General features: G+C 37.6%; 5 protein-coding genes and 1 pseudogene across 7 annotated transcripts; 1 reads left to right on the forward strand and 5 right to left on the reverse strand.

Moving 5' to 3' along the window:
• Positions 1-9,086: 9,086 nt before the first annotated feature.
• On the reverse strand, positions 9,087-14,397 carry eif4eb (eukaryotic translation initiation factor 4eb). The gene is made up of 7 exons (XM_020919470.2): positions 14,354-14,397; positions 13,333-13,436; positions 11,217-11,312; positions 11,020-11,083; positions 10,361-10,474; positions 10,110-10,249; positions 9,087-9,737 (listed from the first exon to the last, which is right to left on the reverse strand). Exons 1-7 carry the CDS (start codon positions 14,369-14,371, stop codon positions 9,623-9,625), a joined length of 651 nt encoding a protein of 216 aa, XP_020775129.2. The 5' UTR covers positions 14,372-14,397; the 3' UTR covers positions 9,087-9,622.
• Positions 14,398-14,437: 40 nt separating this feature from the next.
• Positions 14,438-22,931, forward strand: metap1 (methionyl aminopeptidase 1). Its single transcript, XM_020919497.2, has 11 exons — positions 14,438-14,595; positions 15,358-15,409; positions 15,624-15,733; positions 16,083-16,143; positions 17,902-17,993; positions 18,069-18,152; positions 18,373-18,511; positions 19,197-19,328; positions 19,677-19,820; positions 19,901-19,966; positions 21,422-22,931. The coding sequence occupies exons 1-11, from the start codon at positions 14,446-14,448 to the stop codon at positions 21,586-21,588; spliced, it is 1,197 nt and encodes a 398-aa protein (XP_020775156.2). The 5' UTR covers positions 14,438-14,445; the 3' UTR covers positions 21,589-22,931.
• Positions 22,932-24,104: 1,173 nt separating this feature from the next.
• On the reverse strand, positions 24,105-30,860 carry LOC110155283 (alcohol dehydrogenase class-3 chain L). The gene is made up of 9 exons (XM_020919356.2): positions 30,779-30,860; positions 30,288-30,389; positions 29,780-29,921; positions 29,621-29,708; positions 29,218-29,437; positions 26,876-27,136; positions 26,141-26,276; positions 24,414-24,552; positions 24,105-24,182 (listed from the first exon to the last, which is right to left on the reverse strand). Exons 1-9 carry the CDS (start codon positions 30,794-30,796, stop codon positions 24,158-24,160), a joined length of 1,131 nt encoding a protein of 376 aa, XP_020775015.1. The 5' UTR covers positions 30,797-30,860; the 3' UTR covers positions 24,105-24,157.
• Positions 30,861-31,549: 689 nt separating this feature from the next.
• On the reverse strand, positions 31,550-34,853 carry LOC110155256 (alcohol dehydrogenase 1-like; annotated as a pseudogene).
• Positions 34,854-39,815: 4,962 nt separating this feature from the next.
• LOC129411264 (alcohol dehydrogenase 1-like) lies at positions 39,816-44,854 on the reverse strand. Of its 3 annotated transcripts, none has more exons than XM_055161585.1 (11): positions 44,587-44,854; positions 43,808-43,853; positions 43,135-43,215; positions 42,594-42,695; positions 42,382-42,523; positions 42,148-42,235; positions 41,854-42,073; positions 41,154-41,414; positions 40,910-41,042; positions 40,711-40,849; positions 39,816-40,354 (listed from the first exon to the last, which is right to left on the reverse strand). In XM_055161585.1, the coding sequence occupies exons 3-11, from the start codon at positions 43,150-43,152 to the stop codon at positions 40,321-40,323; spliced, it is 1,137 nt and encodes a 378-aa protein (XP_055017560.1). In that variant the 5' UTR covers positions 43,153-43,215; positions 43,808-43,853; positions 44,587-44,854; the 3' UTR covers positions 39,816-40,320. The 3 variants fall into 3 exon arrangements, with proteins under 3 accessions (XP_055017560.1, XP_055017564.1, XP_055017567.1); XM_055161589.1 differs by having other exon boundaries at positions 43,135-43,315; XM_055161592.1 differs by lacking the exon at positions 43,135-43,215 and having other exon boundaries at positions 39,817-40,354; positions 44,587-44,852.
• A 1,683-nt stretch (positions 44,855-46,537) lies between these two features.
• On the reverse strand, positions 46,538-51,140 carry LOC110155303 (alcohol dehydrogenase 1-like). The gene is made up of 11 exons (XM_055156546.1): positions 51,110-51,140; positions 50,913-50,961; positions 50,166-50,328; positions 49,713-49,814; positions 49,472-49,613; positions 49,317-49,404; positions 49,023-49,242; positions 48,493-48,753; positions 47,206-47,338; positions 46,990-47,128; positions 46,538-46,890 (listed from the first exon to the last, which is right to left on the reverse strand). The coding sequence occupies exons 3-11, from the start codon at positions 50,280-50,282 to the stop codon at positions 46,860-46,862; spliced, it is 1,233 nt and encodes a 410-aa protein (XP_055012521.1). The 5' UTR covers positions 50,283-50,328; positions 50,913-50,961; positions 51,110-51,140; the 3' UTR covers positions 46,538-46,859.
• Positions 51,141-53,349: the final 2,209 nt, after the last annotated feature.

A 53,349-nucleotide genomic window follows, 5' to 3' on the forward strand; every position in this document is an offset into this window, starting at 1 on the left:
AATCTTTTGGATGAGTTCATTTCAAAAGACTGACTCCTTTTAAATATTTCTTTATATGACAGAAGCCAATGAGAGAACTCATTCTTTCTACAAACTCACAGAGAGAAAAGACCAAGATCTGTTTAAAATGGTTCAAAGAGTGGCTTTACCTTTGAAAAAAAAAAAAAAAAAAAAAAGGTTTTACCACAATAATAAGAATTTAAAAACTTGTGTTATTATGACACCAAACATGTTTTTTCATGCACAAACCTCTCACTCATGTTGGCTGCTCTGTTACCGTGCTGATTCTTGTGTTGGTTCAGAGTTAATCAGTGTGAAATTGCATAAAAAAAAGAAAGAAAAATATTCAGTTCTTTAAAAAAAAAAAAAAAATCTCACAATTGATATTCTAAATTTAAAATCACCATATATTATCAGAATATATAACAAGTGATATGCTATAACCCAGCCCTGATCACTAATACAATATTCTTCTTATTACAAAAACCTGCTTACGTCAGCGTATTCAGTTTTATCCAAACAAAGAAAGACTGTTGTTGTGCACCATTAATTAACCATCATGCCTAAAACTTACTCCAAGCGTTGAACTGAAACACACTGTTTATTTCATATCTTTAACCCATACTACAGTACTTTCTTATAAATTAATCAAATCATAATATAAAATAAAGACAGACACAACATTGGCATTAAGGTCTTTAAATGAACAAAACAATTAATAATAAAGTGTTGGATCTGCATATCCTGCAGGCTATAAGCTACATGGATCATTACCACAAGGACGAGAATCGAAGTTTAAGGCCAAATATGTCTAGCGGCTCCAACGACTGTATCCTCCCGTCTACAATGCACAACAAATCCACACGCACTTCTGCACGCTGTTCCACCTCCTCAGGCAAGAGTTTGTTTATTCTCTGTTAATTGTAATAGTTGTGTTATGTAAATGTCCAACTGAGCCAGTGTTCATTAGAATTATTAGAATATTCCCCTATTCTAACGGTGCAGTATTTCACCATCTTATAACTTCATTTTAAATATATTCGCGGTGGCATTGCTTCAAATTAGATGTCGTATAACAAAGGGGGACAGAAGAATGAACTGCTTTCAAGGCCTCACGCAAAGACTGACTCAGAGCTATAAGGAACATTTGAGCATGTTTAGGTCATTGATATGGAAATAGAATGGAAATGCTATTAAATGTTAGAAGGCTAGAGGAAAGTGGTAAATGAAAAATGCACATATATTCCAAACTAGTGAAATGCTGCAGATGAGATTCAGTGGTTAGGAATAACTTAAGAAATGAGTTTTTGCCTGTGGTGCTACATCATGTCATAATATTCACAAAAAAAAACGAGGAATTGAGGTAGACGTGTTAGGTCATTTGGTCATTTTGTAGTAAACAAGTCATTAAGTCAAGAGAGTTTTGATTAAATGTTGCAAGAAATGCTTTCCACAACCTGATAATGAGCAGTGGTCTGGAGTAGAGCTGTTAAAAAAACTAATTATATTACACAAAATTGACTCTTGTGAGTTTTAAGCCATGTTAGAATGTTGTTACCTCAAAAACATACCTGGAGTTGTGTTTTGTTTCATTCACATATGTTTGAGTAATCCTGCATTATTAGTCTGTCTACATCTCCAAAGCTCCAAAAATGCTCTGTTCCACCTTGTGATGTCATTAATGGTAGTTTTCATGTTAAGAGCTACTTATTATCTTCAGGAGAGATGAGCAATTCCAGACCCGAAATCATCCAAATGATTTTAGTGAAGGTGTACAGAGTTTAAAAATACAGTGGAGCATGACATCACAGGGTGGAACAGAGTGTTTTCTGTGTGAGAGAAGAACACAACCTAAGGCTACGTTTATATGATGACGTCTCAACAGAAGAAACAAAAGTGGCGTCAAGTCTTCACTTTTTATTCACTTTTATATATTATATTATTTATTTAGACGAGTGTTTTCAGTAGGAAATCTGCGTGCATACTGTTACACAGAAGTGTGTGGAATTCAATTGGGTATGTTTGTACTTAAAGCTACAAGGGCATCTTTAGACATATGGAAGTTTTCGCGGCATTTTCATGAGCTACTCCTTCCACAAAGTTGTCCGACCATCGACTGGTTCTCCAGGTCTCGTCCATAGTCGTCTGTTTCGCCTGCGATGAACTGGTACATCCAGAATTTGACAGAGGTGATTGCAGATCCTTCTCTGTTCACTAATAGTATCTCTGCAGATTCTGTACATTTGTTGGGCAGCCTCCTGTAAGTTTATTATTTTCTGGAAATGATGCGGCATGTTTGTTTCTCTGTACTGTATGTATGTGACGTAAACGTGTACGCGACCTGAGCAAATTTGACCAGAGTTTTGCGTCTTGGGCAGTGTAGATGGAACCACTACGGTGAAGCGTATTCAGCTTTTCCAGTCTGGAGGGTGGCTTCAGATTTTTGCGTTTTTAAGTCCCAAAAACACTGTCACCATCTAAACGAAAGGCAATTCCAATAAAATATATTTACCCGCAAGCATTCTCATGTAAACAGGCCCTAAATGTGCAGGTGTTTGTGTATTAAATGTGTAAATAAAACTAAATAAAATCCCAAGTATGTTTGTGATGAGGAAACAACAGAATAACAATATGAGCCCTTTAAAGTAATAAAGAAAGCAAAAAATAGAAGTAGTAGGAAGTATTGTAAATGTCAGGTAGTAGCATAAATGATGAATAATAAAAATAGTAATTGAACCAGTGAACCTGAAAAACAATATTATAGTAGTATTAACTTATTTTATTAAGCATAACGCCATCATTTCCACACCATCTCCAATAAAATGTTCTAAATTCTTTCTCATCACTTTTTGAAAGCAGCTTCACATTTCCGTACATTAGCTACTGAACCGCGTAACTCCTGCTGTGACTTTTAAGTTTTAAGGTTGTCCCAGTGCTGTCATTAGCAGCCAAAAGCCCAGTATATTTTTATTAAGGACATTAAATATGACGAGTGCCTCCGGAGCTCATTTGTCACGCATGAGCAGCAAAGCAGGAGCAGGGGGCAGGTAGTACTAGCCAATTTACTGTGTCAGACTGAGTACAAACATAGAGAAATACTGCACTAATTATGTGTGGACTGTGTGAACCACGTTGCACTGTCACCGACGGCAATTAACGAAAATATTTTTACTATTCGTATTCAATCTATTTTTCAAGTGCAAGAAGTCATCAAGTGGGATGTTTTTAGTGACTAAATTTAAGTTTTAACTGTATTATCGTTGTTGCAGTAGCAGTCATTAGCAGAGATAAAAACAGGACAAAATAATCAGTAAAATTAGTTGGTGCTATTCATGTTATAAAAGCACTAATATGAAAAAATTGCACAAACTTAATTGGCAAAAAGTGGTGAGTAGATATAGTAGTAAAAGCGGTTGCACCTTTAGCCATCAAAAACATACTTGAAGTTGTGTTTTGTGTTTTTCATTCACACTTTTGAATAATCCTGCATTATTTGTCTGTCTACTGTGAAAGCTCAAAATGCTCTGTTCCAAATTCTGATGTCATAGTGGTAGTTTTCAAGTTAATAGCTGCCTTTTTACATTTTGTTCTGTAGAGACTGGCGATTAAAGGTCTAAAATGATTCAAATGGTTATAGTGAAGGCGATTGGAGATTAAAAACACAGTGGAGCAGGTCCTGATTAACCATATGAATTCAGATTGTGGAAGAGTGCTTTCTGTTTGAGGAAGAACTCGCCCTAAATATGTGGCATTTGTGTGTTAAACATTAGGGATGTAACAATAACCAAAATATCATGATATTGTATCGTCAAAAGTCTCAAAATAATATTGTGGGCCAACACAATACATCGAATTACAAGTCCCTTTGCTTAAATGTATGGTTTTATAGTAGCAACAGCTTATAAACATCGGGAACTACATATCCCATGATTCATTTCAGCACAAACAATATGAAGAGACATGTTTTTACCTGAATTCTTGAGATTACGATGGATATAATTTACACCAAAATCTTGTCAAGGTATTTTAAAAGCCAAAAAGTTTCCTATCTACATTTTTTTTATTTTTTATTATTGGGTCATTTTGCAGCACTATAAAACAAAAACAAAACAAACCACAATTACATGGATCATGACAGAAAGGATCCAGGCTGAAGCAAAAGTACCACACCCTATTAAACAATAACAGAATTCCAAGAAAGAAAGCAGTGCATGAACACGTCTGCATTAACATCTTCACTCATGACTCACTGTACATACCAGAGACAAAATATAAACAAAACTAAATTGTAAGCATAATTCATTAATTCCAGAGCTCTATATCTTTCAAAACACAATGCTCTACATCTATCACCTATCTACAATTATATCAGCCTCTTCAAAATGTCGCAATAAATATCGTACTGTGAGTTGCATATCGTTAAAATATTGTACTGTGAGATTTGGATATCGTTATATCCCTATTAAACATGTGTGTGAATGAAACTCTTACGACCCCAAAACACAACTCCAGGTATGTTTTGATGAGGAAACAACATTATAATATAGATCAGAAAATATCTTAACATAGGCTCTTTAAATAGTCCACCTTCACAACTGGTAAGATGGAAGTAGTTAAAGATGTTTTAGACTGTACAAACTTGGTACTTGTGACCAGTGTTGGGAGTGACAAGTTATAAAAGTAAAGAGTTACTGTAATGTGTTGCTTTTTGCTGTAAAGCAGTAATGTAAGGCATTACAGGGGAAAAATGGTAATATTTTACTCAATACAAATGTGAGTAACAAGCATCACAATGTTTTTTTAACCTGGATTGAAGTGGTGGATTTTTAGTTTTTCTTCATACAAATTCACTAAAATCACCACGATACCAGCAGCGGTGAAATGCCGTCGTTACGGTTCAGAGGTGCGCCAGCATAGACCGTCGGGTGACTGGGGGAAATGACTGACTCAGAACTCCACGCTCCACGACAGCTGGCATCCGATCACGCTAGTCCTAGTCCAAGATTAGTCCTGGTTTAGACCTGGTTCAGTTCTGTTTTAGATGTGGTTTAGTCATGGTTTAGACCTGGTTTAGACCTGGTTCAGTTCTGGTTTAGACCTGGTTAAGTCCTGGTTAAGTCCTGGTTTAGTCCTGGTTCAGTCCTGGTTTAGTCCTGGCTCAGTCCATATACGGCGCAAAAGTTCGGCATCTTCGCTCTCTGATTGTTATGTGACGATCAGCGACAGTTATTTTGGTGAGAGTAGCTCACCAAAATAATGCAGTAGTTGTGTAATGTCTTACATTTTAAACACAGTAATATTGTCATGTAATGAATTACTTTGAAATGACAGTAACAAGTCATAAATAACACATGACAGTTTTAAAGTAACTTGCCTAACAGTGGATGCGAGTAGATATAGTAGTAGAAAGTAGAAGTTATTGCACAGTTAGTCATGGTCTCTGTAGCAGCAACTGCAAGGAAAGCCATAAAATAGTAGTTTTTAAACTTTCCACACCAAGTACCACCAGATCTGAACTATATCATTAATAGTCTGTAAACAAAATGAATCCTCAAACTGCACAGGCACCCGCATACCAACAGAGGCATAAGTCTGAAGACTGCATTAACACATTCCTAAAAGAGTAAAAAATATCTTTAAAATATGGGTGCACATTCAAAACAGTGTAGAGAGTGTAAGACTACAGAAAATTATTGGCGGAGATCGACTCTATGTGTTTTTTCATGGCTGATGCAGATCCAGATTGTACAGAATCCAGAGGAATAACGGCCGATTTTGGTCATTTTCTCCAAATTATCTAATTACAATTCAGTACGCATTGATCTACAGCCTGGTTTTATTACAAACTGTGTTGAGTGTAGTGTAGTCACATTTTTGCAGTACCCTCTTTAGACTTTAGTGTTCAAATAAAACTTATACGCATATATTTTTCATGCATATTCAGGCAGCTGGTTGGGCCAAACAAAATATCGACCACTTTTGGAGATTTAAGGCCGATAACCTCTAAAAATGCTAAAAAGTGCAATTATCAGTCTATCTCTAATTACACTCATGGTACACATGGAGAGAGATATCTGTTCAGTCCAGTGTGTGTGCATCCAGAGGGAGGTTTGAGAAGAATGCAGAACAGTGAGCTTCATTAACACAGTGCATACTAAGTGCCAATATTTCAATTAACAAAGCAGGGAGAAAAGGGCACAGTGGTTTGTAGCACTGAGCCAAGCACAGAGCTTTGGGTTCAGATGTGACATTTCAGGATATAGCGATAGTCCTGCTGACAGTTTTGTAAATTTGCATGATAAGTGTACTAATTATTGATTTTAGTGTTGGTTAATTTATTGCACATGTCAGTATATAGAATAATAATCATAACTGGCTATAAGAAGTGGACCAAATACATATCATTTATATACATTATTATTTAAATGAGCCTTGGGTAAGTTTTCTGGGAGAGGGTTTATACGAGGGGTCATCAAACTAAGGCCCGCGGGCTGACTCCGGCCCCCCAGCCCCTTTGCCCCCACCACTTGAACTGGCCCTATGAGGCAATCCTCAAAAGTTATCATGGCCTATTTTTAAAATAATTTTTTGGGAAATAATAACATGTCTGCATCTTGTATTTTGTTGATTTTTTCAACTAAAAATTATATTTATATGAAGTATTTATATTTAACTATCTATATGACGTATTTACATTTGCCGCCAATTTTCGTCACAAGACAAACTCGAGATCATACAGTGACAGTCAACGCATGCACAGAGTAATGTAGTGCAGAGTACTGTAATGCAGAGTTCTGTAGTGCAGTTCAAGACAGCAAAAGGGCGAGTAATAGGAAAAGTTCACAGAGAGTGCAGAGTTTTCAAAGGACGAGCGATAATTTTTTTGTTCAGTGTAAGGAGTGTGCAGTTTGTCTGATATGTAAAGAAAGTGTGCCGGTTTTCAAAGAATATAATCTGCATCGTCAGGGTCAAACAATTCTGTTATACAGCCGACCCGACCCTGACCCCCATCACAGTCAAGAGCCATAATGTGACTCCCAGAGAAAAAAGTTTGGCGACCCCTGGTTTAAACTGTGGAACATTCCAGGAAAAGCAATACCATCTCCATGGAGAGCAGATTTTCCAAAAAAAACATAACAACTCTTGTGGACTTTTAGCCAAATTAGAACATTACTAGTTCATCAAAAACATACATAAAGTTGTGTTTTATTACATGCGCAGTCTGTTCCATCGTGTGATGTAGTGGTACTTTTCAAGTTAACAACTTTTACTGTTAGTTCTGTAGAGACTGGCAATGACATCACAAGGTGAAACAGAGTGTAATCTATTTGAGAGAAGAAGTCAGCCTAAATATGAAGGATTTGTGTGTTAACCATGTGTGAATGAAACAAAACACAACTCTGAGTATATTTTTGATGGGGAAACATTATGACATAGACCAGAAAATAGCATAATACAGGCACTTTAAAGAGTCCAACCTTCACATGAAAAGATGAAAAGATTATAGTGGTTATAGATGAAGTATTCTATAAATAATACTATTATGGAACACAACACAGTAGTAAATTATAATTGTAGTATAATTTAATATGATGACACCTCTAACCTCTAACCAAATGCTACATGAAAAACAACTGCAATCTGAGTTTACTTGTGTGTCTCAAGTTCCCTGGTGTGTTCTCCCGTTATATTTTCCAACCTGTTGTATTTGAGACCGGATCAATACGTTAAACCCAACGAAGCATGCACTGCTGTCATACTGAGCACCATTTTCCTCTGTTCTGCTCCTCTATGAGTCTCCTAGGTCTCTCTACAGTAACTCTTATTAAATAAACGTCTAGGCTTTGTATGTAATCCACCCTTCCTGTCAGACATAGCCCACAAGTAGGCTAACTAGCGCTTCATTTATTTAATCTGGGTTAACAAATCCTCTTATTGATCCTTGCTCTTCTGGGAGAGAGAGAGATCGTACTGAGTGGACTCCAGGGAAAAGTGTCAGCTATATCTAGGTCTATAGAATGGAGATGATAGTATTAAGGTTTGCAAATTGTCCCAGTTTATATTGTCAAAGTTATAGCCACAACATGATGCTCTTGATTACAGTTTATGGCAGCGCTGGTCTCATCCACATTGATAGTGCAAGTATTAATATTGCACAGCAGAATGAGACTGTGGAAGCGCAGATGTTTTATGGGTTTTCAGATTGGTTGAACTTCGCTCTTCACCTCAACACTCTTGATATTGTTTGAATATATTGTTGTATCTTACAAAGGACCAAATGGAACACAACAATGATTAGCACTTATGTATTGAAATAGGCTAGCAGCTCCCTCCAGTGTGAAGCATGAGACACAGTTCTGATCTGGTGTTAACAGTACTCGATACTACTACCAGTATAGAAGTGCTAAACCCTAAAACCTAATTAATGAATATGGTGATGGCGTGGTTATAACTACATAGTAACATTTGTACTGAAAATGTGTTCTCTGGGTGTGTTTTCATTTTCCTCACTTCATCTATTAGTTGAAAAGACCAGCGTAGTGAATGACTAATGACTAGAGCGCTGTACTTAAATCAACTGTATTGATTGTTGTCCCAAACTGCATTTAATAAAGTTGCATTTAGTTGGATGAGATTTGGTCAAATCAATGACAAGTCTAATCTCTGCTAAGTGTCTGCTCAATAACCAAGGACAGCTCATTATATTATTCTCAGTCAGCCCAACCAGGCTTAGCAATGCAAAAGTATTTTGTAACTTTTTAGTAACGGTTCAAACCGTACATATCTTGCAGTAACTTTATCAGATAACATAACAGATTGATCTTTTCAACTTTGATATCATGTCTTACTGAATTGACAGTGCTCTAATTGTGTCTGAAAAAAAAAAGAATACTTATTCTTATTCGTCTTTTCTCTTCTCCTGAAGGGGCATATGGAGCAATTAACAATAAAGTAGCATGATTCCCCGTCACAATAACTGTGTCTGATTAACCTTCAAATACAGTGAGCTCTCAGATATGTTTCTACTATGACATAAGTCTTTTTGATTGTTGGGGTAAAGTGCAAAAAGCAAAACATACATGGTATCATATTTGCAAAACCAATGTTTTAATTATATTAACACTCAAATTAAAATTGTCATGAAAAGTCATAAAATGTGATTACGTGCAATAGTTTCAAGGCAAAAAGCATAAAACAGAGGTTTAACACTCTAATATATGCAGGCAAATTAGTATAATAAATTAAAAGGGTTTAATATGGGATTACAGCAAACTAACCCTGCTGTAACGAAAATATACATTTGTTTTTGCATTTCAGGATTCCCTGCCATTAAAAAACAAAACAATTTAACACAAATTTCTCTCTTGAGGAATAGAACATAGTCTAAATGTAATTCACTATTAATACCTCTTAGTGTTATGGAAGAATCATCTTCATCAGTCTCTGTGGGGTCCCTGTGGCTCCAGGTCCGGGTGAGTGACACATTTGGCATAAACAGATGTCTTGAATTCTTGTGGTTTTCTTCCAGATTGCATTCCGCAAAGTCTTTGCAGCAAATTAGTAAACATATGTACCAACAACAAATAAGACAAGGAAAAGAAAGAGGCACAGAGGGCAATTCTCAAACGACAAATTTGTTCTTGGTGGTGGAACCGCTCTTGGTGGCTGTATCGGCGTGAGACTGGTACCCAATGGTCATCTTCATGGGCAGCCCCAGACGCTCCTTGTAAACTCTCCTGTGAACATAAAAACAATAGTCAGAAAGGACCCAAAATATGGTATTTATTCAAATTCTATAGAACTAAATCTGGCTCTGATCCCATTGTCACATCAAAATAGTCATCATTGGTTCTTATCAACTTAGCTCAGTTCTTTATGCATGTCTCTGTATCATGTTCCTAAATGCCTAAAATATAGCTCCCACCCTAAGTGTCTTGATAAAAAAATGTGTTATTTACTACCTGGCAGTGGTCAAAATTACATAGTTGTTATTGTCACAATAAAATGTAACTTTTACTAAAATACAATGTTATTGTGAAAATAAAGGTATCAAAACAAATCTTCATTTTCCTTCACTGATATGGGATTGCATATTGGCTCATTCTTACCCTATATGTGTGACAGCATCCCGATTCTCAAAATCTGATGTCCACACGGCGATTTTATCTCCCTTTGTGCGAACATTCACCACAGCGCCGCAGACTTCGTCACTGTAGTCATCAAAGGCCTCTCCCACTAAACAGAGCAGCTGTGGAGAGATGAAATTAAAGTCGTGATTACTCTAGTTTGATTTGGCCGGGGAAAACATTTCACTATTTATTGCAGTTCCACAGCCCATCTTGAACCGGTGAACACGCACAGTTTCGAGCCAGAAGCGGTCCAGGTCTAATCTCCGCTGCTGTTTGGTGAGGGTGATGAGCCAGCGCCCCCCTCGCTTGTTCCTCTCGTCCTCCCACATGGGCTCAATGCCGTCCTGCAGCAAGAGTTCACAAGCTTATTACAAGGACTAGACAGACAGCTCCAATCGGACTGGCTTTTTTCATTACTGTTTACTTCCATAGTCTGATAAATATCCATCAGGACACTTGATTTAAAAGAGAGAGAATAAAGTGTCCAAAATAGATAACATTTTTGCCATTTTGTCATGAGCTTTTCAGCCTTTTTGAATATCTAGCCAGTTGCAATATTAAAGCTTTGGTGCTATAACTGCAAAGTGAAAGCTTGCATAACAACAAGGATTCAGGCATATAGGAATGACTATTTAGATGCATGGCTATAATATGATACCAACAGATATAATGAAACAGCATCTGCATTGTAGAAAAAAAAAAATCACGCCCACTCTTCCACTACTACTTTCATTGTAATTCTGATGAATCTCTATAAAGATAGGAAGTAATATCAAGAAAATAAATCGGCAGCTTCTGAGTTGAATGCAAACAAAGTCTGTATCAACCTATAAGAAATACAAACTAAATACAGACTAGTGCCATGGTGTTATAAACTCCATAAACAAACCTTAAAGAGAGAGTAATCGCAGCCTGACATCAGGTTGCTTGACAGCTGAATGTGGTTGTAGAGGCTGCAAAAAAAGTCATGTTTCAATTATTCTGCAGATCTCACAATATTTCATAAAGACGGTAAAGTCATGACATTTTATAGCGCATGTAACTTCTGCAAAGTACTGAAAGAACTATAGATTTATTTCTCCTTACGCCCAGAAATCTTCCACGGTGTCAAATTTGGAGATGAGTCGGAGGTTGGCTTGCCATGTTTTGCTTTTGTCATTCTTGAAGAACCAGAGAGACCATCTGTTGGGCAAAACAGTATTATGAATTTGCATAAATGTAACAGGCTCTTAATTAAAACATGGGATAAACAACAGTGATGCAAAAGCCATGAGCTCTGGAGCAAATCAGAGATGTATGGAAGCACCTGCTGAATTGCACTGCATAAAGCCATCACTCCTAAGGTCCAATTAACTGTGACACCACAACAAAAGCTCGCAGTCACAGCTAAATATTAGACTGCTCTGCAACAGGCTATGTTCATCACGAGGATATTAGTATTATAACAATGTCTCTTTTCATAAATACAAGCTTTCAATAGATGCCTTTATAAAAAAGCTTATTGGCTCATAATGACTCTTTGCTAATTTATATAATAATCATTTAGAAAAACAGGACTTATTAGGAGCCGCAAATGAATAGAACATTGTGTAAAAGTAAGTTTTGGTAAAAATTAGTGTAAATATATTTAGGACAAAACAATGTTGAGCAGTTTGAACTTTTTATTTTTGAAAGTGTTAATATCATAATGCTTTTTAATGACTGGAAATGTGGAGAAAACATTTTGAGTTATGCTGTATAATGAAGTAAATGTGTTATTTTTTACACAGTGTGAAATTGTACTTGCCATCCATGTCTTAATTAATATGTTAAAATATTTTACTTTACTTTTGCTGAATTTTCTTCTTGTTTGACACATTTTAAGTGCAGCAACCCACAGAGTTGAACAATCAATTTTCCAAATGGCTCAGCATTCAGCGAACAAGGGAATTCATTGTTTTTGTGAAAGATTGATTCATGTCTTGCTTTCTGTTTTAGGCACCCTCTGTGCACTTGTATAAAGGAAGGGTTATTTTAGCCTCGATCTGTGCAGACATCAAACAAATATGTGATGTATATGTCACCCAGTGTTTCTTTGATGCTGCAGAAGCATGCATTTTTAAACTTTCATGGATTCTTGCTAGGCATGTGGAAAAAGCTTGAAAAAAGATGGTAGATGTGATTCTGTGGTTTCAGTATTTCTTCTTGTCTATATTAAACCCATGAACACAAATTCTTAAAGAAATTAACAAGTAACATTAATAATCAAAAATTATGTCTAATTACCACATAACATACAGATTGCTTTGTCTTACTGGTGAAAAATGGCAAATACATGGTATTTGCTGAAATTACATGTTGTGACAAATTCTTGGTAAATGTTGGTTTAAGTGTAACATGTGTCATATGTACATGTTTATGCTGTTAAAAAGGTAAAAAGCTAATCTTAAGTTAGTTAACTAATAATAAACACATGTTAACATAACACTTCACAACAGTGTTTTGAACTGTGATAATGTTGTAGTAATACTGATGTAGTGAGGTCTAATATTTGTGTGTGTACGTGTATTGATTGTGAGGGTTAATTTTGCGCCGCTATTCTTAAGTGATCAATACTGAACAGCCACAACACCTTGACAATGCCTGATCTCGAAAGCTAAGCAGGGTTGAGCCTGGTTAGAACTTGAATGGAGACTACGGGTAATAACAAGTATCGTAGTGGGACAGCAGTGGCTCTAGTGCATATCCTACTATAGCCGTTGTGTCCTTGGGAGAGACAGTTCCAGTGTTAAAGTAAACTGGCATAATTAATGAGAGTGCATTTGTGAGAGCGAATGTGGGACCATGGATGGAAATAAATCCATGGCTACAATCCAGTGTTTTTCATGTAACGGGATATACGTTGAGATGTATGGTCGACAACTGATAAAATAAATAATAACAATATATATATTTTAACCCAAATAATAACTTAAGTTTGAAATTTGGACTACTTAATATTCAACATCCATTCCAGACTTATTTCTCTGGCACATTTTTCTATAGCGGTTGATCCAATGAGTTTTGAAAGGAATATAATTGCATTTTATATGCACCAAAATTTAAACGTCACAATGGATATCTCACTGTGCCTTCATGTTTGACATGTCTTTCAACACACAGGCTCTGAAATGTGAATAATACATGTGACATTAGGCCATGAGGAGAATGAGCTGATACAGACCTGTTCTGGAGGGGGTGCTTCAGGTAGGCCTCTGGGCTCACCATCTCCTGTCCACTCTCCTCAGCTCCATCTTCATCATGCTGGAGCGGACTTGGGTTGTTTTCCTGAGGGATAGATTACGAAAAGCAAAGATAAAGAATAATATAAATACCATAATTATACAACATTGAAATAACAAGGTGGACAAAACGTTGGATAAACAAAATACTTAAAAAGGCAATTATTGGGGTATTTGTTGTTGTTTTAATATAATTCCTTTATAACCCATGAATTTGTTTCTCCAGGTAAGCAGTTAATGTAGCAAAATTTATTACAATTAAAAAAAAAAAAAAGTTAAGTATTCCAAATAAATAGGACAAAATTTAATCTTGAGAGCTCAAATTTGAACATTTTGTTGATTCTAAATTTTCAAACACATCGGAACTATACTGTTTTAATAATTTGGTACATTACTAAATACGTGTGTGTATTTATGTAATGTAACTACCCATTCAATGACATTGTTAATCACAACATTAACTCTTTTATATTAGTATTTGGATTGCCGAAAGTTCGTAAATGCGTAAAGAGAGCCCCTGATGGCCTCTGAGTGTCCCACCAGCTTCGGTAGTGGTCATGTCATTGTTAATTTTATTAGGTGTAAATTAATGTGTAGCTAAACAACGTGGTGAACACAAGTTGCTATTTGAGACTGAAAAAGTTGTGAAAACCTCTGATGGATTAAGCACTTTATATGACATAAGTAAGACGTGAACAGTGAGTCGGTCAGCCCAAACAACGTCAGCCTTAAAGTTGGAAGATCTCTACACACAGGCATTCCTCTTTTACGCATTGGCCGTGTGGCACCAGAAGCTACCCTTAAAACAAGCCTTAACAACCATCAAGCAAAGATCAACAATTTATTTCATTTATTATACTTGTGCTTGAAGCTGACCGTGCACTTTTTGAATGGTATTACGCCCAATTACACAGGCACAAGGGCGACAAATGTTTGGATGTGTTCTTCAGAGAAAGTACTCACCGGTTCGGCGGTCGCCATCTTACAAATCTGTGTTTAGAAAGCTCACGCTGATTGGATGGTACTGCACCACGTGACCTGACCGCTCTGAGGACATGCGCAGTGTGGTCCCACTCTCACACGGAGGCATGGCGAGCACCGAAGCTAGAAGGGAGTGTGAGACTGAGGGCTGCAGCAAGGACGCAAAACTCCAGTGTCCCACATGTATTAAGCTCGGGATTCAAGGATCATACTTTTGTTCACAGGTACGGGATTTTGTTCAAGGTAATGGGTGAAATTCGGAGCTCAAAACTCTCATTTCGGCCTTGTCGCCCATCACGAGGGTGCTAAAGCTAACTGTCAAGCTACATTAGACATGTGTGAACTTGGCAAATGCTCTAATTAATTGTCGCTAATATCACAATTTATTGCAAAGTCAAGTGTTGCCGAGTCACACTGTATATATTTGCATGCACCGATCATTTTGTTTTACTGTGGATTTGGCTAAACCTGAACGATTCTCGTCTTGCTAAGTCTGTTTATATTGGCTTTATTACATCCAATAACTGTAAACCTAGCCAAATAATCCTAACTTAAAACCACATGACGCAACTGCACTGTGCATTCACCAGAATATGTTTGGAAATATTTAAATAATAATAATAATAATAGATGGTATGAAGTTGTGAACGACTCTTAACCTTTTATCGCTTCATGCGTTTATTGCAAAACTGCACCTTAAAGTAATGAGCTCGATCTGCTCTTAACTACTGAAAAAGTCCTGTCGGCAAATCCAGTGCATAAGTAATGACATCTGTTAAAGATCTGCTGTCACAGCAGTTTTGCCCGTGCAACTTGACTCTGCTTGTTTTAACTCCAGCTTTTGGTGTGTAATGCTTTAAATGAATAATTATAGTTTGTAAAACCTGTCATCCTCCTGAGTATTGATATCAACAACATTACTATGTACATTTACCCACTGTTGTTTTTTTACATGTAGTTTAATATTTATTTATTTTTATTTTAAGGAATGTTTCAAAGGGAGCTGGGCTTCTCACAAGTTGCTGCACAAAAAAGCAAGTATGTGTCATGTTACTCTTTTATTGTTAAAACTATAGTACAAAAAAATAAAGACTGTATAAGTAACCCTCCGGTACTTACATTTTGTACTAAAAGTTTCTTATTAACAGTGGATACATTTATTCAGTGCCTGTTTTTGTGCTGTCCTTTAGAAAGAGCAAAGTCAAACACATGTGTCAAATTTTTGAAAAGGTCTTTGCCTTTGTGCTTATAGAAGAAGAACAGAACCAGAATGAAACTAAAAACTGTGTGGAGAAAGAGACAAACACAGATCCATGGCCGGGCTACCGTTACACAGGAAAATTACGTCCTTACTACCCATTGGTAAGCGCTGGCACCCTTTTATAATGTTTAGTATTAAAAAGCCTTGACTGCATTGTCTAATATTAATTTACACTACATTTAATAAAATATGCAATGTTTTTCTTGAATGTGCATGACAACACAACAATATTGTAACTAATCTGAGCTGTTCTTAATATAGTGATGATAAGACTAACCCTTAAAAAGCAAAAGACTAAAATTAAGCCCTTTAGACTTTATTCAAGTTATGCTTTCTACAAGAAGATACAAACATTGTGTAATTAATAGCATTGCTTTAATTTGTTACCACCAAGTTACCACCATGTTATTAGTTTTCTTAAATGTTTTTTTTCTGGTGTAATTATTATAGACTCCCATGAGGCCTGTACCTGGCAACATCCAAAAACCTGACTATGCTGACCATCCCAGAGGTAACATATGGCTTTATACCAATATTGAATCGTTACTCTTGTGTTGTGTTACTGCCAGTGGTCCCATGAGCAGTAACATAAAAATCAAAGCAAAAACTACACTTTTATTGCTACATACTGTAGCAATAGGCTGTTCACAAGGGTGTTTGTACTGTAAAGTGCTGACATAAAAAGACAAACACATTTCTGAATATTTTTACAGAGAAAAGTTTTTCATTTAGTTACATTAAATACAGGGTATTACACTGGGGTATAATTGTTAACACATAATATTTAGATCACCATGTTACATTTTTATTGTTGTTGTAATGTCTCAAAAATAGTCTCAAACAATGTATTAAAATATTTCATTTCAGTTTCATCAATTTTGCATAACACTTCCTCTTGAAGTTTAGTTTAATAGTTTATAGTTTAAGGGTTTAGTTTTAATACTGGAATCATATAAGTAATTTTAGTTTTATTTTTGTTGTTATTTTTAATTTTTAGATTTTTTTCTCCCAAGATTTGGTAGAGCTTTTTTGTGTATTTGAAAATGATCTCGTTTCGCTCAACCAACTATGGTATTGTCTTAATGTGACCTTGGCTTTTGTGAACCCTTATAACTATACAACTGTAAGACAGAGCGTTGGTAGAGAATGGGTGTGATTCATAATGCACTTTACCACACAAACTTGACAAGTGCCCAACTAGGACTTTATAAAATAACACATCACTCAATTTATCCAGATTGTTGCCCTTAATTAAATTTTAGACTAAATGACTAAAGAGATGTGTCCGCCACATGACTTGGGGTAATCACCAGACAGCTGTGATTGTAACTTCGCTTGTTTAGATCAGTGTCTCAGGGCTAGTCATTCCCTGTGCTGCCATGGCAACCTCTGTCTCCCTGTCATGTGACCGTGCATAGATCCATGCTCAGGTAGTCATGGTTACTGTCTCTTTTGGTTCAGGGACTAAAGCGCTGTTTATTGTGGGCAGCAGTGTCTTTAAACACCTCTCACACAGAGCCTCGGTGTACCCTACGATTGGATAATGCAAGTTATGAATGATTATTTCATTTGGATGTGTGGGCTTCTGTAATAACGCGCGAGTGAATTTGATCAATGGATGCGTTTCTGCTACAAGGGTGGGTCAAAGGGCTCTATCTGGCAGGTCTTGCAAACCTGTCTTTGTTGCTAGGTAACTGTCAATGTTCATGTTCGTGATCATACAGTGGTATTAATAAATTACCCGTAGGTTATTGAATTCAGTTGCATAGCTAACACACTTAAATTCTGACTTGCTTTGTATAATACACAGGTTCAGTGCAGTCAATCAATAAAAAAATCCATATTTATACAGCACATCTGAATTCATACTGTGTTTTCTCAATAACAGTCGTACCTGATACAGAGTCCATGTTGTGAGTCACTCCTCCTGATCCCAGTACCTATAGTGCTTCTACTGTATACATATGCAAAGCTTGAATAACAGCTTGCGTAGAATAAGAAATTGCCTTTTAGAATATGCTGTGTGCTTGGTGCCTAGTTGTGCATTTTAACATTTAAAGTTGGCCTCTAGTTCCACCTTCAGTTTCATAATTTCATATTGTGTGTATGAATGGGATTTAATACAGTTGTCTGTATTGAAGTTGGCAGGACTCAGTTGCTACTGCAGGTAAATGAATGAGAACTTTGTGATGGCTTCTATAAGACTAAAACAGAAGAGCTAATGCCATACTTTTAGATATCTAAACTATTTTCTTATCCCCAACCACAGGGGTGTCTGAGTCAGAGCAGTTCCTCAAGGGAACATCACAAATCAAGATCCTTTCTGCAGAGGACATTGAAGCCATGAGAGTGGTGTCAAAGGTACAAATGCCGTATACGACTACATAGTAATGTAAAACTTGACTTTTGTGTAATAAAAATGTTGTATTTTTGCAGTTGGCCCGAGAAGTTCTAGACATTGCAGCCATGATGGTGAAGCCGGGTGTTACAACAGAAGAAATTGACCACACAGTGCATCTGGTATGAGGACAGTGACACATAATGAGCATTTGTTACTGTTTTATGTAATCACACATTTTTATGTTCGCTTATGAAATCCCTCAAATTGTTTGGATTATTAATAGAGAACTGGCATCTTTTTCTATTTAACTGAAGCAATGTTTTACTTGTAAACGGGACCCCTTGTGTCAGTACAGTACAAAGCCCCCCTGCTAACTTATCTTGCATTTCATCTCGGCAGGCTTGTATAGCGAGGAATTGCTACCCCTCCCCTCTTAATTATTACAACTTCCCCAAATCCTGCTGCACGTCAGTCAATGAAGTAATTTGCCATGGGATCCCAGACAGAAGACAACTACAAGAAGGAGATATCCTCAATGGTAATTTATGTGTTGTATGTGTAACAATATCAATAAGTATGATACAGTGTGAACATTTTGAAGTTTCATTACTATTACGTTCAGGTTTATTCTGTGGTAGGTTTTGTTCCCAATTTTGTGTTGCAAATGCAGAGACATATCTCTACTTTTGATTAATTGAATTTGTCAGAATAATGTATTGTAATATTGCTGTAGAAACAGTAGTTTTTGCATGTTTTTATCATGCAGCAGCCTTATAGTCTCTATGACAAATCCTTCTCTTTGCATACTGAAACGGTACCAGCAGGAGTTCATCTATTTTGTCCTGCTCGTGAATATTTCTGCTTAGGCGATGTTTTCCGCCAGCCACTCCCCCCAGAGTGTCTGATGGAAGACTTGCCAGCAACTCATCTCTTGCTGCGTGGTTCGACAAGACAAATACTTTCATTAACCTTTAGCGGTGAGGCAGTCCTAGTCACATCCTCCTCCTGTCTATATTTCTCTTTTAAGTGTTCCAAGTCCCATTTTGCTAATATTATTCCAGATTTTATCAGCAATTTTTCAAGTATATTTTTGCCTCGACCTGACTATGTGTGGATTTTTTTTTTTTTCCAACTAGTAATCCAATAGGTGCTAGTGGGTACAGATGATGCACACAGGGTTGACACAAAGTCTGTGACATAATTCTGTTCTCAATATTGTGCAGTGGATATCACAGTCTACCACAACGGTTTCCATGGTGACCTCAATGAGACCTTCTACGTGGGTGAGGTGGATGAAGGGGCAAAGAAGCTGGTTCAGACCACCTATGAATGCCTTATGCAAGCCATTGACTCTGGTAGGAACTACATTCACAAATTCATTTAAATACTACATCAGTATGCATAAATTACATTCAAGGTTATAGCATTGTTTAGAGCTAGACTGATGTGAAAAGAATTATACTTTTTCTGTTATTTAGTGAGAAAATATCACACGCACAAGTAGAGACGCACTTTCTTTTACATTTTGTTCATTATAAATTGTAAGATTGATCTAAAAATGGGTTCATATTAGAAATGGGTCCAGAGTGAATGATGAAGAGAAACAATTATAACATGGTTAGAAGCTCTTAAAGTCAATTTTGCGTTATATGTCTTTAGAGTATTACATTCCGTTCATTTGATTTCCTTTTAATTTAATTTAGTAAAGCCTGGGATCCGCTACAGAGAGCTGGGTAACATCATTCAGAAGCACGCTCAGGCCAATGGCTTCTCTGTGGTGCGCAGCTACTGTGGCCATGGGATCCACAGATTGTTCCACACAGCTCCCAATGTCCCACACTATGCCAGTAAGTCACATGTCACTTAATTAGATTCAGAGGCTGCTGCTGCTACATGTCTGTAACCTGGTTTTGCTTTGTGTTTGAAGAAAATAAAGCAGTTGGGGTGATGAAACCAGGACACGTGTTCACCATTGAGCCTATGATTTGTGAAGGTGAGTTGTTGCAATGGACAAACTAGATTATTTCTGGCCAGGCTTCGGGTACATTTATAGTTCACCCACTGGTTTAAAAATGGCAATGCAACCACAACTGAACCAGGAATAGGCGTCCATACTGAAGATGCATCATGTCATTGAGGGAACTCTTGGGGCTAATGCAGTGTTTCCAAAGGGAACGTTTCCAATGTTGCAATAGCAATTTACAATTCAGAACTAAATATTTGTATCTTTTGAACTGACAGAACTCAAAACATTGTCTATAAACATTAAGTTGAAACCACAAGCCCAAGTATTGTATTGGATGAAAAAAGTAACAATGACAGTATCCTTTAAAATAGGGTTATCTGTTACCTCTTCTATGTCTCGTCAATCATCATATCATCAGGAATTTGAACTCACTGCAGCACTTCGAATCACTACTAAAAACTCCCCTGTTCAGTTTGGCATTCCCACATCATTCCCAGTTTTCTACACTGACACTTTTTATTTGTTTGTAAAGTGTCTTTGAGTGTCCAAAAAAGTGCTGTGTAAGTCCGATGTGGCGGCGGTGGTGGTGTTGTTATTACTGTTACTGTTGTTACTAATACTGCTACTACTAATACAACTACTAATACAACTACTAATACAACTACTAATACAACTACTAATACAACTACTAATACTACAACTACTAATATTACTACTAAGACAACTAACACTAATATTACTACTAAGACAACTACTACTACTACTACTACTACTACTACTACTACTACTACTACTACTACTACTACTACTACTACTACTACTACTACTACAATTTCTAATACAACTACTAATACTAATACTAATAATACAACTACTACTACTACTACTACAGCTACTACTAATACTACAATTACAAATACAACTACTACTAATACAACTACTACTTCTACTAATACAACTACTACTTCTACTACTACTACTACTACTTTTAGAACTACTAATACTACAACTACTAATACAACAACTACTACTACAACTTCTAATATTACTACTACTATTACTAATACTACTACTAATACAAATACTAATATCATCTTTGCACTGTTTCTTCCTTATGACCTTATATATAGCTGTATACATTTTTATTTCTTTATTTCTATTCACTTGTACATATACATTTATAATTATGTCTTATTTGACACCAGCTATTTTTGCAACTTATTTAGAATTTATTATTTACCATTTATATTTTTTTCTCTTTGTTATTATAATAGTATTGTGATGTGTGAGCTACTGTGTCCAAGTAATTCCCCTTGTGAATCAATAAAGTTTAAGTCTAAGTGTAACTCTAAGGTTGGTTTGAACTTGAGTGATAATTGGGTAAGTGGGACCTTGATCTCTTTAGCGCCTCACCCTTCACAGGCTCTTTCCATGTGACTAATTGATGCGTGGTGAGTCTAAACTGTTTGGGTGTCATCTCAGGTGGCTGGCAAGACGAGACGTGGCCCGACGGGTGGACGGCGGTGACCCGGGACGGCAAGCGCTCGGCCCAGTTCGAACACACCCTACTGGTGACGGACACGGGCTGCGAGATCCTCACGCGTCGCCTTGAAGACAACGGCCGCGCCCACTTCCTTGGCCAAATGTAACACACACAGTACACCCCGGATGGACTCGATGGACAAATACCCCAGAACTCGCAGTATATGACTCCTGAAGCTCAGTGTAGCGAGCTTCTGTCTGTTCAATATATCATGGTTCCTCAAGTTTAATGGAAGTACTTGAAAGTGTCTTTTAGTAAACGTGGATTGCTATATTAGTGAGAACTGTATCCTCTTGACAGAAGTAAGAAAGTATTTATGTCATCAAGCTTGACATCTGAAACCGTTTGACCTTTGACCCCTCACGCTAAGATTGCCGCCAAGGGTTTTTTGAAGAGCTCAGGGCATGAATATATCATGCTACTTTTTTTTTTCTTCAGCTGTTGCCTATTTCACTTCAATACTGTACATGCACATAACAGAAATAATAAGGACAGTACTTTGTAAAATACTATGTTATGGATAGGCCTGTCACAATAACACATTTTGAAGGGTGATGTATTGTTACAGGAAATAAGATAAATGATGACTTTTTCCAATGATAAAATAAATAAAAAGCAGGTTAGTTCCAATAATTTATGTATTAATGAACAATGTAATTAAAAAGATAAGCTGCAATAAATAAAAGAATAAAACACCTTAAATTAATATCACTGAGTTGTAGATATAAATTGTCAGACCCTCTACAGCTCAAATGGTTAAGGAGCTGTATAAAAAATAAAATAAAAATTTCAGTTTCAGAAAAATAAATATTGAGGCCCTAAAACTATTATCCCAACTTCCATTAATTGAAGGATGAGCTGATATAGTAATTATGGTGACAGGTCAAACTGTGGGATATTATATATAAGGCACATTTAAAAACAAATTTCCTCGCCTTTATCGCCTTTAGTGTAATTTCAATGAAGTTGGTCCTAAATTGTCAAAGTAGAATGTGGCTATATCTAGTGTGCTGACCGCTAGTGCTTTGCTAAAACTTAAGAGAAAAGCTATAGATTGAAAAAAACAAAAAAATATGAAAAAGTTCATTTACAAAATGCAACATTACTTGAAGCAGTTCTCTCCCACATTTTAATTCATTGCTGTAGGTATACAGTCAACTACAACGTATTAGTAGTCATTTTTCATATTGCTGAACTCTCCAAGTCTGTCCAAGCATTTCACCGGCACCTCTTCACTACGGAGTCTTGTGTTTTTTCGATAGCCCTGGTGTGAAGCCTTAATAAATAAAAGCTCGTGTTAAAACCACACCAGATCTAAACCGGTAGATGTCACCTTGAAGCGGGGGTTTCCTGGTGTGGCATTCTTTTATGTTAGGAGGAATATTGTGATCACGGTTGCTCTGCCATCTTTGTATTTCCTCGAATTGAGTAATAAATGGCTCTTCTGTAGATCTGTGCTGGTGACTTTGTCCTTGACTACAACCTAAATCCCAGGTGTAAGTTAAAATCCAGTCTCTAATTACTGAAACGTTCCTGCTAGTGTTTCAGGGTCATTGTATTAGCGGACTAAGGGGACTTTGTAGTGGCAGAGCAGTTGTTTACCTGCAGAGAAGCCTGATTATGACTAAATATGGTTAAGTGCAAATCCATATTAACTTAAATTAACATTTTAGGATCAAATGGCATTCTGATTTAAACTCTGTTGGTGGTGACACAAATACCGTTTCCATCTTATCAAACATAAATCAGCAATAATACACTATTAGCTCATTTGTAATATTAAGATGCATAATTAGCAAACATGATTTCCCGTAGCAGAGGTATTGTTGTGGGGATCTGGTTTTATCCACTCTTAACCTGAAATCCCTTTGCTGTTGTGAGTGGTCTGAGGGCTCTGATTTGTTAATCTCGATAATAATGGGAGTAATTGAGATAATATGCAGCTGTTATAGTATTATACATTTTAATCTTCTTTATGTATTACATGATTATGGTGGTAGTTAAGAGACCGGTATTTATGAATAATATGGAAATTGATTCAGCAATTAGTTAATTTTATGAATCAAAGAATAATTTACATAATAAAGCATAGTAACTGATCAAATTAGCCAACTAATGTATGCTCATTCACTGTTTCTTATCCTGTTCCTTATTATTTAACTAATTAGTATAGATTGGATCATAGTTAAAGCAGCATGCGTGATTACTTTCCACAGTGTATTAGTAGTACACATGCAAGCATGTGAGTTACTTCTACTTGTGTAAATATTTCATTTAAAATTGCGGTGCGTTTGAGTCCTCTGTATTGAGTCCAGCTAAACATATCTTTCATGGTAAGCAAAAAGGACAGTCGTAAGGGCTTTTAAACTAGGCTAGACTTTCGCAGCACCGTCTCCGATCTTCTTACATTTCTTTTCAAACCCAAATCCCGACGGTTTGCTTATTTATGACTTCTTCCCAAAGTTCTTTTCTTATTATTCATTATTCACACTGGATCAAAGCGCATCCGAATATCTCTAAATCATCTTGTTGTGGTCTGGCTGTTTCTTCCTGTTACCGTCTAGAGAGAGAGACGTGGAATAAAAAGAAGTGCAATGCTCCAAAAAGAAGAAACGATTTGAGAGGGAATTGAATACATTATTTATTAAAATGAGTAAACTCTAGGCAACTGTGGCTCAGAACCGAAGGACAACTCGAATGCTGAAAAAAAATAAGATGCTATTACTTTGACATAAACGATATTTGAAGAAAACCTGGTCCCTCTTGAGAAAAATTATACAACAACTCTTCTACAAATTGTCCTCTGCAGAGGGCAGCATGATGCATCACAGAATTTTTTGACAGACAACAATCCATGGGGAGACTGGCAACTTGCACATATATTAACATAACAAACAAGTTTAGATTGAATGTCAAATTACAGGGCCTTACCATTTGCCAGCGTGCATAAGATCAAACCCCTCTGTAATCTTCTCGAAGGGCAGCGTGTCAGTGACAAATTCATCCACTTTGAGCTTCTTGTTCATGTAGTCGTCCACCAGTTTGGGAACGCTGTCCACGCTCTTGTATCCTGGAAAGTAAACAAAATGATTAATGCAGCTTAATGGTGCACTGTGTAACTTTTCTGAAGGGTCCGTCACCTGCTTGTTTAAAAGCATGCAGTCTTACTGTGAGTGGGCCTGCCTCTCCACAGATTTGACCCTGTAGCTTCACCTTGTGACATCACTTGCTTGTGTTTAATTGAGATTAATGGGCATAATGCCATACTGTGGAACACGCCAGGCAATGCAATTATGGAAGATAATTTGTTCCATTACATTTTGAATTATTCATACCACTGAATTTCTCACCTTGAATTTTTTAACTCTGATAAAAGATGTTATTATTTTTATTCTGAAATTTAGTTGCTGAAATTTTAAGTGTACATTTTCAATGTTTCAATATTCGAGGACTTGAAAATATTTGTGTTGGATATTTAAAAGGTGATTTGTTTTTTAAAATATTGAATTTTAAACACTTAAAATTCAGCAACTAAAATTCAGATTAAAAAAATTATTCAATAATTTCAGAGGTAAAAAATTTCAACAGTATTTAAAATTCAAAATCTGATGAAACAAATTATCTTTCATATATTCTGCACAAATGTTTTCAAGAGTGTAAAATTTGCATTGAAAAAAAAATTGCAGGAAAGATCCAAGATGCCAAGGCTAAAGCATTCAATCCAAAATTATCTGATCTAACTTAGTAACGAGCAGGAAATGGGGCAGTGAACCGATCTGATTGGTCAGAATTCGCCTCATCAAAACCTCATCTCTTTGATTTCCTAAGTATAAACCCCGCCCACAGATGAGAACAGCCAATGAGAAACCGCCTCTGTCCTCTTCACTCACACAGGATTGATGCTTCTGCTTTGGCATCATGGATCTTTGCTGCAGTTTTTTTTTTTTTTTTCACTTTGAATTTTGACTGTTCAATGAGGCTTGAAAATATATGTACTGAATAGTTAAAAGGTGAAATTTTGATTTTGATTTGAATCATATTGAAAAAAGTATACTAAAAATGTCTGCAACTAAAATTCAGAATAAATATAATCCAAATTTCTTTTTTCAGATTAAAAAAATTCCAAATCCCCCAAAATGGCACACTTTCTTTCTCCAAAGTGCAAACTCTGCTCCAAACCACATGCTTTTACAGACACGATTGACTGTAGACCTCTGTTAAAGACTGTGCACCTGATTTGTAGTTATCTCAGTACATATATATTGTACACAGAGCTCTTAACGTCAAAACAAGTCAGCTGTGCGAATTTATTATCCAATAATCAGGAAGTGCACATTAGCATACCAGTTATGAGCTTTACTGTGAGACGCTGGTCTTTGAGAGTTGTGAAAAACCCTGATAACCTCATCACAGTGAATAATTCCAAATAAGGATGTTGGGAATGCATAAGGTAAGTGAGACATAACTTTGGATCACTGCAAACCATGTAAAATGAACTAGTTCAGTTTTTCATGTTTTTAAATTGGGTACAGCACCAAAAAAAAAACAAAAAAACATTTTGACATGACTCGTCTGGTCTCGTTTCATATTCATTTAAATGTCCACTCCTAGTTAATAATAATTTTTATGAGGTAAACTATTATATAGAAGACTGTTACCTCCAAAGGCAGTTCCTTTCCATGTGCGCCCAGTCACCAATTGAAAGGGGCGTGTGGAGATCTCTTGTCCAGCCGCAGCCACTCCGATGATGACGCTCGTGCCCCAGCCCTTGTGACAGGCTTCTAGTGCTGCTCTCTAATACAGACAGATCACCACAACGCATTTTACTTAAAGAAGACATATCAGATATTTTTGTGCATTTAGTATTGAACTATAACAAACATAGATCATTATTTTATATTTTGTTCATTGCAAACCACATTATGATTTTAAATATTCATCAAAATATTATTAGAAAGAGGTTTATTGATTTCCTGTTCAAACCTGCAGAGTTGAGATACCTTGCCTTGTCCTATTTTTAACTATATGAAAAGCGTAATGTATGATTTTAACAGAGTAGTGGGTGTAAGTAGGGGATAGGTGAAATACAGGACAATGCAAGATTACTCAAAAATGAACTAATCGATCAGAATACAACTTTGAGTAAAGCTATGGTGAGGGTGCACTCTATGGTTCAAATAAAAGGTTAAGTTTCATCTATAACAGCTTAAGTAGTTCTGGCCTATCGTAAGAAGAGAATATGGACTAATTTCTTTTACTACTGCTTGAGAACAGAAAAAAATGAATCCATTAGCACAAATTAATCAACCAAAATGCCTACGTTAAACTATTAACAATTTAAACTGTGTACAATATCTGACCATTCAAATTGCAATCTTTTATACACAGCTTACCATAATGCCCACATTGCCCACACATTCAAAGGAGTAGTCCACCCCGCCATCTGTTATCTCCACCAACACCTCCTGGATGGCTTTATTGTGGTCTTTGGGATTCACTACATCAGTGGCACCAAATTCTTTAGCCACTTTAAACTTGTCGGAGTTGATGTCCACTCCAATGATCCTGGCTGCCCCTGCTGCCTTACAGCCCATTATAGCAGCAAGGCCCAGAGCTCCCAGGCCAAACACTGCACATGTAGACCCGGACTCCACCTACAGGGCAAACGATAGTATTTATTCTGCTTTATATTTATGGCTACTATTCAGGAATGTGCATGTACATTTGTTTTAGTTTAAAATCAGATGTGTTCTGTGAACCAGTACAGAGAAGTAAGGCAATTTTCCTTTGGTTTAAAGGTGTATTGTGCAACTTTTTCAGGTGGAAGGACCTGTTTGTCAAAGATATACATGTGTCTATATATATATATATATACATATATATATATATACTATATATATATATATATATATATATATATATATATATATATATATATATATATATATATATATATATATATATATATATATGTATATATATATATATATATATATATATATGTATATATATGTATATATGTATATGTGTGTATATATATATGTGTGTGTGTGTGTGTATATATATATATATATATATATATATATATATATATATATATATATATATATATATATATATATATATATATATATATAGCTCAGGGATTGTAAGCTGGCCAAAGGAGGAGATACAGACCACAGATGTTAAGACACGAAAGCTCCTGACCATGCATGGAGGGTTCCATCCCAAATCCAGCACCCTGAGACTGTACGCAGGCCGGAAGGAAGGGGGCCGAGGACTAGTGAGTGTGGGAACCACTGTCCAGGATGAAACATCCAAGCTCCTTGAGTACATCAAGGACAAGGCCCCGGCAGATGAGGTGCTCAGAGAATGTCTCAGACAGTGGGGTCCAGAGGAAGAGGTGCTGGAGGGACCATCATGGCAGGACAAACCCCTACATGGGGCGTACCACCGGAAGCATAACTGAAGTGGCTGATATCAAGAAATCCTACCAATGGCTTGAGAGGGCTGGTCTGAAGGACAGCACAGAGGCACTGATCCTGGCTGCTCAGGAGCAGGCCCTGGGCACTTGAGCAATAGAGGCCCAGATCTACCACACCAGACAAGACCCACGGTGTAGACTGTGCAAAGAGGCTCCTGAGACAGTCCAGCACATAACTGCAGGGTGTAAGATGCTGGGAGGGAAAGCATACATGGAGCGACATAACCAAGTGGCGGGCATAGTGTGCAGAGTACGGGCTGGAGACCCCAGGATCAAGGTGGGAAACACCTCCAAAGGTTGTGGAGAATGACCGAGCCAAGATCCTGTGGGACTTCCAGATACAGACTGACAGAATGGTGATGGCGAACCAACCAGACATAGTGGTGGTGGATAAGAAACAGAGCAGAGCCGTGGTGGTTGACATCGCAATACCAAGCGATGGTAATATCAGGAAAAAGGAACACGAGAAGCTAGAGAAATACCAGGGGCTCAAGGAAGAGCTGGAGAGAGCCTGGAAAGTAAAGGCATCAGTGGTGCCTGTGGTGATCGGAGCACTCGGGGCTGTAACCCCCAAACTGGAAGAGTGGCTTCAACAGATACCGGGAAAAACAACGGACATCTCAGTCCAGAAAAGTGCAGTACTGGGAACAGCAAAGATACTGCGCAGAACTCTCAAGCTCCCAGGCCTCTGGTAGAGGACCCGAGCTCAATGAGGGTGAGAGACCAACCACCGTGGAAGGTGAGAAACACATTTTTATTTTTATTTTTTTTATATATATATGTATATATGTATGTATGTGTGTATGTGTGTATGTATGTGTATGTATGTATGTGTGTGTGTGTATGTATGTATGTGTATATATATATATGTATGTGTATATATATATGTATGTGTGTATATATATATATGTATGTATGTATGTATGTGTATATATATATATATATATATATATATATATGTATGTATATATTATATATATATGTATATGTGTATATATATATATAATATGTATATGTGTATATATATGTAGGTGTATATATATGATATGTATGTGTATATATATATGTATTGTGTATATATATATGTATGTGTATATGTATGTATATGTATATATATATATATATATATATATATATATATATATATATATAAATCTAAGACAGCTGAATATGAATATGCTTAGTGATGATTTTTCATCTTTTATAGTGCAGATGTGCAGATTATGTGCAGATATTTTATCTCAGACTGACTTTGGCTGTGTTGAGAGCCGCTCCGTAGCCTGTGCTGATGCCACAGCCCAGCAGACACACTCTGTCCAGAGGCGCCCTGGAGTCCACTTTGGCCAGAGAGATGTCGGCCACCACAGTGTACTCAGAGAAGGTGCTGCAGCCCATGAAGTGGAAAAGACTCTGGCCTTTGCAGGTGAAACGAGACGTGCCATCGGGCAAGACACCTCTTCCCTGAGTCAGCCTATGGAACAGAAACCCAGCAGGTGAGATGGCACTCAAATGCTCAAATGTTTTATTACCCTTTTAAATTAAAAAATAAATAAATAAATAAAATTAGAGAAGCATTAAAATTGCAAATGAATATACTGCAGGAAGACGAGTCTTCTAATTATAGTATACCATTTAAGTAAATGTAAATGTATACCTAATCTTTTGACACAAGTTGGTTTTGGGATTTTTACAGAACTTGCACTCGCCACATTGAGGAATATACAGAGGAATAACAGTGTCACCTGCAAAAACAATCCATACAACGTTATCTACTGTATGAAGAGACTAAATCCTTTAGAGAAAATATATTAACCGGGGTGAAACTTCGTGACTCCCTGTCCCACACTCTCCACGATGCCTGCCCCCTCATGTCCCAGGACCACAGGGAACACACCCTCAGGGTCCGAGCCACTCAAGGTGTATGAGTCTGTGTGGCAGATCCCCGTGGCAACGACCTGAACAAAGGTATCATATTAAGACTTAAAACAAAACTACTTTATCCCTACAAGAAAGTGCTCTGTGAAAATATGTGGCCTCTTTTGAGATGCTTACTGTAATTAACTTAATTAAACAAGTAGACAAAAAAAATGAACCATTTAACTGCCATGACATTTTATTACAATATACATTTCACACTAGATTATACATACTGGCTATTATCAGTTAATGTGGTGCAAAGTACACTGAACCAGATAATCAAACACGTGTACAAGTGTCCAAGGAACAAGTCAAAGGCAATTAGAAAAATAAGTTTCTGAAGAGGTGCCTAGCTAATCATATAAACAATCTATATTACATACGCGTGGATATATGTTCATTACCTTTATGCGGACCTCCCCAGCCTTAGGAGGAGCCACCTCGATCTCCTCTATGACCAGAGGTTTTCCTGCCTCCCAGGCCACTGCAGCCCGGCATGTGATCATCTGAAAAGAGGGAAAACATGGAATATTTCATTAGCAACTTGTACACTTGACACTTGTAAATCACAGGGACTGTCCCCTAGAAAAGCGCAGTACAGTTTACTGTTACTAATTAATAGGTTTTCTCTGTAAACTGCCACCCTTGACCATTAGTGTAACAGAATCCAAATTCTAAAAGATTTTTATAGTTTAAAATAGCATTTAGGAATAATATTTATGTAAGACAAGATAAAGTAGAAGGGAATCTGCCCTAATTCAATTAGGGAACACATGCCAGATGTACTTCTACATAAACAGTCTATGCAGTTCAGAGCACAAGTACATTGTGTTCTTGTTCTGAATGACTATAATATGAAATTCATTCAATGTTTTTAAGAAAACCGCATTCCTACCTTTCCGACGGTTTCCATGTTGGTTGGAACAAAGTCAAGCACACATGGTTAGGTAACAGTGTAGACATTATCATGGTTTTGACCAATCACAAGCAGACTTGTCACTATGTGGGCTGTCCAAACACAGCTGACCCCTTAGCACAGACCGCATACCACTCCTACAGCGCTTGAAAAAAACACCAGATCTGTATATAAGGAACATTGTGTCACAAGTGTTACATAAGTTTCACCAAAGTAACCCTTTCTCATTTGTAATGTTAAAGACTTGCAATTTGTGCAAGTTTATACAAATCACATGTTATTTCTTGTCAGAAATGTAGAAAATAAATAAGTAAAATTCAATTTAAAAATCTATATTTTTATGCTTTTAGGCAGCCTGAATAAAGTCAGACAATAGAAATAATCATTTGAATAGTTGACTAATCAAAAATCAATTGGTCGACCCACTGACCCCAACTAGTAAAATAATCTTTTGTTGCAGAGCGGAGACTTGTTTGTCATAGCAGTGGGTTTCCAAATGATGAAATAATAGAATAATAGAAATGTACAAGTTAAAACTAAATAATTTGAAGAGTGAAAGGTCTTCAATATATCAAATTGTTACAGAATGCTGAAACCCATACATTCAGCTTCACCAAGCTTCGCCATCTAATTACTTCATCTATGCCCCATACATATTTTGGATGTTGAAAATATCAATGAGTGAAATTACCAATATACAATTCAGTGCAGTAACAAGGCTTTTATTTTTCTTTTTTTTTTTGAGGTTTTTATTGCACTTACAATCCTTACAGTCAGCTTCCACAAACCCAGACTTTATTTGGTCTGGAGGAGGGCCTCCTCCTACTTGCCTCCAAATGTTGTTTATTTGGCTCTAATTTTTCACTTGTCTATATCTCTATTTAGAAAGTTCCAAAGTACAGCTTTAACTTAACTTTACTTCCATGAAATCACACAGGTGATGTGTTACACTGTCACTTGAGTACAATCTGATTCACATATATTTGAGGGGTGAGTAATATGGATCTACTGTGGAGAGGTCTTCAGGACAGCCCGCACACTGTGGAGCAAACACAAAACTTCAAATTAACTACTACAGAACACTACAGTTTTTTCAGCAGGATTTCTTTTGGTTTATATGGGTTAGGTTAGTACAGAATTCTTCCCTGATGTCTGAAACAAATTGAACCATGTGAAGATTATAAAGTCTTGTCTTATCTTAATTCAGATTGGCAAATAGAGAAACTAAACATGTAGCTACACATAAAAAAATAAAAATAAAATAACTTGTCAGTGTTAGCAATAACACTGTGGAGTTATCAGTGAAGAGAGAGTTAAGTCCCCCTGCTATCTGTTGTGGCTTCAAATGTTGTACTTGTTCTCCACAGATCTCCAAAGACTGGACAAGGTGCACTCACCATTTTGACTTCTTCATGAGTTCAACAGCTTCCATGACATTATCCAGATCCATGTTGTGTGTAATAAACTCATCCACCATTATCTTCTTTTCCATGTAGCATTTGACCATCTCCGTCACCCCATCCTTACCCTTAAACCCTAAAAAAAGAGAGACAATTATAAAAATAATCAAACGGACAACATTGCATATGTGTTACCTCCAAACAGTGCCCCCCTCCATGTGCGCCCAGAAATAAGGTCCACAGGTTGGACTGTGATGTTTTGAACCAAAGTGTAGCCCACGATCACACTCACCCCCCAAGCCTTGATTGTGGAGTGAAGAGCACTTTGCTATGCAAAGCCAGAAAAAGATTCAAACCCATTTTACTGCAAATATTGAAAATGACACATATACTATTATTACTTCATGCAGTTTGCCACCAGAATGAACTAGTTACCCACCATGACTGATGCACTCCCCACACACTCTATAGAGAAGTCCACTCCTCCATCTGTCATCTCCTGCAGAACCTCGTGGATGGGTTTGCTGTGGTCTGTGGGGTTCACAAAGTCAGTGGCTCCAATAATCTTGGCTTTCTCAAACTTCTCAGGGTTTGTGTCCACAGCAATAATCCTCTTGGCTCCTGCCGCCTTACAGCCCATAACTGCAGCAAGACCCACAGCTCCCAGACCAAACACAGCACAAGTGGAGCCCTCCTCCACCTACATCATATCATCACAGGAACAAAAATGTTACCTCAAACATAAATAACAATGCAACATTCTGCATGGCTGTACTATTTCATACAGGTGGTGTGCAATATTGTTAAAAAGCTGATTTTTGTTGTAAATAGCAAATTTTGGGGTCTGGTAGTATAACATTTGTGAATTAAGATTGATATTTCTCCTGAAAATGCCAAGTAATAGGGAAACCTCTTGCACCCCATCTGAGAGCATATGGCATCTCCACATTCTGCATTATCTATCATATATTTTCGATAGATGGTGAAAGTTTTTGTCTGGTAGGCTTTATAGAGTTTAGTGTGAAAGGAAATCACGGGGAGGCATTCAGTAAATAGTTTGTGTTATTTCATATTCATAAATATTGTAACCTTAGCTGTGTTCACAGCTGATCCGTATCCAGTGCAAATCCCACAGCCGATAAGACACACTTTATCCAGGGGAGCGTCAGGGTGGATCTTGGCCAAGTTAATTTGTCGAACCACAGTGTACTCTGTAAAAGTACTAAGGCCACAAAACTGCAGGATTTTTTTCCCTTTACAGCTGAACCTGGAGTCTACTGGACACATAACTTCCATGGGGATTTCACTCCTACAAATTAATAAAACATACAAGGTTACATAATGTAAATGTTCAACATGTAACCTTACAAGTGTCAAACTGACCAGGCTTTTACACACTGGTTTGTCTTTGGACTCTTACAGAAACGACATTCACGGCACTGTGAGAGAAACACAGGGATCACCTTATCACCTGCAAACAGATAATATTCATGTACTTTACCAAAAAAGGGTTAAGACATTCGAACAAACCATTTTGGTTAATAACCAGTAATTAAAAATACCTACTCATTAACATGTTTAGTCATAATTTATTTTTAAAACATTCCTAAATGTTTATTTAGGCAGAATGTTTTTGTCTAGGAAGAATTTGCAAATGTTTGTTAATTATGAACTACTCATGAACTCATGTAAAATCAGTCTTCCAGGTAGAATACATGGCAAAGGAGAAATGCAATTTGGCAACTGAACAAACTCCCCTGAAACGTTTTACAGCTCATCCAATCTGCTTCCTCAGTTCTGAAGTCCTAAAGAACTCATGAACTAATACTCATGAATGCCACTCAAACTTTTAACTGATAATTAACAAACACTTAAGAGAACAACATTATTAACACACTACTATTCATGCCTGCCACTTATTTGTAAATGTGAACATCATACTTGTAAACACATTTGTATAACCTTTCCTATTTGATACGTGTGGACGATTTATTGTACCAAACAGTTTAATAGTTATAAATGATTTTTTTACTTGTATGGGAAAAAAAAAAAAAAAATCATTAACATGAAAAACATTTAAATTTAACCAGGTTTGAATTTGGTGACCTATCACCTGCAAACAGATAATATTCATGTACTTTACCAAAATACTTTGTTTAGTGTGTCTTATTACGATTCATTGTACCAAACAATTTAACCGTTACACATACAATACTTATTTATGTGTGTGTGAAAACAAGAAAAACCTTTAAATCTAACCAGGTCTGAATTCGGTGACCTCAGCGCCCACACTCTCCACAATTCCAGCGGCCTCATGTCCAAGGACAACAGGAAAGCCGTCTTTGTGCATTCCTTCATACAGGTGGTACAGGTCTGTGTGGCACACTGCAGTGGCCACAATCTGCACATTAGAAACAGAAAATATGAAATATGTACTTAAAACATGAAAACCCTCCAGATTGATTTGACTGTTTTTTTCACCTTAATGCGAACCTCATGGACCTGGGGAGGAGCCACCTCGATTTCTTCTATGACCAAAGATGTGTTGGGCTCCCAGGCGACAGCTGCCTTACATTTTATGACCTAAAAATTTCACACTTCAAATTAAAGTTTGTAGCCTATAGTAGATTTAACTGAACCTTTGGGCAAGTGTGAGTAAGTGCTACACATCCTTTCAAACACCAGGGGTCTCTCAACCCCAATCATATGTATTACATAGAAAAAAAAAGTCACCCATTTCACAACACTTATATGCACTTTTAAATGATCATCCTTAATTAGTTTTAATATGTGTAAGCAAAGTCTGGGATCTCCCTGTATAAATGAAATGAAAAAAAAAATGAAAGTGGATACTCAGTTGTGCTATCAACCAAAATGTTATTTTAAATGCTACACTCTGGATGAGCAATGTTACAGAATAGCCCATATTCTGTAAGGAAATAGATTAAAAGTATAATTTCACCACTGAGAGAGTAAACATAGATAAGGCTTGTATGGCACAAGCTTTGACCCAGTAAAGAGAAGAAAGACCTACCTTTCCAGTTGTATCCATGTTGATTCCAAATAGTTTGAGGAAAAACTTGTAGATGACTGCACAGCGTAACTCCCTGAAGTGTTGGACATAAAATACTTTGTGCCTTAAATATATACAGACAATCAAGTCAATAATTCACCTGGCCCTGCTCCAACTGTGTGATATGTAATAGATAACTTTTATAGACCTGTGACCTTAAAATGGGCTTTGCCAACTTCCACAAACTTGTTAGCAGATTCAAGAAACAATCATAGCATAACAATATTATCGTCTATACCAATCTCTCAACAATGATTTATAAAATCAGGAATCTTTAACAAAAAGAACCGTATAAACAAAAACTGTGCATATAGCTTCAGGCTTATGTTGACAAAAACAGACTTTTTACTCAGACTCTTTTCAACAGACTCTAAAAAATCCAGAACAATTTCTAAACCTTTTTTGCTGTATCTTTGCTGCTTTTCTGGACCGAGATGTCTGTTGTTCTTTCTGGGATCTTGTTATGGCCCCAGGCCTTAATTTGTAATTTATTTTGTGTGCTTTAAATTATTTTGGTGGAACACCTCGATTCCTGCTGCAGGAGCCCTGGCTCGTGATTGGTGGGGCATGTCTACACCCACCTTACCTGCAGCCACCTCACCTGCAGCCTGCACCTGACCAGGGCTGCTGGCCTTGGTGGCCAGTATGCAATTTTGTGTTTGTGTGTGTTAAGGTCTGTTGTTTAGTTCTGTTTTGTGCCTTTTTTTAATTTGGTCACCCGATTCTGTTGGTGGTCTTATGTGGTTTAATTTGGGGAACTTGTGTTTTAGTTTTGTGTGTGTCCCTTTAGTTAACCACTCGTTATTGTGTAAGCCTGCATGACCCCTTTTGTGGCACAAAACTCGTTGACCGTTGTTTTGTTTCTTAATTTAGATTATTTTTTGTATATATTTGAGTCTGTTCTGTTAATTTACCTTTACACCCCTGTTAATTAAACATTATTTAATTTATTCCATTTTACATCTTGGTTTTATTTTTGTTACTTCCCTGTCCCTAGCAGAGCTGGGTCATAACAAATTGGGGGCTCGTCTGGGAGCATAATACCCTATCCCCCCTCAATAAATTGGTATTGATTGATTAAGAGGTTTGTATTAGGTACAAGTTTTTCAATTGATTTGTTTTTGCAAAATTTTGTAGTGGTGTTTGGTGACTGGTTGGTGGAACACTGCCAGTATGCCTGTGGCTGTTGTTTGAAGGCTATTGTTGTATGTGTGAAATTATGCCTTGTGTTGAGGTTATAGCAGATGAGGTTGGTGGACGGCCTGATCAACGAGACATATTTCCTCGTCCTATGTTCCTCTTGCCACCCAGATTTAATTTACCTTTACACCCCTGTTAATTAAACATTATTTAATTGATTCCGTTTTACATCTTGGTTTTATTTTTGTTACTTCTCTGTCCCTAGCAGAGCTGGGTCGTAACAGATCTGCTGTAGCCACTCCTCCAGGGGGGTTACAAACCCTGAGTGCTCCAATCACCGTGGGCACCACTGATGCCTTCACCTTCCAGGCCTTCTCCAGCTCTTCCTTGAGCCTCTGGTATTTCTCTAGTTTTTCGTGTTCCTGTTTCCTGAGATTACCATCACTTGGTCTTGCAATGTCCACCACCACGGCTTTGTTCTATTGCTTTTCCAACACCACTATTTCTGGTTGGTTCATCACCATCCTGTCCGTCTGTATCTGGAAGTCCCACAGGATCTTGGCTCAGTCATTCTCCACAACCTTTGGAGGTGTTTCCCACCTTGACCTTGGGGTCTCCACCCCATACTCTACACAGATGTTTCTGTATACTATGCCCGCCACTTGTTATGTATGCCCTGCCAGCATCTTACACCCGTGCAGTTATGTGCTGAACTGTCTCAGGAGCCTCTTTGCACAGCCTACACCGTGGGTCTTGTCTGGTGTGGTAGATCTGGGCCTCTATTGCCCGGGTGCTCAAGGCCTGCTCCTGAGCAGAAAGGATTAGTGCCTCAGTGCTGTCCTTCAGACCAGCCCTCTCAATCCATTGGTAGGATTTCTTGATATCAGCCACTTCAGTTATGTTCTGGTGGTATGCCCCGTGTAGGGGATTGTCCCGCCATGATGGTCCCTCCAGCACCTCTTCCTCTTAAGTCCATTGTCTGAGACATTCTCTGAGCATGTCATCTTTCAGGGCCTTGTCATTGATGCACTTATGGAGCTTGGATGTTTCATCTTGGACAGTGATTTCCACACTCATGGTCAGGAGCTTTCGTGTCTTAACATCTGTCATCTGTATCTCCTCCTTTGACCAGCTAAAGAGGTACACCATACTGGCTTGTCAAAGCCTGATCCCGTCAGATCTCAGAAGCTAAGCATGGCCGGGCCTGGTTAGTACTTGGGTGAGAGATCTCTGGGAAAATCAGGTGCCACACTGGGGCGCCAGTTAAAAAAAGAAAAACAAAAAACTGTCAGTGTCCTTAGGCAAGGCACTTCACCCACATTGACTAGTAAGAAAGTGTTGTGAGAGTGAGAGATGGTGCTGATCTGAAGGGCCAATGGTGCTGATTGACAGCCGCACTTCTGTCAGTCTGCCCCAAGGCAGCTGTGGCTACAATAGCCACCGGGTATGGAGTGAATGACTAATACTCTGTAAAGCCTTTTTGTGACATGTCTGTGAAAAGCGCTATATAAATAAAAAAAAACATACTTACATGCGAGATAATAAAGCCAGATGAATAAACTGCCTGTTCACAACACAACCTGCAAAAGTGTACGCTTAGTGGCAGAGTAATAGAGCGTGAGCTCTAGCCATGATGGAGACGGAGCCACTGCATTAAAGTCAAACTCGATTTTTTGGGCAATAGGACATAACATGAAAATAATTGGATAATTATTTTGCTGAGTAATTAATTACTTTTACATCATGGTAACTGAGTTACTAACTCAGTTACTTTATGGGAGAAGAAATTTGTAACAGTAACTAATAACTTTTTTTTTTTTAAGTAAAATGCCCAACATTGCATTTAAAACATAGCCACAGTGTTTAGATGACATCTTGTATCAGGCTACATTCACTCTTGCACACACATCATATTAAGATCGGAACTAAACTCATCTGATTAGTGCATTACATACTTACATACTTAAAACTTACTTTAAAAATTTGTCATGGACAATTTGACATAACTGAATCTCAATCTCGTTTTATATTCATTTAAATGCCCAAGCCTGATTTCTACTATATAAATAACTATACTACTACAACAACCTGTAGCTGTGGAGCTACCAGTAGCTCGCCAAGGGATTCTGAAATTATACCATTTTGCTGAATAACAGTTTGGTTAATTACATGCCTATTACCATTGTAAATGTATAATTCTGAAGCCCAACTTTGTGTACTTATAAGTGGACAGTGGTTTATGTTTTCTAGGCATCTAACTGTACCCAAAGGCTTCACTACTTCACTACAATCACTACAACAAAGTGCTCGATGAATATATGTAGTCTCTTTTGAGATGCTTACTGTAATTAACTTAATTAAACAAGTAGACAAAAAATGAACAAAATACATGTCACATACACTAGATTACATACTGCACATATGAGTTAATGTGGTGTAAAGTAAACTGAACCAGACCGTCCCCTAGAAAAGCGCAGTACAGTTTACTGTTACAAATTAATAGGTTTTCTCTGTAAACTGCCACCGTTGACCATTAGTGTAACAGAATCCAAATTCTAAAAGATTTTTATAGTTTAAAATAACATTTAGGAATAATATTTATGTAAGACAAGATAAAGTAGAAGGGAATCTGCCCTAATTTAATCAGGGAACACATGCCAGATGTACTTCTACATAAACAGTCTATCCAGTTCTAAGCAGAGTATTATCATGGTTTTGACCAATCAAAAGCAGAGTTGTCCCTATGTGGGCTGTTCAAACACAGCTGACCCCTTAGCACAGACCTCATACCACTCCTACAGCGCTTGAAAAAAACACCAGATCTGTATATAAGGAACATTGTGTCACAAGTGTTTCACCAAAATAACCTGTTGTGTTAAAAACTTGCAATTTGTACAAGTTCAGACTATTCAAAAGTATTTTTGTCAGAAATGCAGAAAATAAATAAATAAAAATTTTAAAATATATATTTTTTGCTTTTAGCAGTCTGAATAAAGTCAGACATGTACAGCATAAATCTAAGAAACTTTGACTTTTAATGGACTGCAATGATTAATTGGGGTTGGTTGACTATAAAAAGTAAGCAGTCATGTTTTAATAATCACAGAACAAGACATTTTTTACTAAGACAGTGGGATTAAAAATATATATATATATATATATATATATATATATATATATATATACACATACATTTCTGATTTTCATTGACAATACGCTTCATTTTCTAAATATTCTTTATTTAGAAGGCTTCAGTGACCATATTTCAATTATGCACAACAGATATAATGATTTTAAATAGTTGACTAATCGAAAATCTATTGGTGACTAATTGACCCACTGACCCCAACTGGTAAAATAATCTTATGTTGCAGAGCAGAGACTTATTTGTCATAGCAGTGGGTTTCCAAATGATGAAATGATGTAGAATTGTACAAGTTAAAACTAAATAATTTGAAGAGTGAAAGGTCTTCAATATATCAAATTGTTACAGAATGCTGAAACCCATACATTCAGCTTCACCAAGCTTCGCCATCTAATTACTTCATCTATGCCCCATACATATTTGGATGTTGAAAATATCAATGAGTGAAATTACCAATATACAATTCAGTGCAGTAACAAGGCTTTTATTTTTCTTTTTTTTTGAGGTTTTTATTGCACTTACAATCCTTACAGTCAGCTTCCACAAACCCAGACTTTATTTGGTCTGGAGGAGGGCCTCCTCCTACTTGCCTCCAAATGTTGTTTATTTGGCTCTAATTTTTCACTTGTCTATCTCTATTTAGAAAGTTCCAAAGTACAGCTTTAACTTAACTTTACTTCCATGAAATCACACAGGTGATGTGTTACACTGTCACTTGAGTACAATCTGATTCACATATATTTGAGGGGTGAGTAATATGGATCTACTGTGGAGAGGTCTTCAGGACAGCCCGCACACTGTGGAGCAAACACAAAACTTCAAATTAACTACTACAGAACACTACAGTTTTTTCAGCAGGATTTCTTTTGGTTTATATGGGTTAGGTTAGTACAGAATTCTTCCCTGATGTCTGAAACAAATTGAACCATGTGAAGATTATAAAGTCTTGTCTTATCTTAATTCAGATTGGCAAATAGAGAAACTAAACATGTAGCTACATAAAAAAATAAAAATAAAATAACTTGTCAGTGTTAGCAATAACACTGTGGAGTTATCAGTGAAGAGAGAGTTAAGTCCCCCTGCTATCTGTTGTGGCTTCAAATGTTGTACTTGTTCTCCACAGATCTCCAAAGACTGGACAAGGTGCACTCACCATTTTGACTTCTTCATGAGTTCAACAGCTTCCATGACATTATCCAGATCCATGTTGTGTGTAATAAACTCATCCACCATCATCTTCTTTTCCATGTAGCATTTGACCATCTCCATCACCCCATCCTTACCCTTAAACCCTAAAAAAAAGAGAGACAATTATAAAAATAATCAAACAGACAACATTGCATATGTGTTACCTCCAAACAGTGCCCCCCTCCATGTGCGCCCAGAAATAAGGTCCACAGGTTGGACTGTGATGTTTTGAACCAAAGTGTAGCCCACGATCACACTCACCCCCCAAGCCTTGATTGTGGAGTGAAGAGCACTTTGCTATGCAAAGCCAGAAAAAGATTCAAACCCATTTTACTGCAAATATTGAAAATGACACATATACTATTATTACTTCATGCAGTTTGCCACCAGAATGAACTAGTTACCCACCATGACTGATGCACTCCCCACACACTCTATAGAGAAGTCCACTCCTCCATCTGTCATCTCCTGCAGAACCTCGTGGATGGGTTTGCTGTGGTCTGTGGGGTTCACAAAGTCAGTGGCTCCAATAATCTTGGCTTTCTCAAACTTCTCAGGGTTTGTGTCCACAGCAATAATCCTCTTGGCTCCTGCCGCCTTACAGCCCATAACTGCAGCAAGACCCACAGCTCCCAGACCAAACACAGCACAAGTGGAGCCCTCCTCCACCTACATCATATCATCACAGGAACAAAAATGTTACCTCAACATAAATAAATACATATATGATATAGATCATTTATTATATAGCGTGAACCCTTTACCCATTAAATTAGGCATGTTGCTGGGTTTCAGATAACATTGCAACATTCTGCATGGCTGTACTATTTCATACAGGTGGTGTGCAATATTGTTAAAAAGCAGATTTTTGTTGTAAATAGCAAATTCTGGGGTCTGGTAGTATAACATTTGTGAATTAAGATTGGTATTTCTCCTGAAAATCTGAGAGCATATGGCATCTCCACATTCTGCATTATCTATCATATATTTTCGATAGATGGTGAAAGTTTTTGTCTGGTAGGCTTTATAGAATTTAGTGTGAAAGGAAATCACGGGTGAGGCATTCAGTAAATAGTTTGTGTTATTTCATATTCATAAATATTGTAACCTTAGCTGTGTTCACAGCTGATCCGTATCCAGTGCAAATCCCACAGCCGATAAGACACACTTTATCCAGGGGAGCGTCAGGGTGGATCTTGGCCAAGTTAATTTGTCGAACCACAGTGTACTCTGTAAAAGTACCAAGGCCACCAAACTTCAGGATTTTTTTCCCTTTGCAGCTGAACCCGGAGTCTACTGGACACATAACTTCCATGCGCATTTCACTCCTACAAATTAATAAAACATATGAGGTTATATAATGTAAATGTTCAACATGTAACCTTACAAGTGTCAAACTGACCAGGCTTTTACACACTGGTTTGTCTTTGGACTCTTACAGAAACGACATTCACGGCACTGTGAGAGAAACACAGGGATCACCTTATCACCTGCAAACAGATAATATTCATGTACTTTACCAAAATGCTTTGTTTAGTGTCTTATTACGATTTATTGTACCAAACAATTTAACAGTTATACATAAACTACTTATTTATGTGTGTGTGTGAAAACAAGAAAAACATTTAAATCTAACCAGGTCTGAATTCGGTGACCTCAGCGCCCACACTCTCCACAATTCCAGCGGCCTCATGTCCAAGGACAACAGGAAAGCCGTCTTTGTGCATTCCTTCATACAGGTGGTACAGGTCTGTGTGGCACACTGCAGTGGCCACAATCTGCACATTAGAAACAAAATATATGAAATATGTACTTAAAACATGAAAACCCTCCAGATGTTTTTCTCACCTTAATGCGAACCTCATGGACCTGGGGAGGAGCCACCTCGATTTCTTCTATGACCAAAGGTGTGTTGGGCTCCCAGGCGACAGCTGCCTTACATTTTATGACCTAAAAATTTCACACTTCAAATTAGTTTGTAGCCTATAGTAGATTTAACTGAACTTTTGGGCAAGTGTGAGTAAGTGCTACACATCCTTTCAAACACCAGGGGTCTCTCAACCCCAATCATATGTATTACATAGAAAAAAAAGTCACCCATTTCACAACACTTATATGCACTTTTAAATGATCATCCTTAATTAGTTTTAATAAGCAAAGGCTGGGATCTCCCTGTATAAATGAAATGAAAAAAAAATGAAAGTGGATACTCAGTTGTGCTATCAACCAAAATGTTATTTCAAATGCTACAGTCTGGATGAGCAATGTTACAGAATAGCCCATATTCTGTAAGGAAATAGATTAAAACTATAATTTCACCACTGAGAGTAAGCATAGATAACGCTTGTATGGCACAAGCTTTGACCTAGTAAAGAGAAGAAAGACCTACCTTTCCAGTTGTATCCATGTTGATTCCAAATAGCTTGAGAAAAAACTTTGAAAAGACTGTGCTCCGTAACTCCCTGAACTCCTGCGAGTGTTGGACACAAAAACAGAAGCAGGCTCTGTGTTTTAATTATATACAGCCAATCAAGACCATAGTTCATCTGGCCCTGGTCCAACTGTGTGAGCTGTAAGAGATACATTTTATACCCCTGAAACATCACTTATTATAAATACAGATTATATACAAACCAGTATCCTCATCTAACCTAAAATCAAAATGGGCTTTGCCAACTCCCACAAACTTCCCAGAGAAAAAAAAATTGCTGCTCAAATATGTCTTTTTTTAAGCTTGGGAGACAAAGTTGAGACACTCATTGTAGTCTCATTATAGTTCTAGACCAACATATAGCTTTGGCTAATAATCATAACGACAACTAAATGTTCCATTTTAGAACATGTTCCAAATGCAGTCATTAATGAATCTCAAGGTTTACATATCATTGTAGACAGAATGTTCAAAGTTTCAAAAGTTGGGTATAAAGAGATTAATTGGATGTCTTCAGGAATTTCTCAGTACATTTTTAAGAGACAACGTGTCTATGGAAGATGGTGACTGGTTCATATTTTGGGTACAGTTCTCTGGATGCAGCTTTTATCACTTGTTTTGTAGTCATCACCTTGGTTCAGGAAAAGACGCTCACACTGCCTCCAGTCGACTTCTACCTGCAACACATACTTAAATATCTTAATAAAAACCAGAGGGGAAAAAACTTAAACTTATATACTTATATACATACACTTAATAAAGCTAAAATAATTATGATCATAATTATTTAATATTTAATAATATACTTTCAATTTCCCATACAAATACTCTTCACATAAATACATTATTTAGCTACTACTAGAATATATTAAATAATATGAACTTTTTCATGCTGTCTGCTTGAATATAGAAAAGGAACACATGGTGGAATTGTGTTGTAGGGTTAGGTGTAGCCTGCTCGTTTGGGCTAACTGAAACACAAACTGTTCGGTGGCATTTCTACTTGAGAGTTTCCACATACAATAGTATGTAGACTGTATAATTGAACACACTGAAAGTGAAGCACACACCAGTGCATTTTCTGTCCCAGACTCACAGTTAAATCAAGTGCAGTTCTACAGTCACGGTCTACAATGATAACAATAATGCTAGCGGTAGCTGCTAGCGCTAGCATTGTTGTTAGCATTGTTAGCTTCAACCTAACTAGCTGTGAGCCACAGAGAAATGTACAAAGTGTGAGTGCAAGTGCATTCTTGAGGTGATTCCAAATGATGTAGTTTGTCCATAGCCACTAAATGAAATGAAGACGTCTGCATCTGAGCAAGTGCTAGCATGATTAGCTCATTAATTAAACAAGAGTTATCATAAATGTGCATTAAAAATGGTTAAACCAAGCTAAAGATAACTTACCTCTATTGTAGTTGAGAGCGGGCCTGCTTTTTCCATTAGAAGGGGTTAAATGGGCCTACTGTTGATAGTAGGAGACGTTTTGTTGAGTTCCTGACAGACGTGTTCTTCAGCCGCTCTGAAACAGCAGAGCCAAAATGTTCAGCAGCTCCAGTCACACCAAACCCACACTGACCAATGGGCTTAAAGTTTGTCCAAGTTCAAGTTGAGTAACAGATGAGAAGTACGACACGGAGGCTAGTCTGAGGTTAGTTTGAGCAGAAGGATAAACACAGTGAAAGTTTGAGATTTAGTTCTGGCCAAATAGATCTCCTTCATGTCAACAGAGGAGTCTAACCTGAGCACTTCAGTGGCCTGTTTCTCAGGAGCAAAATATGAGAAGCTGGAGCAATAAGCCAGTTGCTCACAGTGGTCTTAAACAATGCTCAAAATGGTCTAGGACAGGGTTGTCAAACTCATTTTGGTCCGGGGGCCGTATTCAACCTACTTTGATCCCAAAGAGGCCGGATCAGAAAACTCATGGTATATATACTCCAAAAATAACAATAAGTTCAAATATTTGTGCAGAGAAACACAAATCTATTACAAAAATCTTTTTTAATTGATGAAATCTTTCTTTTACAAAATATTATAATATTATGAACAACCTGAAACTTTAAGAAAAATGCAATTTCAACACAATGTTTTAACATTACCTTGTATGCAAATAGGAATAAGTAAATTTTTCTTGGAAAATCCTGCACTCTGCATCCACTTTTCTCAATTTTGCTGATGAGGGTGTCACAGTCAACAGTCAAAACGATCCTCCTTTAAGAACATTTGGAAAGAGGCAAGTGTTCATTTGTGCTGCTCTGGTGGTAGGGGCCACGCAGGCTCTGGAGACGCTGCTATGCTAAGCGGCGCAGAAAATTACCAATATTTTAATAGAAAATATAATTAAAATATTTTAGAAGAAAATCAGCCGAGGGCCAGATTAAAGGTCTTGGAGGGCCGGATCCGTCCCCCGGGAGAAAGACATGAGATTTTACTGAGATCTCCTCTTTGGATTTTCTTCCCTCTGGGAAGCAGATTCAAGAAACATAGTGAATCATAGCATAACAATATTATCGCTTGTCAATCTCTCGACCATGATTTATACATTCAGAAATGTCTAACAAAATGTAACATGTAAACAAAATCTGTGCGTATAATTTTGGGTTTATGTGGACAATAACAGACTTTTTAACTTTGACCTCTAAAAAAATTGGAACAATTCCTCTTGTTTTACCTCCTTTTTAAACAATCGTTTAAGCATAATTTGTTCAGCCTGATTTGAACTTTGAACCGCTTGACTGGTTCTGGATGTTCCAGACTGTTGTTGCTTGGTTGTTATGTAACTTAGTTTATGTATTCTGATGAGAGTTCACTGTGATAGGTAAAACCACCTGTCACTCAGAGTATAACAGAGCCTGACCAGTAGAAAGAGCGCTTTGAGAGAGTGGAATTATTATTACAGTATATTTGTACAGACATGTAACAGTCACATGTTAAATAAGCTGGAGAGGGGCATTTAGGATACTATTCAATTGTATTGCAAATACGCATATATTGCACATTTCTTCATTTCATGGCTGTCATTGTGAATGCATTGATATTTGGTGTATTTACATGCAGTGGATTGAACACTTCTGTGCAGGGTGATAACTGTGTATAGCCTTACCTTTGTGTAACTTCTCGTTTTTCCCTATTGACGGTAGTAAATATTTTGTGACCCTGGACTGAACAGTGCAAGTGTGTGCTGTCCAAACACAGCTGGCTCTCGGCACACACAATGTCCACATACCACTCCTTATCTAGCCCTCAACATGAAATAAAACATTAGGAGGAGTGTATTCCAAGTGCTATTCTATTCAAATAATAATACATGTTACGTTTTATTTGAAAATAGTGAAAACTAATACCACAAAATGCTTTCAAAAATATTTTTATTTCAGTTCATGGAAAAGGGAGGAACTCATTTCAACTGTGCACAGCAAACATTAGCCCTCATTCTTCTTAAACCAGATTTACCCATACTAATGCACATCAGAATTTCATGGTAAATACTGGAAGGAAGAGCAAATTTGCAGATGGTTTACTTAAAGGAGAAACAATCAACTTTTTAGCAACTTAACACAGCATTCTGTACGGCAAACTAGGATAATTATCAGCTATGGTTTTACTTTTCCCCTGGAAATGTGGCTGTGGGTCTAGTTAAGGTGTTTTAAATGTTTTAAACAGGATTCAGTATGCATCTACTATGGAGAGGGCTTCATGACGACTCGGATGCTGTGGAGCAAAAACAAAACAGCCATAAGAAAAAAGGCAGTTAATAAAGTACATTTTGGCTTATTATTGAGTACTAAAGCCTGGAGAAAGCACTCTCACCATTTTGACTTCTTCATGAGTTCAACAGCTTCCATGACATTATTCAGGTCCATGTTGTGTGTAATAAACTCATCCAGCATCAGCTTCTTTTCCATGTAGCGTTTGACCATCTCCACCGCCCCATCCTTACTCTTAAATCCTAAAACAAAACATAAAATAATTGATTAATAATTAAAAAAAAGCCATGGCATAATGATCAGACCCATTAACTGTTACCTCCAAATAGCGCCCCCTTCCATGTGCGCCCAGTAATAAGGTCACCAGGTCGAGCTGTGAACGTCTGAATCAGATTATAGCCCACAATCACACTCACCCCCCAAGCTGGAACTGTGGAGTGAAGAGCACTTTCCTGCAGAGTCAGAAATGTGCAAAATTATCAAGTTGGAAAAAAAATTATAATAAAATGAAATAAAATGAGCCAAAAGTTTCATTTGATATATTCAGTTAATGTGTCTTTGCCACAGGGCCTATGCTGAGTAAGGGGTGTTTAAGGGGAACCTCAACCATTTGTCATAACAAGTGGAATTTAAGTGCAATGCAACAGGCATAAGGATGGATTTTTCAAAACAATATTGTTAAGTATTTGTAGAGAAAGTTTCAGTGGTTGTCATCTGGACTCTGTTTTTGCAGTCAAGACTTTTCGGCTCCCATCCAGAAGCCAATTTTACAAATGATGGAACTGGCTTGAAGCACTGGGAATTTATCCACCTCCTACTACAATCCTACTCTGATTAACTCCAGGACCAATGAATCACTACACCGTCTTATTGTTGAGTATTGTTGTTGGCTCCAGGTTTAGGTTTCTCACAGTGAGGAGCAGTACATGCAACCACTCTGCAGCAATCTCAGTTTCATGGTGTGTTCACATTTTTCAACAACACATTAAAATTGGGACTTAACTCAGACTAAACCTGGAACAGAACTAAACCAAGATCAGCATTTTATTGTCTGATAATCAGGAATTGAGTTGTTGTTAGCTTGACCGTCACAGCAAAACTCTGCTTTAGCCTCTGAAAGGTATCTTGTCAGTGCCGTAGCTACCCATTAAGCATATTACGCAAAAAGGGCACCAAGTGCTTGCAGGGACACCTCGTGAATCCTCGCAAAACTACTGGCATAGCATCTGGCTGCCCACAGCACTTTGAGCAGTCATCATGACTACACAGAATATCGGTCCTCAATTTTCACACATCGCACATCACAGCATCTGTGTGTAAGGCGGATGGTTAGCTACGGCTCTGTATCTTGTGGTAATGTTTTTATGTGTCTTCCTCTTTGCTGCAAAATCAGTTGCATCCAGGGCCATCAGATTGGGGGAGTAAATGGCCCTTTACCCAGGGCCCAGTGCAAGGAGGGGCCCCTCGCAAAGTCTGTAGAGTGCATTTTCTATTAGACAACATGGAGTATGGGCCCACCAAGATGGTTTGTACTTAGGGCTCAGAGATTTGTGCTATACCCCTGGTTGCACCAAAAGTGAAGTTGTAGTTCTTTCTAACTACCCACCACGACTGATCCACTCCCCACACACTCCAGGGAGAAGTCCACTCCTCCATCTGTCATCTCCTGCAGAACCTCGTGGATGGGTTTGCTGTGGTCTTTGGGGTTCACAAAGTCAGTGGCTCCAATAATCTTGGCTTTCTCAAACTTCTCAGGGTTTGTGTCCACAGCAAAAATCCTCTTGGCTCCTGCCGCCTTACAGCCCATAACTGCAGCGAGACCCACAGCTCCCAGACCAAACACAGCACAAGTGGAGCCCTCCTCCACCTACAGAGAAGCATTGATATTTCTACTCAGTGAATAATCATTAAAAATGCACTATTTAACTTTTCTGGTGGAAAGTCCGCCACCTGCTTGTCCCCATACTGATGGCATTGTTTTGCCTGGAATCTTCCATAGTATGGCATTACACTTTTTAAACTCCATGGGGATAAGCAGGTGATGCCACCAGGTCAAGTTAGGTGAAATGTGTGGAGAGGCAGTAAGAATGCAATTCCCTCAGGCACCATATAATAAATGCAACACATACTTCTAACCTTAGCTATGTTCACAGCTGATCCGTATCCAGTGCTAATCCCACAGCCAATGAGACACACTTTTTCCAGGGGAGCGTCAGGGTGTATCTTGGCCAAATTAATTTCCTTGATCACAGAGTACTCTGAAAAAGTACTAACACCTAAAAACTGCAGGACTTTTTTCCCTTTACAGCTGAGCCTCGAGTCTGAAGCAGTCATAGTATCTTGGCGGACTTCACTCCTACACAACGAATTAAGGAATACATATTGTACTGCATTTATCATAAGAATTGAATATCTACAATAAAAACTCACCAGCTTTTAACGCAGTGATTTGTCTTTGGACTCTTGCAGAACAAACAATTGCGGCACTGTGCGAGGAACAGGGGGATCACCTTGTCACCTGAACAATAAAATAATGAAATCTGAAGCTAAATAAATACAGCATTCTTCTGTTAAATAAATCTAACCAGGTTTGAATTCAGTGACTCCAGATCCCACACTCTCCACTATTCCAGCGGCCTCATGTCCAAGCACCACAGGGAAGCCATCTTTGTGCATTCCTTCATACAGGTGGTACAGGTCTGAGTGGCACACTGCAGTGGCCACAATCTGATAAAACAATTTAGAACAAACACATTTTTCAAAAAAATATGAATCACTTCATTAGAATTTTGAAAAATCAAAAGAAAATCTGTACTTTTTCCTCACCTTAACACGAACCTCATTGGCCTGTGGTGGAGCCACCTCAATTTCTTCCATGACCAAAGGTGTGTTGGGCTCCCAGGCGACAGCTGCCTTACATTTTATGACCTTAAGATGTAATAAATTAAAGTACATATAATGAATGACTTTTTACGCACCAGCAATAAGACAGAGAAAAGCAAACTGGGTATCACTTTACTGTAGCCTTTATACCATGTTCGTACAGTATAATTTAACAATATGCAAACTTAAACCTTACTAGCACGCTTTACATGTTAAAATATGTATACTGAATTAGTAATACAGTAAAACACAGTGTGACTGAAAAGTGGTGTACATCTATATAAAGTTTTTAAAGAACCCAGTACAAGACATGCATGGCACAACATTTCACGAGTTTGAAAGTCATCTTCTAAATAGAAATGTGCAAAGTAACCCGAATTTGTGACAGATCCAAACCTTTCCAGCTGTGTCCATGTTGATTCCAAATTGTTTGTGGATAAAGTTGAAGATAGTGCAGCTCAAATCCAGCGTTAAACAGGGAGCTGGATCAGGCACACAGACTCTTAAATACATGCAGCTCAAGGGGGTAGGTGTTCACTTGGACATGCTCCACAAATGACTACAAGAGAAAGGTGCTATAAGGTCATTCTACAGTGCTTAACAAGTTGTTTTATTTAAATAGCATTACAAACAAGTAAGTGTGGTACACCAAGGTATAGGTGCAACTTGAAAATGGGTTACAATTAATTTTCACCAAATTCTAGACAGCAGAAGTAAGATAGGAGAGAATATAACATGACCAAACTCCCGTATTAAGCTAAGCTGTGCTACAAATAACAGCAGACATTAGCAATGTCAAACATTCACCATGTTTAAATAGCGCCCTTTAGCCTTGGCTACTCTCTTGTTTGTTTTGTTGTAATGTCCTAATTTATCTGCAGCAATTTGACTTTGAGGAATGCCATGCATTCATATAACCAACATGTCATTGTAAGCAGTATTGCTGCTTCTCCCCAATAAGTTCAAGCTGACTGTAACAAACAGGCTGGTTTGTTATGAGAACATGAGAACACTCAGCACCTTCACCCTTCACGAAGACACTTTAAAACACTGCACTTTTGATAGCACACAGCACTTTAAACATATTTGCACATATTGCAAAAAGACATTGCACACAATTGGTTTTAAAATGTATTGTCTTTCCTTTTACTGCTTTTAATCCTGTGGTACTTTAATTGAAAGCTGCTGATCCCTGGAGGAAAAGGAGACAGAATTAAATTGAATTAGTGCAATATATATATGGTGCAATATATCTGTTTTGAAATGTTTTAAGTATGGATGTGTGTGGTAGGGTAGTTTATGGTGTTTTAATGAATGGTGTGGTTCTACTTTTTACTTACATCCTTTTATCTTCTGTCCAGGTCCCAAAAGAGTTCCCCTGGCACGAGCTCCCATTTTTAAGGTTCCAGGCAGGACCATGTGCGTTATATTGTACAGGGGTCATAGGTTAGATGTTTTATTGGTTTATGGGCTTTAAAGTTTCATTGGTGTATGGTTTTAGGTTTATGGTTTCTTGCACATTTTGTAATGATTGAAAACAAAAAGTAAATTGTGGCCCACTGCTTCATGTCTTTGTGTGGATTTTTAGACCTTACTCACTGAATCCCAACCTGCTCACGGTCAACCTATGTCACACAGACCCAGTGTTAAGGCTAATCTTTTACTGTGAACACATTTTAAGGCGTTAATAAGTCACTACCCTTCACAGACTGGGAGCCTCATATTCATGTTTACAGAGATTTCAAACATTGTGCATGTTTGTGAGACAGTTTAGCCAAGCCTTCATTCTTGTTTGTATCAATGTTTAAATCCTAATTTGAACTACAGATACCATTTTGTATCTGTAGAGTGTCTTACAAAAGTATTCAGAAATTCAAACAATATTCTATTTAGATTAGTTATAACAATAAAAAATGCAGATGAAAGTAAGTGATGGAAAAAAGATGGCATAAAACATTTACCGGTAATGATCCACCAGCTCAGTATCATTGCATAATTTTTTATGAAAAAAAAAAACAAAAAAAACAAGAGCAAACATGTCTGAAATAGTCAAGGCACAAAATATGTGACAGTGATTGAAACTAAGAGTGTTTTTGTAGCAATCTGTTCACAATGAATTGATCTTTAGGTCAGATGATGAATTGACCATTGCTTTCCAATGCTTTTAGGACATAATACCATAATTATTCTAAAAAAAATATAGTCAACAGGCATTTTAAAGTTATTTTAAGTTATTTGCAGTTATCAGTTGGAGCGGAACCCGGTGAACTACAGCCTTGTTGACTGGACTGACTCGTGGGAGTTGAGCTGGACTGTCTTAGGAATCAATCTAAACACAGTTGGAAAGGCTACAAAATCTATATTAGGTGAATTATCTTAATTTTTTGGGTGATAAAGGATATGCTGTGTCACAAACCATAGGTCTTAATGAGATAGCACCAGCCTGAATGTTTTATGATATGTGTTTTTGTCTATTTTGTTTAAGATGGATAGTGTCTATTAGATGGTTTGTTCAGATAGTTAAGTTGGTCCATAACTAAATAGCTGCTATCCATGGTCCCTTTAGACCATGTATCAGTCAGCCCAGGGGGTCCTCAATGAGTATGGTCCTTTACCTTGGCGATCTTTCATGTGCTGCAGTTTCATCAGTTCACAGGCATTATTTCCAGTCACCAATCTCACCTCGGTGTCTAGGCTTGGCACATGCAAAAAGCTCATGTGTGCAAATTACTTTAATTGTTCCTGTTATGGAATGTTCTCTCTTGTTCCAGGAATGTCGGCCTGGGTGAAGACACCAGGTAGAGGATAGAAGACATTATCATTCAGAGCAACAACCTCTAGCTCTGAAATAACATAATTGTCCACAAACTTGTCCTGAGACATGCTTCTTAGCAGGAAGGTGGAAATTTCTCCTTTGGCTTCCAAGTCCCCCACTGTACTACCAGTGTTTGTAAGTGCTATATTATCATCTTGGCATGTTTGGTCCTTACTTGCACGGGTATTATAGGAGACACACACTCCTGGTGCACGTCCTGATCTTCACCTGTTGGCTGCTGTGTGCTCTTGGAGGTGTCCCATTCATTGGATGAAGGATGGTGGGGTGCTTCTGCCTGCACAGATCAAACTCCTCAGCCTCTCCGGTAAGTTCTATTCCAAGGTACTGGAGAGGAGAATCCGGCCGATAGTTGAACCTCAGATTCAGGAGGAGCAGTGTGGTTTTCGCTCTGAGCGCAGAACACTGGAACAGCTCTATGCTCTCCATCAGGTGCTCTAGGGTTCATGGCAGTTTGCCCAACCAGATGTGCTTTGTGGATTTGGAGAAGGCATTCAACCGTGTCCCTCGTGGTGTCCTGTGGGGGGTGCTCCGGCAGTATGGGGTCTGGTGCCTTTTGCTAAGGGCTGTCCGGTCCCTGTATGACCGGAGCAGGAGCTGTGTTGCTGGTAGTATGTCAGACCTGTTCCTGGTGCATGTTGGACCCCGCCAGAGCTGCCCGTTGTCACCAGTTCTGTTCATTGTATTTATGGACAAAATTTGTAGGTGCAGTCAGGGGCTGGAGGGGGTCCAGTTTGGGGACCACAG

This window comes from Boleophthalmus pectinirostris, unplaced genomic scaffold, assembly GCF_026225935.1.
Source record: "Boleophthalmus pectinirostris isolate CB_2022bp ecotype Guang Dong unplaced genomic scaffold, ASM2622593v1 HiC_scaffold_10, whole genome shotgun sequence".
Taxonomy (NCBI): Eukaryota; Metazoa; Chordata; class Actinopteri; order Gobiiformes; family Gobiidae; genus Boleophthalmus; species Boleophthalmus pectinirostris.

Bases quoted from the DNA above. Each gene is read 5' to 3' on its own strand.
- LOC110155283 (XM_020919356.2), bottom strand. The intron at 29,438-29,620 runs GTATACATTTAC...TCTGTTCCATAG, and splicing joins AACTTGTGTCAAAAGATTAG to GCTGACTCAGGGAAGAGGTG. The intron at 24,553-26,140 runs GTAACAGTCTTC...TTTACTTTCCAG, and splicing joins GAAAGGAACTGCCTTTGGAG to GATACAAGAGCGTGGACAGC.
- eif4eb (XM_020919470.2), bottom strand. The intron at 11,313-13,332 runs GTCTGTATCAGC...TTTGCCCAACAG, and splicing joins AAGCACCCCCTCCAGAACAG to ATGGTCTCTCTGGTTCTTCA. The intron at 10,250-10,360 runs GTGCGTGTTCAC...ATCTCTCCACAG, and splicing joins ACCGCTTCTGGCTCGAAACT to CTGCTCTGTTTAGTGGGAGA.
- metap1 (XM_020919497.2), top strand. From the start codon at position 14,446: ATGCGCAGTGTGGTCCCACTCTCACACGGAGGCATGGCGAGCACCGAA. The intron at 15,734-16,082 runs GTAAGCGCTGGC...TAATTATTATAG, and splicing joins TACGTCCTTACTACCCATTG to ACTCCCATGAGGCCTGTACC. The intron at 18,512-19,196 runs GTAATTTATGTG...AATATTGTGCAG, and splicing joins AGAAGGAGATATCCTCAATG to TGGATATCACAGTCTACCAC.
- LOC110155303 (XM_055156546.1), bottom strand. From the start codon at position 50,282: ATGTATTTAAGAGTCTGTGTGCCTGATCCAGCTCCCTGTTTAACGCTG. The intron at 49,243-49,316 runs GTGAGTTTTTAT...TTCGTTGTGTAG, and splicing joins AATCACTGCGTTAAAAGCTG to GAGTGAAGTCCGCCAAGATA. The intron at 47,129-47,205 runs GTAACAGTTAAT...GTTTTGTTTTAG, and splicing joins GAAGGGGGCGCTATTTGGAG to GATTTAAGAGTAAGGATGGG.
- LOC129411264 (XM_055161585.1), bottom strand. The intron at 42,074-42,147 runs GTCAGTTTGACA...ATTAATTTGTAG, and splicing joins AACCAGTGTGTAAAAGCCTG to GAGTGAAATGCGCATGGAAG. The intron at 41,415-41,853 runs GTTACAATATTT...GATATGATGTAG, and splicing joins CAGCTGTGAACACAGCTAAG to GTGGAGGAGGGCTCCACTTG.